Genomic DNA, 72,089 nt, shown 5'->3' with positions numbered 1-72,089 from the left:
TATCATGTTCTTTGAAATTGATCTTTCGTGGCCTCCCAAAATACTTGTGGTCTCTTACATGTGCGTTGTTGTACTCTGGTCGATGTGTAGCCTCATCATCCATATCAATTACCACCCTTGATAGTCTCTTGTGACATGCACTTTCTTTGTCAACCAGTGAGAGGGGTAGGCGCCCTGTACATGGGTGTTCCTTTAGCTACCTAATTAACTATTTGGACCACTTGGGCAGGGCTTGTAGAGAACCATTCTTTTAGTTTCTCCAAGCTTGGGCCTCTCCCTATGTGCATTCCTTGAGTGTAAGAGACTGCCTTTGTGCTTTGCAAAATTGCATTTGCCATATTGGTAGTACATGCATCGTAAAGAGAAATCTTGCGTCTATATCCTTCCCCTACCAGCCAACTTCCATACTTGCTTTCTGCTAGGTTTGTTCTTGGGGTATTTGGACCATCATTACTTCTCTCTATTGTTGCCACCATGACTGAACCCCAATGTGTTATGCGCACTTCCCACTAGCTCAACCAAGAGTCTATTGTTTTGCTGACAAATTCTTGTCCGTCACATGACTACTAGGCCACCATTTACGTATCAATCAAGCCTCCACTGAATGTAGGTTCACTGGTAGGAGCCATGCACCACTTCTCACACATTGCTTTGTGCTCTCCTTGAGACGTAACATGCACATACTTTGTTGTGTGGGCAACCATGCTTTGCTCCCAATGAAATAGGCAAGACCTCTCCCTATCTGTCTCAAGACGTTATTTTTTCCACCATTGAACACATGTAGAACTACATTTCAGTTTTCCTAAGCCTTGTCTAGTATGAAACGATAGAAATATTCCCTCTCACAACCATGGTTAGCCATCACTTCATTAATGCATTCGCATAACAAACATTGGACCTCCATATCCTCCTCTTTCATTTCACATGTTGTAATGGTGAGAAGATCATGCATGCTGCGTGAAAACAATAGTCATTTAAGAGGTTGTACAATTCGCTTGCTCTAACCACCTAAATACTCTACCTTGGTAATTTGCTACCTTGGATCATATACATAACAATGGTCACCCAATCTAATGCTCGTCGGGTGTGGTCGAACTGTATCCATGCATGTCACAGGTCACCACCAGAGCCGGTTCGTTGCATCATTTGATTCACCAAATCCAACCTTGAAGCGGGTCCAATGGTGGACATCTTGAAAACATAGCACTTCTCACCTGAGGACCCTTGACTTGGGAACTTGCTTCCGTGGAAGAAGTCATAAGTGCACTCTCGCTTCAACTTCAAAAGTGCATCCAAGCCAAAACTCTCCTTTGAAGGCCCTTGTTGGGTTGCAGTGTGACTGACCTCCAAAACCTAATAAATAAATTGTTTAAATATTACAATTTACTTAATAAATAAATTGTTTAAATATTACAATTTACTTAATAAATAAATTATTTAAATATTACAATTTACTTATCTAGATTTTAATAACTCTTTTACACAAACTAATTTCCCAACCAAATTAGCCTACCAGAGCTGTCTTCCACTAGTGGTCCCATCTCCTTTTTGCACTGTTGATGAACTCTTGTTCCCCAATGAAATGTGAGGAACCACCTTCTTGCACTACTGTTGCCATGACAATTTCTTTTGCCACACACATTTGTACCTTTCTTTCCCCAGCATTGCTATCCACCCCTAGCACCCTGGACACCATTTGCCTAGTCGTATCAGTTAGCGCCTTTGATGTGCATGCACATACATTATGTTGATGGGTGCTGACGTGTATCATTAATCTGCTCATCGTCTCGTCAAAGGGCATTACATAATAGATGTAGCAATGCACATTGCTGGAACTGAGCAGTAATGGCAAAGGAGATTCCTAGACGCATTGCTGCACTCCTGTCCACCCCAATGGTTGGTGCCTTTAGCATGCTTCCAGAAAAATGTGATGTATTGACACCTTGTGGTTCTTTAAATGCGGGCAAAGTTTATTAACACACTTCAAACTACCTATGTAGCAATGGCTTCATTGACATACTCCATGGGAAGGCAATGCTAGAGGTTTACGGTTTTGACCACAAGGGGATCATACTTATGCTCCATGGAGTCCATTCTTGAGCGTGTTCCCATGGTTGGTGGGAACTCAAACGCAATATCACCACCACTGACCAGGAATCTCATGGCCTTGATAACGTCTTTGACATTTAACAAAATCTTTGTTAATGTGCTTCCCTTCTTCATGCTAAAAAGGTATTCTAAAATGCTCTTACCTTGTCGTCTTGCAACACATTGGATGAGTCTGATGCATCGGTATTCTTGTTATCTTGAAAGGGACTGCATAAATCTATCACATTCTTCAAAGTTGGAAGACTTCTGGGCGGCGGGCTGTCTAAGATGGCTGTTGGTTCTAGGTTTGACTTCAATGAAGAATCAACTATTGCCAAGTAGTTGGCTGATAGAGAGTCCCCCTCAGAGGTTTCCTTGAGAGGGATGTGCAACTCTTGAGTCCCAATACTTACTATGGCTTGCAATCCACAAAATGAGTGGGGAGCTACTTGCTCATGTAAAAACTTTTCACTCACCCACAATCCATCCATTGTTGAAACTCATTTCTTTCTTAGAAGTTGGGAATGTGATTGTACAACTCATTGTTGTAAAGAGGAGAAAAAGTGAAGTACACAAGAACAAAAAAGAATGGTACAAAAGGTAGGGAGTACACAAGTACTCAATGGTGATTAACATCCTTAAAAAAGCTAGCCATTTTTAATTCCATTGTTATAATTTAATTTATTTTTTATTATCTATCGTTGCCAGGTCCTTCTCCTTTCCTTTGATTATTTGTTTCAATTCCAATAATAAACTCTCTGAAATATCTCTAGCTTGGTACAAGTTTGGATTGATTGAGTCATTCTTGTACATCTCATCAAACACCATGTATCCTTACAAGATGATACACTCCATGGTAAGCTCCTCTAACGATGGCGTGGTCATAACGTGTAAAAAAACACAAAAGTGGGCGTCTGCATATGCTAATGGAGAATAAAGAGAAATTCTACCTTGATTACTTATGAGATAGGAGAGGGGGCGTTTTGAGAGGGCTATAGGAAGTCGGCGTGTGCACGCTGATGGAGAAAAAACAGAAATTTGACCTAAAATACTTGTAGTGATAGGAGAGGGGGCGCTTGGAGAGGATGATAGGAGGAGGGTGCATCTGCACGCTTGGGAGAGAGGGCGCTTAGGAGGAGATGGAGGGGGCCCTTGGGAAGGGGCACTTTGGAGGAGCTGAAGGGGGCACTTAGAGGAGGAGGCGCTTAGGAGGTGGTGGAGGGGGCGCTTGAGAGAGGGCGCTTGAGAGAGGGCGCTTGGGAGGAGGGCGCTTGAGAGGGGGTGCTTGAGAGAGGGCGCTTGGGAGGAGGGGGCGCTTGAGAGGGGGCGCTTGAGAGAGGGCGCTTGGGAGGAGGGGGCGCTTGAGAGGGGGCACTTGAGAGAGGGCACTTGGGAGGAGGGGGTGCTTGAGAGAGGTTTAGGGTGGAGGGGGCGCTTGAGGAGGGGGCGGGAGGAGGTGGAGGCGCTTAGGAGGTGGTGGAGGGGGCGCTTGAGAGGGGGCACTTGAGAGAGGGCGCTTGGGAGGAGGGGGCGCTTGAGAGGAGAGGTTTAGGGTGCAGGGGGCGCTTGAGGAGGGGGCGGGAGGAGGTGGAGTGGGCCGGTGGCATGCACGCCATGCTGCATAGCCCACGTGGTGCGGTTGCATGCCACGCATGGCTGTCATGTGATCACACATGGCCGGCATGTGTAGTACGCAGTGCACGTGGCACCACGTGCACTGCGCACTACACGTGGTGCATATGTGGAATGTGCGGTGGCGCAGTCCAAGTGCGTGCCACGTGAAGCACACATGGCACCAAATAGATGGTGCCACGTGTGTTTCACAGTCACATTGGCACACCATGGCGCACCACATGGTCTTTCTAGTCCATGTGGCAATCCATTAGATCACCCCGTGAGGACTACCATTTCCACGTGGGCACGCCATGTGGACTGTTTAGTCCACATGGCATGGCCATGTGTAATGCCGAAGGTCAGGCATTACACGTAGCAATGCCACATGGACTACACAGTCCAAGTGGACTGTTGTAGTCTATGTGGCCAACCTCGTGGTGGCCATGCCATGTGGACCAAAGAGTCCACATAGCGTGTTCAGTCCATGTGGCACCGCCATGTGTAATGCCCGAGCATGGGAATTACACGTGGTCGTGCCACGTGGACTAAACAATCCACGTGGACTCTTTAGTCCATGTGGCCTTGCCTTATGTAATGCCCATGTTCGGGCATTACACATGGCAAGTCCACATGGACTAAAGAGTCCACGTGGCACATCCACATGTAATTCTCATGCTTGGGCATTACATCTTGGCCACATCGCGTGTAATGCTCGCGCATGGGCATTACACGTGATGGTCGTGTGGCCTTTGCGTGCGGGAATTACACATGGCGTGGCCACGTGGACTTTGCCGCTGCGTGGCAAAGGCCATGAGACCTTTGCCACATGCATGGTGCGTGGCAAAGGTTGCATGCCACGAAGCTAGCCATGCATGCCACCAGTCGCATGCGGGCCACGTGGTTGGCTGTGCAACTAGCTATTAAGCCGATGCACAACCAATGGTAAGGGCTCACAAAAGAGCTCTCAACGGCCTCCCTCTCTCTCTCTCTCTCTCTCTCTCTCGCTCTCTCTCGCTCAAAAGCCTCAACCTCTATCTCTCTCTCGCTCAAAAGTCACCCTCAACAACCCTCTCTCTCTTTCTCTCTCGCTCATCAACAGCTGCCCTCTCTCTCTCTCTCTCTCTCTCTCTCTCTCTCTCTCTCTCAAACCCTCCCATAAAGAGCCGCGCTCTCTCTCTCTCTCTCCCACAAAGAGTCGTCCTCTCTCTCTCTCTCTCTCAAGCTCTCTCAGCAAGCGTGCCATCCAACTTCTCCAGGTAAACTTGTTTTGATTCATATGGATAGCATAACAATTTCTAAAATTTTAAAGAGAGTGTATCACATGTAACTGGAATAAAAAATTAATGATAATTAAATATTAATTTAAAATAATTGCTTCACATCTTAATGACAAAAGACTAATTTAAGAACTATTCATGGTAATATGGATGCATATTCAAGACAAAATACCTCCACACACTCGTTATTATTGAAAGGGTTCACCAGATTGTAAGATGAGATCATTCTCTCACAAGATGTGGGCCACACCAAGCGAGATGACAAACACCTCACAACTACAATTGACTATGGAAGTTGGTTCTTCAATGCCCGTCGACAATCATGTGGCCACCATTAGTGCCATGATTGTAGAAGAAGAGGAGTCTGTGAAAGAGAGTTTCGGCCAAGTGGTTGATCGACACATCTCTACGAATTGGGTGGAGGACCACTTGGTCAACAACCAAAACCACCTTCCTAGATTGCCGCTTTGTCACCTCCTTGCAAACCCAGCAATCAGCACGAACAAGGATTCTATCAAGGGGTTGATCAGAGGCATCAAGGAGAGCAAATACCAATCAGCAATGGTAGCATTCATTGTCTCAAAGGGATTCCTGATGAAAAACAGGTAGAGGGAGAGGAGACACACACATAGGAATAAACCCTAACCATAGAGGGAAGCCATCTCCCTTCTCACACAATGCATAAAGCCATAATCCATAATCTACAACACACTATATGTGTTGTGTCCACACACTACTAACCCCAGCTAATGTACTCACACTATGACCAGCTGGACGCGGTCATTTATGTCTCACACATGTTACTACCTAACATGCCAGCACATAGTGCAACTGGCACAAGCTGACATCGAGCTTGAATCTCAACAGCCCCTCTCAAGCTCATGATGTACTACCATAGATAAAGATGTAGATGAGCTTGGGCTATCAAAGCTCTCAACACTCCCCCTCAAGCTCATCCCATGTACTCCTAACATAGTACGGAAGTACTCAAACTTGTCCCTACTAAGTGGCTTTGTAAAGATGTTAGCCACCTGCTCTTCAATCTTCACATACTGCAAATCAACTGTACCATCCAACACTTTCTCTTTGACAAAATGATAGTGGAACTCTATATGTTTGGTCCGCGCATGAAAAACTAGATTCTTGAACTGTATGCTGCTCATGTTGTCACAATGAATGACAACCTTGCCATTAATAGGCTCACCACCAAATCAGCCAAGAGACTCTTTAACCATACTCCTTCACATGTAGCAATGGCTGCACCCCTGTATTCAGTCTCTGTACTAGATAAAGCAACAGTAGGTTGCTTCTTGCTGCTTCAACTCACCACTGCACTTCCAAATGTAAAGGCATAACCCCACTAGTAGACCTCCTGTCATACGAGCTACCTGCCCAATCTGCGTCTGTGTAGCCATGTACATCCAAGCCTTTACCATGCTCATAAAGAACACCATAATGTGCAGTGGTCTTTACATAGCACATAATGCGTCTCACTGTATCCAAATTGTAAGATTCCTCCCCAGCCCCTCAAGATGTCCAGTTTCTTTCCCTGTAATCAATCCCCTTTTCAGAATAATAAAAGGTCTTGTTTCTACTACCTGTTTTGGCCTAGAGAGAGAAAATATTCTAGAAAGAGATAATTCAATTTTTAGATATCTTTGGATGAAAAATATCCTTTCTTATTAAAATAAATTCCCCCGAAATAGAAGTTTAAAAAGAAATTCCTAAGGTACATTAGAAATAAATTATAATCTACTCAAAAAAAATTCCTAAGGTACATTAGAAATAAATTATAATCTGCTCAAAAGACCTTAGCCCTAAGGATCCAGATTTTTTGAGAATTTTGGATTAAGGTTTTGATGGACCAATAAGATTAATCCAAATGTATGGAGGAGATAAATTGAAGAATAAAAGAAAAACCCCCCAAAAATGAGTAAATGCTCACATGATGAAGAGTGTACTAAGGACCAAAGAAAATATTTTAAAAACTGAATTTTGACACCTCAGAGTGGGGATTCCCCCTCATGAAGGAGGTACCTTTTTTCTCATCATTACCCCCCAATTTTAAATCAATTAAATGAGATATTTCATCTCTCCTCTCTCCTATTTCAAATCTAGTTCCAAAAAGTAAGCTGAACTGACCCAAAAATGGTCAAAAATTGACCAAACTGATCTGGAAAATTCTAGAAACAGTTTGCTTGGTTTGAGGCTCACTTTTTCCTATAAATAGAAGCCTCCCCCTTTGTAAAAGCTTAATAGTGTTTATGCACTATTAAGCTTAATAGTGTTTATGCACTGTTACTCTACTCCTACCCAGAGCCAATTACATTGAATTTTCTTAATAATTCAATTGTTTTTGGCTTAATCCTCTCCAAAGTAATTGGTGGCCACTCTTGCTTCAAACAAGAGTATAACCCTCAATCCCTCAAGCCAAAGGAAAGCTTACAACTCCATGTAAGCTAAATTTTTCTTACTTTTTAATTTTTAATCTATGGTTTTCTCGATTTTCTTGTTTTATAGTTGATTGAAGTAACTTCTAATGCTATGCCTTGATGAAAAGGCCATCCCCTTCTCTTCTTTACAATTCAGCCTTTCTTTATCCTAGAATGATTAACAAAAAGATTAATTAAACTTTTATTATTGTTTACTCTCTTGGAAATTAGAAATTATGTAGATTAGAGTCCTATACATCTAATTGGGGTTAATTTAAGTTAAAAATTAGAATGATAAAAATGAGAAATGGTCAGCCATACAAAGGAGGTCATGGTAAAATTTTCTAGAATTTTGTGGAAAAGAAAGTTTATTTTTATGTTACTCCAAAAAAGAGTAATTCCCACCGTTTGTGCATTCTAAAAGAAATATTCTAATTTACTCCATGTACATATTCACCTATGAATATGCATGGATATCACTGATATTAATTATTAAAATTAATTTCTATGCATAGAAAGATGCATAATAGAAATTATTTTATTATAAAAGTGTTATTTTCATTGAATTTAATTTCTATGCATAGAAAGATGCATAATGAAAATTTTTTTATTATAAAAGTGTTATTTTCATTGAATTTAATTTCTATGCATAGAAAGATGCATAATGGAAATTTTTAATTATAAAAGTGTTATTTTCATTAAATTTAATTTCTATGCATAGAAAGATGCATAATGAAAATTTGTTTTATTATAAAAGTGTTATTTTCATTAAATTTAATTTCTATGCATAGAAAGATGCATAATGAAAATTTGTTTTATTATAAAAGTGCTATTTTCATTGAATTTAATTTCTATGCATAGAAAGATACATAATGGAAATTTTTTTTATTATAGAAGTGTTATTTTCATTGAATTTAATTTCTATGCATAGAAAGATGCATAAAGGAAATTTTTTAATTTAAAAGTGTTATTCCTATTAAAATTGATTTTATGCATAAATAGATGCATAAAAGGATTTTCTTTTATATAAAAGTGTTATTCCCATTGAAGTTGATTTTTATACATAAATAGATGCATAAAGAATTTTTATATCAAAATTAGATTTCTTTTTAATTCTATGTTTAATTTCTATGAGAGTATTTGATAAATGAGTAAGGAAATACTCTAAGAGAGAAATTTCTATCATTTTATACTCTCACGGATTGTAAAAAGAAAATTCAGGAAATCTATCGAGATCAAAATATTCACATAAATGATTAACTTATTCCTCATCAAAATTCGTAATTAATTTAGAAATCAGTTAAGTGAATATTCAATGAATGAAATTCAATAAATTCGTAAACTAAATTATCAATCCTTTTCGTCGAGAATACACTCAAAACTCCCACCAAATCTGAAACTAAGTTTGAGACCCTCGAATTGATCTGTAACTTTGATCTGTGGATCAAAGTTACAGAATTCGAGGAATTTTGTTATGGAATTCAGAATTACGATCAAGAAGTTTTGGGGATACTAATTCAAGAAATACTCCTTGTATTCAAATGAAAATCAAACTGAAAACTTGCATAGAAACTCTGTTTTCTTAAAAGATTATCTTACGCAAGAATGCTGGAGGGAGCATTTGGTATATGTTTTTCTAAGGGAAGTTCGATTGCAAACAGATGGCCGGGAGTGTTCGAAGGACAGCTCACACAGCAAAGCTAACCAGCCTCGATACGGTTAAAATGGAGCACTTTCGGTATGATGGTGGACGAGGGCCGACGAAGCGGTCCCTGAGAGCGAAGTGCCAGGACACCTAAGGAGGATCCTGGAGGGATGTGACCAGGTGATGCACGAGCTCGCGGTGCCTAGGACATCCATGTGTATGTCATGGAAGATATGTATAAAGAGCGAAATGATTATTGTAATCTGTTACTGGATCTCGTTTGCTGCCTGTGACGAGCTGGTCTCATCGCCGAGAGTCCGATATTGTTTTTTTTTAGAAACAAGGGACGACTGGATGGAAATTTTGAGTTATGAAATCTATAAAAAATAACTGTTTGTCAATGGATTGTTTTATAAGTTAAAGTTTTAAAGAGGAGTGTGTGCGTATCTGTATTCGAAAGCAAAAGTTTTAAAGTTTTAAAGAGGAGTGTGTGCGTATCTGTATTCGAAAGCAAAAGTTAAGAAAGGCATTCAATTATGGGTGGGTGAGTAATTGTCTGGCCCTACCGATTCCAGTGGTTGGGTGGTGGCTAACCCATGGGCCAAATAGGTTTAGGCTGGAATCAGTAGAGTTTTAATAATGAAATTGAATAATAGGAATACGCTTAGAACTCGAGTAGTTAAATAAAAACTTGAAGACTTCTCAAATGATTAGATCAACGGCTGTGCCTGATTTCAGTTAGGAAAAAAAGCATTGATTTCTTCAAGTTAAGTCTGTAATAGTTTTCTTTCTATCTGGTTTAATCAGGTGAAGGATAGTTTAGCCTCTTGACCCCGTTAGAAAATTCGTTAAGAAAATCAAAAAGGTGGAATCGTCCCCGTTTTCTAGGTAAGGAAAATTTTCCCGGTTTCGGTTTCGGAATGACCACTAGATTAGTCTCGTGTCTAGACATTCTAGGGCAAGGCCCTGAGTGGGAACCTGGTGCGCAGAGGGGACAGTGGGGTCCTATAGCTGGTATCAAAGCTTTGTTGTTATAAACTTATGAAACAACAGCAGAAACTGCCTAAAATCTTAAAGTAAATATGAGAAATAATGTTTTCACTTGCTAAGATTATGTTTGAAATGAATTCATAAATTGAAAACTCATAAATTGAACTGGATTTTTAGATGGATAACGCAAATCTATCTAGCAAACCTGGACTCTCCCAGAGTCAGGATATGATCGCCTTCAAAAATCTCATCAACTCCACTACAACCCGAGAAAGCAGAGTGAGACTTGCTCGTCACTTTGAGGATCTATACTTTCCTGATCCAGTAGAGCGACGTCAGCATATGTGGTTCTCTGGAGGGCGAAGTATTAATGTCAATACCAATTAGCGTCAAGACTCAGATAGAATATCTCGCTAGCCATGATCTTGATAAGGCTAGGAGTTATTCATTATGTCCAACTCTATAATCATTCACCCCAAAATTTTAGAATTTCTTGCCGTATTTTTAGACTTCTTAGCCACTTTATTCCTAGGAGTAGAATTACAGCACCATTATCAGTGATGAATCGTGTATAGCATAGGATGTCTCCATCGCAGTATCGCCTTTTTATGCGTATGTGATTGAGGCAGTGACTTTTGGAGCTGAGACGCTCTATGTATATATTAAAAACTTTTGATAATAAATGATGTTTTGCAAAAGATTCCAAATTGTTTTCATGGTTGTGAATATTGGTTAGTAAAATTATCAGAGTGAATCTTGTTTTTAAGAATTATGATGGAATATTTATTTGTTTAAGAAATAAATCTCAAAAATTAAATAGTCATAAATCTAATGAGACGAAGTTAAGTTGACAAAAATCTCGTTTTGTCATAATCATGATGCGCGCAGCCCGTGGTAGGCAGTCGGGTCCTCTTACCGATGATGAAGAGTTAGATCGGACGTTCGTAAAGCCCTGCACCGATCCCAACCTGGTCCATTCAAGAGTGAAGGAGAACAGTTAGGAGAAACAATGGAAAAATGGATCAAAACAATGGAACAATATTTTGATATAACTGGTTATAATGAGAGGAGCAAGATGGCTCTCGACAAATTAAAAATTGTGGAAATGTCCAAGGTCGCATGGAGGAACCATTGCGAGACAAACTGTCTCGACCGAAATACCCAGACCTGGTTAGATCTTAAAGCTTACCTTAGGAAGAGGTTCTGTCCTCCGAGCTTCCTGGAAACCAAAATGAATGAGTTCTTGGAATTGAAGTAGGATAGCCAAACAATTGAAGAATACCATCAGGCATTTGCCCTTCTCCTCAAATATTCTCCACTTTTGGATGAAGAGTAGCTGATGGCCAGATTCATTCGAGGGATGAACGAGCCATTGGATACTTTAGTGAAAAATGCCAAACAAGTCTCAATGGCAGAAGCTGTCAGAATGGCAAAGGACTTTGCCAAAGCATTTGTTGTTAAGGTCCCGCCAAAGCCTGCACCCTCAAACTTTAAAAGGTTCCAAACCCCGGGAAGTGCTTCAAACTTTCCACCCCCAAAGAGGCAGCAAGGCCCTAATCTGAATCAAGATGCTGGGAGATTCAAAAGTGAAGGAAGACCCTTTCCTTAGAACACTTTCTCAGGAGTCCCACCTTTTTCAAGGATTGAGAGGGATGAGCTTAGAAGTGAGAACAGGTATTTCGGGTATCAAGGTTTCGGTCACCAACTTAAAGACTGCCTGACTCTTGCCATGTCAAGAGGACAGGGAAGTCAAGGACCCAGAGTGCAGAGACCAGTCCCTTTGTATCAGTCAAATTAGGGTCCGTCTTGTCAAAATGAGGGCAATCCCAGGAGGAATCCAACTAAGCCATCTGACTCTGTTCAGAGTAATCTCAGAACTCCCTCCCAGAACTAGGGTAACCAAAGAGAAAGAGTTCCGCCCCAATCTGCAGCAAGCCAGAGCATTTATGATAGCAGAAGTAGTGGAAGAGGAAAGAGGTTAGATTTATGCCACAATTAAAAACCAAGGGAAATCGTCAATTCTCTGTCATCCATACTCCAGCTGAGTATAAGGGTAAGTCATTCAAGCTTTTGATTGATTCATGTAGTACTCATTCATTTATTTTCCCAGGATGCTTGCGTAAGCTAGTCTTAGAACAAAAGTCAGGAAAATCTATGCAAGTTAAATTGGCCAGTGGGAAGATTCTTTTCACTTACCCATGAGACAGATCATATTCATTTTAATCTAGATGGAAATGTAACTGACTGCCAGTTCAGAGTCTTACCTTTGGGAGTTTTTGATGGAATCCTTGGAATGGATTGGCTCCACAAAAATCAAGCTGACATTCACTGTCACAATGGGACCATTTCCTTCCGTGACCTTCATGGGAACAAAGTTCAAGGAATTGGAGTTTATGGATTCCCAAATCTGCAATTAGTAAAAGCTTCTAAATTACTAAAAGGACATAGAAGCAGCTCATTTATGTTGTCAAAATGAATCCGGTAGACACAAAGTTAAAGGCTAAAGAACTAGAATGGTTAAGTGAGTATGATGATTTATTCCTAGTAGAGCTAACTGAGATGCCTCCGATTCGGGAAGTAGATCATGTGATAGAATTGACCCCCGGAGCTCAGCCAGTAGCCCAGCACACGTACAAAATGCCAGTCCCTAAAGCCATTGAACTCAAGAAACAGCTTAGGCAGCTGTTAGAACAAGGGTTTGTAAGACCCAGTGTTTCACCATGGAGAGCACCAGTTCTCTTTCAGAAAAAGAAGGATGGAACGTTAAGACTCTGTGTGGACTATAGAGGTCTTAAGCTGACAGTTAAGAATAAGTATCCTATCCCCAGAATTGATGAGCTTCTGGTGGATAGGCTAAATGGAGCCCAGATCTTCACAAAGATAGATCTCAAATCAGGGTATTACCAGATCAGGATTAATGATCAAGATATCCCAAAGACAGCCATCAATACTCGCTATGGGAACTATGAATTTACAGTCATGCCGTTTGGATTGACAAATGCCCTAACTATATTCAATCGCCTAATGCAAGACATTCTCAGAGAATACTTGGATGATTTTGTTCTTGTTTTCTTTGATGATATTCTGATTTACTCAAAGAATGCAGTTGACCATGAAGCTCACGTCCGTAAAGTTATTAAGATTCTAAGGAAGCATCAACTCTTTGCAAAAAAGAGCAAATGCACTTTCTCTGCGCGACCATGTTGAATACTTGGGCTTCCTGGTATCCAAAGACAGAATTTCTCTAGATTTTGCAAAAGTCCAAGCAATCATAGATTGGCCTAAACCAAAGACAGTGAAAGAGGTCAAGGGATTCTTGGGATTAACTGTTTGGTATAGAATTTTTATACCTAAGTATGCTCTCATAGCTTCCCCCCTGACTAATCTTCTCAAGAAGAATACCCCGTTTCATTGGTCTGCCAGGTGTCAGAGCGCTTTTGAGATAAGCTAAAGACCGCCTTGGTAACCAATCCCGTTCTGAAGTTGCCAGATTTCTCTCTACCCTTTGAGGTAGTAACTGATGCCAATGAACAAAAGAAATTCCTAAGGTGCATTAGAAATAAATTATAATCTAGTCAAAAGACCTTAGCCTAAGGATCAAGATTTTCTAAAAATTTTGGATTAAGTTTTTGATAGACCAATAAGATTAATCCAAATGTATGGAGGAGATAAATTGAAGAATAAAAGAAAACCCCCCCAAAAATGAGTAAATGCTCACATAAGATAAAGAGTGGACTAAGGACCAAAGAAAATATTTAAAAAACTGAATTTCCACACCTCAGAGTGGGAGTTCCCTCTCATAAAGGAGGCGCCTTTTTTCTCATTATTATCCCCCAATTTTAAATCAATTAAATGAGATATTTCATCTCTCTTCTCTCCTATTTCAAGTCTAGTTCCAAAAAGTAAGCTGAACTGACCCAAAAATGGTCGAAAATTGACCAAACTGATATGGAAAATTCTAGAATCAATTTGCTTGGTTTGAGGCTCACTTTTTCCTATAAATAGAAGCCTCCCCCTTTGGAAAAGCTTAATATTGTTTATGCACTGCTACTCTACTTGTGAGATCCCTGTCTCCCACCGCGCAACAAATTCAGGGGTGCTAGCGGATGTAGCACTTCTTGCGTGGGGCAGGGTCCCACACTCGGGGCCTCACCCACGGATATCCAGACAAGAGACTAATCTATCGGTTCTTCCAAAACCGAACCCGGAAAAACTTTCCTTTGCCCGGAAAGCACGGGCAATTCCTCCAAGATAACTTTTCTCTAACATAGTCAAAAGCCTTAACTAACTGAACCGATCTGACTGAACCCGTAAGTCCCATAGTCAGATCAAGGGAAAGATTGCACTTGGATCATAGAGACCAACGCTTTTTTCCTCATTGAGAGGCACAGTCGTTGATTCTTTTCCATGGAACAATTTTTATCCGGGATTTACTTCATCTATTGTACCAATAAAAATTTTAGTCTCATTTTAGGGATCCATCAGTCCACCAGCTACCCCATTCAGTTCCTTGGGTTAGCCAACCGCCCAACCACTGTAGTGATGGGATCCAATTAAAAATTAGGTTAAGTTTTGTCCCGGGTACAAGGAAAAAGAGTTCCCAGGTTCCCTAGCCAGATATTCATGCAAACTTAAAACTAGTCACACCACTTACACACCCAATATGAAATTGCCTTTTTTTTTCTCAGCATCACCTATCTTTAACAACAATCATTTAATGAAATCCCTGTGTCACTGATCATAATCCTCAAAATCTCTGGTTGAATCCTTATTTCCAATCATTCCTTCATCGGTGTACCTATGGCATCATTGGTAACCAGAACGCTTACCACCTGTCCACTGAGGGGCCTTTTCTAGCTCATAGTAACCGGTAATATATTCACATATCAAAAATGGAATCTCCGTTGAAGATCAGCAAGATCAACCAACGGATCAATATAAAAGAGCCATGGACTCATCCGTTGAGGACCAGCAAGGTCAATCAACCAGATCCATGCCCGAATTCAGAAAACAACTCTTACTCTTTATTCAATATCTTCCCCGATGTACTTGTGGGTATCTTCGGTGACCCCCAGAGCCCGAGCATCGTATGGTCAGCACCCTCTAGGATCCTTCGCAGGTTACCTAGCACTTCACTCATAGGCCGCTTCATCCACCATACCGGAAGCTCACCATTTAAATCGAACCGAGGCTGGTCAAGACCTCGGCCGCTGACCTTGCTATGCGATACGTCCTCCGTTGACTCTCCGTCAGCTGCTGCTGTTGCAACTTTATCACTAAGGTCTCCACCACGACCTCATTCACAAGATGGTCAAAATGCTTCCCCAGCATTCTTGACATAAAATAGTCATTTAAAAACACGTCATAAATACAATTTCTATACGAACTCTCTTCTTTCCACATTAATCAACATTACTTAATCCATATTCATTTCACATAAATTTTCATTCTTATCCAATCACATCATTTTTCATCTCATCACTTCTTTCCTTAAATATCCTCATCAGACCCATATCCTCATCAGATTTCATCCACTCATCAGATCTCATCCACTTGCATTTACCCATATCCACATCAGATCTCATCCACTCATCAGATCTCATCCACTCGCATTTACCCATATCCACATCTCATCACATCCACTCACATTTACCCATATCCACATCTCATCACATCACATTCATTCACATCTCATCCATTCAGACCATATCACATTCACTCACATCATATCTCATTCATTCAGACCACATCACATTCACTCACATCACATCTTATTCAGACCACATCACATTCACTCACATCACATCTCATTGAGACCACATCACATTCATTCATCACACATCTCATTCAACCACTTCACATTCATTCACAACACATCTCATTCAGACCACATCATATTCATTCACATCTATCCCGATTCACATCCCATCACATCCCATATCATTCATTCACATCTGGATTCACATGACATCACATCCATTCACATCCCATACCATTCATTCTCATCCCGATTCACAGGCTATCACATTCATTCACATCCCTTATCATTCATTCACATCCCTTATCATTCATTCACATGCCATCACATTCATTCACATCCCAAGTCACAGGCTATCACATTCATTCACATCCCATATCATTCATTCACATCCCTTATCATTCATATCTATCCAATTTACATCACATCTCATCGCCTCTATTCTCGTTCATATTCATCACATTCACTCCACATATATTCTTCCACATACATCCATACTTATCACTTACACATCCACATCTATCCTTTCACATACATACATCCACATCCATTCTTTCACATACATCCACTTCCATTCTTCTATTACATCCAGATCCATTCTTCGCATACATGCACATCCATTCTTTCACATACATCACATCCATCCATCCATTCATTCACATTTATCTGATTCACATCACATCTATCCATCCATTCATTCTTTTATAAAAATCAACTTCAGTGGGAATAACACTTTTATAAAAATCCTTTTATACATCTGTTTATGCATAAATTCAATTTGAAGGAAAATAACACTTTCGAAGTAAAAATAAATCCTTTATGCATCTTTCTATGCATAGAATCAATTTTAATGAAAATAACACTTTTCGAAATAAAAATAAATTCCTTTATGGATCTTTCTATGCATAAAATCAAAATTAATGAGAATAACTCTCTTGAAGTAAAAATAAATTCCTTTATGCATCTTTCTATGCATAAAATCAAAATTAATGAGAATAACTCTTTTGAATTAAAGATAAACTCCTTTATGCATGTTTCTATGCATAAAATCAAAGTTAATGAGAATAACTCTTTTGAAATAAAAAATAAATTCCTTTATGCATCTTTCTATGCATAAAATCAAAATTAATGAGAATAACACTTTTGGAATAAAAATAAATTCTTTATGCATCTTTCTATGCATAAAATCAATTTTGATGAAAGTAATACTTTTATAATAATAAAAATTCTTTTATGCATCACTTTATGCATAAAAATCAATATTGGTGAAAGTAACACTTTTATAATAATAAAAATTCTTTTATGCATCACTTTATGCATAAAAATCAATATTGGTGAAAGTAACACTTTTATAATAAAAATATGTCCAATATGCATCTTTCTATGCATAGAAATTAATTCTAATAAAAATAACGCTTTTATAATAAAAATATTTCCAATATGCATCTTTCTATGCATAGAATGAAAATACCACTTTTAGAATACACAAACGGAGGTGATTACTCTTAAAGATAAAACTTATTTCCACAAAATTTAAGAAAATTTTTGCCATAACCTCCTTTGTATGGCAGACCATTTCTCAATTTTTACATTCTAAATCTACTTAGAATTTACCCCAAGATGAATTTAGCACTCTAATTTAATCAATTTCCATTTTTTAAGAGAAAACAATACAGAAAGTTTAACTCTATTTATTTGATTACACATCTTGGAAAGAAGGGTTGAATTCAATGAAGAAAAGGGGGAAGCCTTTCCATCAAGGCATAACATCCACTTTCAATTTAAAAGAAGCAAGAAGTCATAAAACCATAGAATAGAATTAGAAAAAAGTAGAATTTCTAACTTACATGGAGTTTTGTGAGCTTTCTTTTGGCTTGAGGGATTGAGGATTCTACTCTTGCTTGGATCAAGAGTGGCCACCAATTCTTTATAGAGGAAATAGTAAAAAACAAGTGAATTATTAATGAATTCAATGTTTTTAGCTCTGGGATGGAGTAGAGTAACAGTGCATAAAAAACTATTAAGCTTTTATAAAGGGGGAGGCTTCTATTTATAGGAAAAAGTGAGCCTCTAACCAAGCAAACTGATTCTAGAATTTTCCAAATCAGTTTGGTCACTTTTTGACCATTTTTAGGTCAGTTTAGCTTACTTTTTGGTTCTAGTTGAAACAGGAGAGAGGAGAGATGAAAATATCTCATTATTTGTGAGTTTAAAACTCATCCGCACATGTGAAATAGGCACCTCCTTCATGAAGGGAATTCCCCCACACTGAGGTGTCAAAAATGCATCATTTCCTCTAAATATCTCTTCTTTTTAACTAATAACCTTGTCCTTAGTCAACTCTTCATCTTATGTGAGTATTTACTCATTTTTGGGGACATTTTCTTTATTTCTTCAATTTATCTCCTCCTTGCATTTGGATTAATCTAATTGGCCCCTCAAAACCTTAATCTAAAATTTTTAGAAAATCTGGACACCCTTAGACTAAAGCCTTTTGAACAGATTATAATTAATTTCTAATGCACCTTTTGAATCCTTTTTGAACTTCTGTTTTGGGGGAATTTATTTTAATAAGAAGAGATATTTTTCCATCCAAAAATATCTAAAAATTGAATAATCTCTCTCTAGAATATTTTCTCTCTCTAAGCTAAAATAGGTAGAAAGAAGATCTGTTAATATTTTGACAAGGGAAATGATTAGAGGGGGAGAGATTGGACATCTTGAGGGGCTGGGGGAGGAATCTTACATCCTACCCCACTTAAAAAAATGCGAGATGTCCTCATCTCGCAAGTGGAGTATGATCTCTTTCATCTTCTTCTTCTTCTTCAATCACTTCCAGCATTACTGCCTTGGAAGTGGACGGCCGATTTGGGAACAACTCTCTTTGACTTCCCCTATTCTAAGACAGAGGTCTTGCATTACTTTGGATTGAAACTACAGGTTGGTTAGAAGGTCTACCTCTGGAATTTTCCTGATCTTGGCGAATAGAAACCTGATTACTCTCGAAGGAAGGGGCTGGATTCTAGAATCTTGATCCCCAATTTCCCTGCCCTGAAAACCTTGATCCAAAAGGAGTTGGACAATCCATACTGTGATGTCCAATTCCTTGATAACTATAGCATTTCACTCCCTTGTTCAAGGGTGGAACTTCTGAAGTTGAATTTCAGGGGATTGAGTTTCGGGAAAAGGACATCTCTTCCATTCTAGAACTCCCATATCCTGGGCTTGACCCTGATATCTCTTAGGCGGTGGAAGGTTGGAATCACCTTCTGGAACTAAAAAACTTTTGAGAAAGGTGATGGTGCTGGCTTTGGTGGGACCTTAACATCAAAGGCCTTGGAGAAATCCTTCGCCATCCGTACTGCTTCGGCCATGGAAACTGGCTTGGCATTCTTCACCAAAATATTCAAAGGTTCGTTCAGTCCTCCCCGAATGAACCTGGCCAGCTGTTCTTCATTCAGCGGTGGCGAGTATTTGAGGAGAGCGAATGCTTGGTGATATACTTCAATAGTTCTGCTCCCCTAGGTTAGCTCTAAGAATTCGTTCAACTTTGTTTCCAAAAAGCCAGGAGGATAGAACCAAATCCTTAAGTAAATTTTGAGATCATTCCATGTTTGGGTATTCCGACCCAGACGGTTTGTCTTGTAGTGGTTTCTCCATGCCACTCTTGTTGTTTCTACTATCTTCAGCCTTGCAAAAGCCATTTTGCTCTTCTCATTGTACCCGGTGATATCAAAGTGCTTGTCCATTGCTTCGATCCACTTCTCCATAGCCTCGCCCAAGTTTGAATGTGAAGAGTCCCTGTGATGATGTTCATAACTGGAATGACGATAATGACTTCAGCAAATCACTATGAGATTAGTGGATTGTGCTGACAGATTGCTACCGTTAACTCTTGACCCAGTGGATCAAGTTAAGGGATGACAAATTAAAAATCTATAAAATTGAAATCCCCCATGAAGGACTATTCAAGGACTATTCAGATGGAAATTTCGGTCTAATAGACCATTATTGTGGTAAAGATATGAATGATATGTTCTGAACGAATTGTTATTTGATAATGCGAGTATCTTTATCCCATGATTCTCTGTGAGGAGCCGACCTATCTAAAGAACCCCAGAATCAGATAAACAAAAAATCGGATTTGAATCATAAATAAAGGTATTGATAGGAACGTGGATCAAGGTCGTCGTGGTAGAAATGATAACCCCCAACTCGATGAGGAAGAGCTCGACTTGGATGTTCATAAAACTCTTCATAGTTCGCAGCTTGGACCTTTCAAGATCCTCATTGAGGTTTTTGCTCAGCTTATTACATTTCAACCAAAATTCAGGAATCATCATTTTTCAATCAGAATCCAAATCAACTCATCAGTACTCAACCAGAATTTTAAAATCATATCAACCACATTCGAACTCATCATCTGGATAGCCTTTTAGCTTATAATTTCAAGATCTTAGATTTACTCGTATATACTGTTAGTAAAGAGCTACAGTTATACCCTCGGTATATACAGGTAGTCACGGTCCTTGGAACTATAAGGTAAATACCATCATGTCTAGGCCTCAAGCAAGTAAGGGATTCCATATAATTGCAGTACTTCCATCTCAAGACCCAATTATCCATTTAGGAATTTCATTTCTAAATATCAACTTGTATGAGTTTCATCACACAATGCCAACCTTTCACTGCTACTTCATAAATTTATGACATTTTTGGCTTCTCGGTTGACACTTTAGCCAAATTGCTCTGATACCAACTGTGAGATCCATGTCTCCCACTGCACAACGAGGGTGCTAGCAATGGAAGTATCACTTCCTGCGCGGGGCAGGGTCCCACACTCGGGGCCTCGCCCATGGATATCCAGACAAGAGACTAATCCATCGGTTCTTCTAAAACCGAACCCGAAAAAACTTCCCTTGCCCGAAAAGCACGGGCGATTCCTCCAGGATAACTTTTCTCTAACATAGTCAAAAGCCTTAACTAACTGAACTCATCTGACCAAACCCGTAAGACCCATAGTCAGATCAAGGGAAAGATTGCACTTAGATCATAGAGACCAACGCTTTTTTCCTCATTGAGAGGCACAGCCGTTGATTATTTTCCATAGAACAATTTTTATTCGGAATTTACTTCATCTATCGTAGCAACAGAAATTTGAGTCTCATTTTAGGGATCCATCAGTCCAATCCCTTGGGTTAGCCAATCGCCCAACCACTGTAGTGATGGGATCCAATTAAAAATTAGGTTAGGTTTTGTCTCGGGTATCAAGGAAAAGAGTTCCCAGGCCCCCTAGCCAGATATTCAAACTTAAAACTAGTCACACCACTTACACACCCAATATGAAATTGCCTTTTTTTTTTCTCAGCATCATCTATCTTTAAAAACAATCATTTAATGAAATCCTTGTGTCACTGATCATAATCCTCAAAATCTTTGGTTGAATCCTTATTTCCAATCATTCCTTCATCAGTGTACCTATGGCTGTCCACTCATGGGCCTTTTCGATAGTTCCTAGCTCATAGTAACCGGTAATATATTCACATATCAAAAATGGAATCTCCGTTAAAGATCAGCAAGATCAACCAACGGATCCATATAAAAGAGCCATGGACTCATCTGTTGAGGACCAGCAAGGTCAACGGGGCAACGTCAAGGCAGGGAGAAGTTGTACTTGCACCTTAATTTAACCAAGATAACAATCCATTTACTCAACTAAACCATAGGACTAGAATCCACGTTACCTTCTTAAGAAAATAACCTTTCACAAAGATTTTAACTTGAGATTGCAATAAGACATTATTTATTAAGGCATATGTTGTTGTTTAAAAGAATTAAAACTTTAACTAGTAAATCAATAAAATAGATCACTATTAACAATTAATAGAGAAGCCGGGGCCATACCTCAACCCCTAAGAATGATATATAATTGAAAAATAATATATATATATATACCTTATAGAAATTTATCATTTATTGTTGTCTTTGCTCGCTAATAAGAGTTTCAGAACTTGATATATGAGAATAGAGAGTCTTCTAATACATTCTCTTACGATTAAAATCATCCGATCATCCCCAAGCTTATCTCCTCTTACTCATACTCTGACTTTTCTCTCTTTCGAAGGTCTATGGCAAAGTAGCCTTCTCTTGCAGGACTACGGCATACTATTCTTTCTCTTCTCTTCCTCATAAAGGTCATAGCAAGCTAGCTTTCTTTTCCAAGAGATTAGATAAGAATGAAGGGATATGTGCATCTCAAGGTCTAGAAGCACCTTGTGGCTACTAGCTTCATTCTTACAGTTTCCCTGTGTAGAGACCTTGACAGAACGAGCGAATTGTTTCAGCCATAACTCTCTGATAAAAAATCAGAATATGGTCATGTAGCCACTCAAAATAACCGGAACACGTCTAGTCAACGAGCCATCGTGGTGGAATAGGCAAAAATGTCTGTGTATAGCTGTAAAAACACCATCTTTAGAAACGCATTGATTTTCCATATTTTTAGTATATGCATGGACTCTAAATATGTAAAATTACTCTAAATACGACCTCCTATCACCTAAATTTGAATTTCTATTCTTGGTGATACTTATCTCTTAATAGAACTATTCTTGTCTTCTTATTTCTTTTAGGATTTTTTTAGAGCTAATATTTTTTTTCTATCACTTTCCTAATGTTTTTAGCCTTATTGTCTCACTCTTCTCTAAGTGCACTCTCTTTCCTTCTTGAAATCTATATTAAAAGAGACACATACATGGCTTAGGAGGGACCTTACACATCCCTGCCTTCTAGTGGTTATCTTGGGACTGATTTGAGAACTACTAAGGATAGTCACTGATGTTAAGCTATGTATTACATAGATAGATCAAACTCTCCACCAACTAATGCTAGGCTTTGTATTGCTATATATTTCAACACATGTATCTCTACCTTCCAGTGGTTCTCTTGGGACAGATTTGAGAACTATTAAGGACACCAATTGATGTTAGGCTGTGTATTGCATAGAAAGATCAAACTCCCCCACCAACTTAATGTACTCCTTCATATCCACAAGTAGAGAAGCATCTTCCACAGATAGCTTCATATCAATCTCCATGGGTGTAACCACTAACTTTCACTCAAATATGCCAAATGCCTTTAGAATTTCTCTTGCACACTTTTGTTAAGAAATGAAGATTTCATTTGACTTTTTCCAAGTCTTAATCCCTAAATAGAAATGCATAAGCCCGGGGTCTGTTATATTAAACTTTGAACTCAACATCTCCTCATGTGTCTTCCAGATCTTCTCTTCATGGTTTTCCATCATGATGAGGTCGTCCACATATAGGAAAATGATCATGTGCTTGCCCTGGTGTCAGAGAAAATATATATTTTTTCATTTGATGGGATTTTAGAAAGACCAATTCTTATAAAGAAAGCATCTATCCACTGGTACCCCCAAGGGGCATATTTCAGCCCATACAATGCCTTTCAAAGTCAGCACATTTTGATTTTCTAAACCGGGTATCTCAAACTTGGGTGGTTGTGAAACATAAATCTCCTTCTTGAGATGGACATTCAGAAATGTTGACTTCATATCCATTTGCAATACTGGCCACTTTTGATAAGCAACCAATGTGAGTACAATGCAAATAGTGGTCAATCTAACTATGGGGGAAAATGTCTCCTAAAAGCCTTACCCTTTGACCTGTGTAAAGCCATTTGCCAATGAGCCTTGTCTTTTCCAATGTACTATCATATTTATACTTAGCTTTCCAAACCCACTTTTTTGTTTTGCAGGACAATCCGAAGTGTGGTTTCTTAAAATTGAGTCAAAGTCTCACTCTATGGCTCCCCTCCAATTCAAATCTACTAATTCTTCCTCCAAGCTAGCTGAGTCCTGTACTTTCATTATCTCAACCATCAAGGCTATATTACAATGTGAGCAAAGGCCATGTTCTTCTCCTCTATTCTCTTAGAGATCTATGAATAGATGTTGGCTCTTTTGTGGGTGGTGTTTTCCCATCCCAAGAGTAGCTTCACCTATTTAGGATATGGCCCCTTACAAGGTGTTGTAAGCTTATCTTCTTCTTCATCTTATGGAGTTGGTACTTTCACTAGTGGATTGTGTGGGCTACTTCTTTGTTGAAGGATAGTGTAGATGGAGACTTGTCCTTAACCTCTTGAGGTTGTTTCTCAAACACCACATCACCGCTACTACTAGCAATTATCTTCTTTGTCATATAGTCGGTAACCCTTTGACTCCATACTGTATCCTAAGAAGATACACTTTGTTCTCTCTTAGAATCCCACTTGGTTTTGGATGAGTGTAAAAAATGCATAAAACAGTCACATCCAAACATCTTGAAATATATAATTGAGGGTTTCTTACTGAATAAGCTTCTTGGGCCCTTCACTGCCTAACTCCTATCAAGGATATGTACTTTAGTGTTAACTACCTTGGCCCAAAAAGAATATTTCATGCCATCTCCACATCTGTGTGATTCTTGTGCTCTCCACCACCTCTATTCTGTTTACAAAGTATGAGCAACCATCAAATTCTTTGAGTGTACTCTCTGCCATCTCCACAACTGTGTGATTCTAGTGCTATTCAACACTATTATGTTATAGAGTATGCGTAACCATCAAATCTCCTCCTTGATCTATTAAAAGCTCTTCAACCTCTTTCTTGTCTCATTCTCTACCAAGTTCAGCCTCTTTCTTGCCTCATTCTCTACCCTTTCTTGAACTTTCCAAAAGCTTCAGCCTTATCTCAAAGAAAATACACCCACATCTTCATACTAAAGTCATTGATCAGTATAATAACAAGAAGTAGGAAGAACCACCCAATGCAGTGAATGGCATTTTACCAAAGATATGAATATACAAGCTCTCGAGGAGCCTTTGCATGATTCTTGCTTACTTGTAAATGTATGCCAATGCTGCTTGCCCATCATAGAAGCTTCATACACATCTAAAATCTCTAAAAATACTAGAAGATGTGCCATAATCCCAGATCTTCGCATCTCTTTTAAGACGAGATCTTCGCATCTCTTTTAAGACTATTAAGCTTAGATGCCCAAATCTCTCCTATACTTTACTTATCCTGACATCAGCTTAGGGTGTAAAAGCTAATAGCTTATACAAGTTGTTATGCCAGATTCCTCTCCCAATGACACTGCCATGTTAGCACTTATGATGACTGCACCAGCCTTATCAAAGAGAATCTTCAAGTCATGGCCAGCTATGATGGTAGACAGACGCCAAATTCCTCTTGATGTTTAGCACATAATGGTAATGTCAAGATACTCCATTGTTGATCATCTATGAACCATCATATGTTGAGGAATGTTTTGACTTTACACATATTACTTATATTGTCATCATAAATAGCTCTGATTTTGCTTTAGCACTCCTTCAGCACTGTTCCTAGTCTCCTTCTTCTAAGGCTTCAAAGTGCCATTCTTCTCATTTTCTTCCTTCCATAGTCCACGTGATTTAAACACATGATTAGGCTTGTCGCCAATAGAAACATTTTGCCTTAGATTTATTCTTCTTTTCATAAGCATTGGGGTTACCGGAGCCCTTCCCCTTACCTTTATTTACATTTGTGGAGAATGCAGTATCACTACCATCTCTGGCTTTGAAATGCATCTCCTCTTTCACCAACATCATGCCGAACTCAAAAGTAAGAGGCGGGTTGCGCACCTACTTATTTAGTGAGGTCACCAAGTTGTCAGTTAGGGGCTAATCCTTTGATACATTTGCATGAAAATTCTTCTCATTGGTCTCCCTAGCACTGTCATTTAATCTTATAGATTCTTTATCCTAGATATGATCTGCTCTATTGCTTTGCCACCATCATAATGCCTTTCTCAGTGTGTAAGCTGATTCTGAAGGTTTTGAATCCTTTTCTAGATTCCTCGTCTTGTACTGGTTCTTTAAAACTTGCCATTCTTTAGAAGTTGTGGTAGTATATTGAATCGGGGTTATTATCGAATCAGTGATACTGGTGATGATGGCACATAGCGTATTACATTACTTTGTCTCCATGCCAAAGCGAGAGGAGGATCTCGTAGTATCGTCTATAGTGGATCTATTGGATTTGGAGTAGGAGCCGACTTTGCATCAATCCCTATTAATAATTTCCCACAACTTATATGAATCAAGAATATACCTAATCTTGAACTTCTAGAGAGTGTACTTTGTCCCATCTAACTTCCCATCACCAAAAGATGGAGGGTGGGCACTAGGTGGCTAGGTTATTTATAGGTTGGGCCATCTCTCCAAAACTACCTTCAAATAGCAAACTGTTAAAACAAGCTTTGCGTAGATCCTATGCTTTGATACAATGTAAGAATATTACCAAAAAATACAAAAAGAATTGGAGAGTAAACTATATTATTGCTTGTTGCAAAACTTGATTACAAATTGATGGTGTCCTTCCTCCCGTGTTCTTTGAGTAAGGAGGTTTAATGATGATCTAGATAGACTCTGGATGGAGCATGTCTTGCTTATAAGAGTGCTTGAACACAATCAAATCGATGATGAACTAAAGTTGCCAAACTAGGCTATATATAGTTCCCAGGGTCGACATAGATGTAGGTCGGCCATATCATTTGATTGGGGCTATATAAGACTACAACTAAGTCTCGTAGGATAGCGTAACTCCCATGATCATGTGAGGCTATCTAGACCCTCAAACAAGCCCTGCAACTTGAGAACAATGTGTCTTTTCTATGTAGCACTTATTAATTCTATCATTTAGCCTGCACAAGCATGCATCCTACTTGGTAGAGTGCCAATGTTATTGCCTGCTTGACCTCTCCTAGAAACACATTCACAAGAGGTTATCTTAGCAAGCTACAACCATCAAATGGGAATCTTTCCAATGGTCGTTGAGCACACTGCTTAGGGCTCCACACCTCCTTAGTTGTTTTAGTCACTGTCTCCTTCAACGAGCATTATCACACCGTTGCATTGGACTACGGGTCCTTGTCCCTCTCCTATCACGTCACACCACTTACATACACTCACTAGTATGCATTAGAGAAGAAGATTAGAGAGAGGATTAATAGTAAGACTCAATTTCACAATGGGAGAGTATGTTGCATTATGAGACAAAATGACTCATATACAAGGCTATAAGTGTTTACATTACACACACTTAAACTATGATCAGCCGGGTTCCCAAGACTATAAGTGACCTATTGCTTATATAATGCTTAATCTCATAATACATGCATGAAGTACATTCACACAAGTAATCCATTCTAACTTATTGCCACATGCTCTTGGAGCAAGAATCACCATAATACTATGTCAGAACATTATCAAGCACCTATCTAAGTGTAGAATTAGAAAACGTTGCTTCATAGATTGATAATTCATGCTTTTGGTGTCTTTGTCTTTTTGCTATTTGATGTAGAATTATAGTGGCAACTCTTGTTAATCCCAAAATGGGTTTCCTCCCCTTCTTGATGGTAATTACGTCCTTTGTGATCGAGTAGAAGACTTTTTTGTGGAGAATTGAGAAGTTATTGATGCTTATAATGTTGCATGAATGGTCAATGGTCATTGTACCTTTGAAAGGAATGGGGAAGGCTAGTTAGTGAATGATGAAGTTAGTAAATGGTGTGGGAATTTCTACAAGTGATTGTATTTTTTCCCCTAGCAATCCCAAGCAAATTTATATATTTTTTATTTCAAGTTGGCGATGGTTTGAAGGCTTGTTAGTAATGGAAGAGAAGATATGGGGGTATACAACCATCAAAATGAGAGAGAAAATCTCAGTTCCTCATTTGATACATTAAAGCGATGCAAATATAGTTTCTTGGTTATTACTTTCCTTGTTTTTAGGACTTTATTAAATGATTTTAAAGTGATCTTGAATTGGACCTATGCCTACATTCTTCATCCCATGCACTTTTTTATTTTTTATGTATAAATATATTTTGTTCTCTTACAAGTAAATATACAATGAAGTGCATTGAAGTGAGTCAAGAAGACTCTCGATGTAGCCGTTGTTGTTGAAGTCAAAATCATTGAAGAGGCATGAAATAATTATTTTGACTTGCGAGGTTAATTAAAAAGTTCTTCAACTTCTTGAGATAATTGTTGGATTTTATGGTGAAGATACTATTATTGAAGGGATTTGTTTTGCTTGGTGAGGTTAGAATGGGTGCCATAAAGGATAACTTGTACCTTTTCAAGGGGGATCTAGGAAATGGGTCATACCATTAAACTAGGCTTTCACCCACCATGGCCCCCCCATCCATAGATGCACTTGGAAGGGTATCGAATGACAAGGCTATGGTGCATATAAATTTGAATTTTTCCACCACTCACGTATTTGTGTTTACTCATTAATGACCTTACCCATTGATGTGATTGGATATATTGATGACACCACGTGCTTTTGCACCAAGTATTGTAGCCATGTAACTTATTAAATTCTCTTTAGTGTGACTCGAAGGTATGCATGAAGCATGGCTGGTAAGGGTGAATCCTTTTTTTGGGGTATTTTTTTGTTATAGTGCATTCAAGTGAGCTGAATGCATGTGTAACAATTTGGAATAGTTTTAAGAGTGCTATTTGCTAAGGCTCTCTTGGAGTGGTGGGTTGAGTCTTAATGCTTTGGTTTGACTTTCAAGTGCACTTAATGAGGTGCTAGACCTCATTTCTTCATCTGATATTTCTTGGTATTCTTTCCCATGTGGCAAGAGAAAAATTTCTTTTGAGCACTTGCAATGTTTGCACACATTGGGTCCTTGGTTGTCTCAATGCTTGTGCATTGTGTTACTTTTACCTCCCTTGGGTTTATGCTTTATTCGGGCCTCTTCCCCTTCTCTTAAGTTTGGGTCTTAACCTCTTTAGTTTGTGTACCTTTGGCTTTCTTGGGTTTAGGAGGTTATGGATTTTTTGGTTCTTATTTTGAGATATTTTCCTCTAACCCTTGTTTAAAGTGTACTTTAGGCTTTTTGGATTTTGCTCACACCTTGGCTTGCAATTATGTGAGCACATTATTGATTGGAACTGTGGACAAGTTTCCATTCTACACACTTAAGATATCGAGAGTTAGGTATTACAAGGCAGCTTATGATAAAGCATTTCTCCTCGGGCAGTCTATGAACAAAAGTGATTGATGGCACATTATTTACACATGGGTTATGTAGCATCAATAGCTATAGGTGCATTTAACATTGGGCAGTTTGCAACCTTATGCGGTCTTTGTGTGGTCCACGATAATAGAAGCACTGCATTGTTTGTCTAATTGCTTCCTTAGCAGTTTCTATCTGTCGTGGGGCTCCTTAGTTTTGAGGTGATGGTTGTTATTGTTGCATGTGAATACATACATTGTGAGATGTAATGACTACAATATAAAAGGTTTGGCTTAGAATATATGTAATGTGGATTGGGGGATGGTGGTGTGCCCGTAATGTGCAACACATCAGGTTTGTAGGGAAAGAGATTGTAAAGGGGTTATTGGCATTGGAAAAACATTTGCTTAATACTCCACCCTTATATTATTTCTACAGGTGATAGATGTGCTCTATTTTGTATGGTGAGCATCCCAGTTTAGACACTTGACTTGATGGTGGCCAAGTATGGCTAAATGGTTAGGAGATAGCTTATGACTTGGCACTTTGCCAAGTAGGATGCATGCTTGTACAAGCTCTATGACTGCATTAGTGAGTATTGGATAGCCAACCGAGGACACATTATTCTCGGGGCTTGTTTAAGGGACGAGATGATCTCAGATGCCACGTAGTCTAATATGGTCCTAGGTTGGTTATTTTGGACCAAGTTGTGGGTTTGTAAGATTCCTCCCTCTAGCTTTTGAGGTGTGCAAGTGTAAGAACCTCCCCTTCTGATCTTATAATTATTCCCCTCTGAAATAAAAGAAATATCCTGTTTTACCCTGTTTTGGCCTAGAGAGAGAAAATGTCTAGAGGGAGGTAATTCAAAATTGAGATAGTTTTGGATATAAAAATCCTCCTAGTGTCTAAAATGGTTTCCCCTAAAATAGAAATTCAAAAAGAACTTTCCAATGTGCAATTAGAATTAGTTGAAAATAGGTAAAAAGGACCTAAGCCTGAGGGTCCAGATTTTTTAAAAATTTTGAATTAAGTTTCCTATGGACCAATAATATTAATCCAAATGTAGGGAGGAGATAAATTGAAGAATAAAAGAAAATCCTCCAAAAGTGAGTAAATGCTCACATAAGATGAAGAGTTGACTAAGGACAAGGTTTATTAGTTAACAAAGAAGAGATATTTAGAGGAAATGATGCATTTTTGACACCTCAGTGTGGGGAATTCCCCTCACGAAGGAGGCACCTATTTCACATGTGTGGATGAGTTTTAAACTCACAAATAATGAGATATTTTCATCTCTCCTCTCTCCTGTTTCAACTAGATCCAAAAAGTAAGCTAAACTGACCTAAAAATGGTCAAAAAGTGACCAAACTAATCTGAAAAATTCTAGAATCAGTTTGCTTGGTTAGAGGCTCACTTTTTCCTATAAATAGAAACCTCCCCCCTTGTAAAAGGTTAATGGTGTTTATGCACTGTTACTCTACTTCCGTCGTCCTGAGCCATTTAACATTGAATTTCTTAATAATTCAATTGTTTTTTTGGCCTAATCCTCTCCAAGTGAATTTGGTGGCCACTCTTGCTACAAACAAGAGTAGAACCCTCAATCCATCAAGCCAAAGGAAATCTTACAAGCTCCATGTAAGCTTAATTATTTTAAATCTATGGTTTTCTTAAATTTTATGCTTTGTAAATGTTTGAATTAAAATCTGATGCTATGCCTTGATGGAAAGGCCACCCCCTTCTCTTCTTTACAATTCAGCCCTTCTTAATCCTAGAAAGTTTAATTCAATGATTGATTAAACTCTTTTCATTGTTTACTCTCTTGATTTTTTTGAAAATGGAGTAGATTAGAGATATTAGAATTCAAATTGGATTAATTCAAGTCATAAATTGAATGTTAAAATTGAGAAATGGTCAGCCATACAAAGGAGGTTATGAAAAACTTTTCTTAAATTTTGTGGAACTAAAGTTTATCATTAGGTTATTCTAAAAGAGTAATTCCTTCCGTTGTGCATTCTAAAAGATTTATTTTTATTTCAAAAGTGTCATTCTCATTAAAATTGAATTTATGCATGGAAAGATGCATAAAAGATTTATTTTTATTTTAAAAGAGTTATTCCCATTAAAATTAAATTTATGCATAAAAGATTTATTTTTATTTCAAAAGTGTTATTCTCATTAAAATTGAATTTATGCATAGAAAGATGCATAAAAGATTTATTTTTATTTCAAAAGAGTTATTCCCATTAAAATTAAATTTATGCATAGAAAGATGCATAAAAGATTTATTTTTATTTCAAAAGTGTTATTCCCATTAAAATTGAATTTATGCATAGAAAGATGCATGAAAGATTTATTTTTATTTCAAAAGTGTTATTCCCATTAAAATTGAATTTATGCATAGAAAGATGCATGAAAGATTTATTTTTATTTCAAAAGAGTTATTCCCATTAAAATTGAATTTATGCATAGAAAGATGTATAAAAGATTTATTTTTATTTCAAAAGAGTTATTCCCATTAAAATTGAATTTATGCATAGAAAGATGCATACAAGATTTTTTTTTATTTCAAAAGTGTTATTCCCATTAAAATTGAATTTATGCATAGAAAGATGCATACAATATTTATTTTTATTTCAAAAGTGTTATTCCCATTAAAATTGAATTTATGCATATAAAGATGCATACAATATTTATTTTTGTTTCAAAAGTGTTATTCCCATTCAAATTGAATTTATGCATATAAAGATGCATAAAGGATTTATTTTTATTTCAAAAGTGTTATTTTTCTTAAATTTAAATTATGCATAAATAGATGCGTAAAGAATATTTATATCAAAAATTAGGATCCTCTTAAATTCTATGTTTAAATTCTGTGAATAGAAGTGATGAGAATATGAGGTGAATAGATGTGATGAGATGTGATGGGAATTAGATAGATGAGAAGAATGGATGGATGGATGTGATGTGAATAGAGGTGATGAGAATATGAGGTGAATAGATGTGATGAGATAAGATGTGAATCAGATAGATGATTGGATAGATGTGATGTAATTAGAGGTGATGAGAATATGAGGTAAATAGATGTGATGAGATAAGATGTGAATGAGATAGATGATGATTGGATGGATGGATGTGATGTGAAATAGATAGATGTGAATGAATGGATGGATGGATGTAATGTGAAATAGATAGATGTGAATGGATGGGTGTGATGTGAATAGAGGTGATGAGATGAGAGGTAAATAGATGTGATGAGATGTGATGTGAATTAGATAGATGTGAATGAATGGATGGATGTGATGTGAATAGAGGTGATGAGAATGTGAGGTGAATAGATGTGATGTGAATCAGATAGATGGGAATGAATGGATGGATGGATGTGATGTGAATAGAGATGATGAGAATGTGAGGTGAATAGATGTGATGTGAATCAGAATGTAAATGAATGATATGAGATGTGAGTGAATGTATGTGATGATAATGGATGTGAATGTGTATGTGAGGAATGGATGTGAATGTGTATGTGAAGAATGGATGTGAATGTGTATGTGAAGAATGGATGTGAATGAGTATGTGAAAGAATGGATAAGGATGTGTATGTGAAGAATGGATGTGAATGTGTATGTGAAGAATGGATGTGAATGAGTATGTGAAAGAATGGATAAGGATGTGTATGTGAAGAATGGATGTGAATGTGTATGTGAAGAATGGATGTGAATGAGTATGTGAAAGAATGGATGTGGATGTATGTGAAAGAATGGATATAGATGTGTATGTGAAAGAATGTGATGTGATGTAAAGAGATGAGATGTGACATGAATATATGTGGATGTGAAGTGATAGATATGAATGTATGGATAGATGCGAGTAGTCGTACATGTGAACGATTGGATGGATGTGGATAAATGAGTTAAGATGTGTATGAATGAGATATGATGTGGATAGAAGTGATGTGACATAATGGTGATGAGAATGAATGTGATGTGATGGGATGTGAATCGGGATAGATGTGAATGAATAAGATGTGAGGTAAAATGAATGAGATGTGATGTGAGGTGAATGTGATGTGGTCTGAATGGATGAGATGTGAATGAATGTGATGTGATGAGATGTGGATATGGGTAGATGCGAGTGGGTGAGATCTGATGAGGATAAATTGAGGAAAGATGTGATGAGATGAAAATGATGTGATTGGATGAGAATAGGAATACTTATGAAATGGTTGTAGAATTAATTAATGTGGTTTGATGTGGAGCAATGTGGAAAGACGAGAGTTCGTTAGAAACTGTATTTTTGAACTATTTTTAAATGACTGTTTTATGTCAAGAATGTCGGAGAAGCATTTTGACCGTCTTGTGAATGAGGTCGTGGAGACCTAATCTGATAAAGTTGCAACAGCTTCTGCTAATGAGTCAATGGAGGACGTCTCGCTCTTGACCAGCCTTGGTTCGATTAAAATGGCAAGCTTCCGGTAGTACGGTGGATGAGGGACCAAGGAAGCGGCCTATGAGGTGAAGTGCTAGGTCACCTGCGAAGGATCATAGAGGGTGCTGACCATACGGTGCGCTGAGACGATACCCACACGTGCGTCGTGGAAGATATTGGAACAAGGAGTAAGAGTTGTTTTCTGAATTCAGGCATGGATCTGGTTGATTGACCTTGCTGGTCCTCAACGGATGAGTCCATGACTCTTTTATATGGATCTGTTGGTTGATCTTGCGGATCTTCAACGAAGATTCCATTTTTTATATGTGAATATATTGCCGGTTACTATGAGCTAGGAACTATCAAAAAAGCCCCTGAGTGGATAGGTGGTGAGCGTTCTGGTTGCCAATGATGCCATAGGTACACCGATGAATGAATGATTGGAAATAAGGATTCAACCAGAGATTTTGAGGATTATGATCAGTGACACAATGGTTTCATTAAAAGATTGTTTTTAGAAGATGCTGATTCTATGAAAAAGACAATTTCATATTGGGTGTGTAAGTGGTGTGACTAGTTTTAAGTTTGCATGAATATCCGGCTAGGGGGCCTGGGAACTCTTTTCCCTGGTACTCGGGACAAAACTTAACCAAATTCTTAATTAGATCCCATCACTACAGTGGTTGGGCAGTTGGCCTAACCCACGGGACTAGATGGGGTTAGGCTGGACTGGTGGATCCCTAAAATGAGATGCAATTCTGTTATGGTACGATAGATGAAGTAAATCCCAGATAAAAATTGTTCTATGGAAAAGAATCAATGACTGTGCCTCTCAATGAGGAAAAAAACGTTGGTCTCTATGATCCAAGTGCAATCTTTTCCTTGATCTGACTTTGATACTATGGGTTCGGTCAGATCAGTTCAGTTAGTTAAGGCTTTTGACTATGTTAGAGAAAAATTTATCTTGGAGGAATCGCCCATGCTTTCTGGGCAAGAGAAGTTTTTTTGGGTTGGAAGAACCGACAGATTAGTCTCTTGTCCAGATATCCATGGGCGAGGCCCCAAGTGTGGGACCCTACCCTGCGCAAGAAGTGCTACTTCCGCTGCTAGCACCCCTGAATTCATTGCGCGCGGTGGGGATAGGGATCTCACAGGGTTGGCCCGATGTCGCCACTGACATGACTGACCTATGTCTATGCCGACCTTGGGTACTATATATAGACTAGTTTGGTAGCCTTAGTTCATCATTGAGTTCATTGTGCTCAAGAACTCTTATAAGCAAGATATCCTCTGTCCACAACAGAGGCTATCTAAATTGCCATCAAAGCTCCTTACCTAAAGTACATGTGCAGGCGCCATCAGTTTAAGTAGTAAATAGTGTTTACTCTCCACTTCTTTCTGCAATTCAATGCTTTGCATTGTGTTGATATAGCTATCACTATTGTGTATGCTTACATGGTATGAGAGTATAAGCTCTAAAAAAATCTTGTTTTGGCAATTTGCTATGTAAAGGTAGATTTGGACAGATGTCCCTACCTATAAACATAGCTGCTTGTGCCCCCTTCCACCTTTTGGTAATTGGAAGTTGGATGGGACCAATTACACTCTTTGGAAGTTCAAGATTATGTCTATTCTTGATTTATATAAGTTATGGGAAAACCACAATAGGGATTGATGTAAATTCAGTTCCTACTCTAGATTTAGCAGATCCACTACTGCAGACCATACCACCAAGAGATCCTGCTCTCACTTTGGCATCTCGCTTTGGCATGGAGGCGAAGGAATGCAGATATGCTTTGTGCCATCGTCACTCACCAACATTCACTAGTTCAGTGAATGTGATGACCCTGATTTAGCATACTACTATAGCTTCTAAAGCATGATGGCAAGTTCTAAAGAACCAGTATAAGGCGAGGAACCAACCAGGATTCAAAACCTTGAGAATCAGCTTTGCAACAGGAAGAAATTCTAATGGAGAAATACCAAAGTAGTTTATATCATCAGATAAAGAATTTGCAAGATCAGATGTGGTGGTGGTGGGGATCTCTAAGACCAGCGAAGAATTGGCAGAAAGATATATCAGAGTTTTACCCCAAAGTATGACAACTTAATGACCTCACTGAACACACAAGTGCACAACCCCCCTCTTGCTTTTGAGGACTTTGGCGTAATACTGGTGGAGGAGACGATGCATTTTAAAGCTAGAGATGGTAGTGGTACATCATTCTTTGCAAATGCAAAGAAAAGCAAGAGAAAGGGTGTTAACCGCATTTCCAATGGTGGTTAACTGGGCAATTGGCTTAGGTGGGCTCACCAACAAATTTTTCAAAGGCCGTCTAAGCAAAGCAAGTGGTTGTCATTCATTAAGTTATTTCAAAAGGGTCACTTATAATTTTTGAACCACTTGAGCTGGTTTTTTAGCACTTCATGTAACATTTTATGGATTTTTCTCGCTCAAATAAGCGCATCACGATGTAAACAACGGATATTTGAGCTAAGTGTAATGCCGGCATCACATACACATGTACACTAGTAGGTGTAAAGACACATAGTTCTCATTTTTACACAATGGCCGCCCAAGTTTGGGTGCCTGGCCACTTATAAGTTTTATATAAATACCAATGTAAGGAATGAGAACACACACTTTCCTTGTGAAATCTTAGAGCTCTTGTGTTCTCTTGCTCTTACCCTCTTTCTAGAGTATGTGAAAGTGTGTGAGTGAGTTGCTTGCAGGTTATTGGGTTGCATTACCATAGCTATGGAGTTGTGAACAGGTTTTTCCAAGGAGTTCTACATCATTCGAGGTAATCCTTTATTAAGAGTGTAGCCTCATCTTTCCAAGTTGCATCCTCTTCAGGGTAATCTTTCCACTGTACTAGATGTTCTACATGTGAATGAATGAGATGTGATGTTATGTGAATCGGGATGATGTGAGTGAATGAGATGAGATGTAAATTGGGATACATATGATATGTGATGTGAATGAATATGATGTGATGAGATGTGGATATAGGTAGATGCGAGTGGATGAGATATGATGCGGATAAATGAGGAAAGATGTGATGAGATGGAAAATGATGTGATGAGAATGGGAATACATATGAAATAATCGAGGATTGATGTGGAAAGACGAGAGTTCGTTATAGAAACTATATTTATGACCTGTTTTTAAATGACTATTTTATGTCAAGAATGCGGGGAAAGCATTTTGACTGTCTTGTGAATGAGGTCGTTGGAGACCTATCTGATAAATTTTTCTTGCAATAGCTGAACGGAGAGTCAACGGAGGATGTCTCGCGTAGCAAGGTCGGCCGAGGTCTTGACCATCGATTTAAATGGTGAGCTTCCGGTACGGTGGATGAGCGACTAAGGAAGCGGCCTATGACTGAAGCGCTAGGTGACCTGCGAAGGATCCTAGAGGGTGCTACCATACGGTGCTCGGGCTCTGGGTCGCCGAAGATACCCACACGTACGTCGTGGAAGATATTGGAACAAGGAGTAAGAGTTGTTTTCTGAATTCGGGCATGGATCTGGTTGATTGACCTTGCTGGTCCTCAACGGATAAGTCCATGGCTCTTTTATATGGATCTATTGGTTGATCTTGCTGATCTTCAAAACGGAGATTCCATTTTGATTTTTATAAGTGAATATATTACCGTGTACTATGAATTAGGAACTATTGACAAGGCCCCTGAGTGGACAGGTCGTGAGCGTTCTAGTTACTAATGATGCCATAGGTACACCGATGAAGGAAAAATTAGAAATTAGGATTCAACCGGATATTTTTGGAGGATTATGATCAGTGATACTATAGTTTCATTAAAAGATTGTTTTAAAGACAGCTGAATCTGTGAGAAAGGCAATTTCATATTGGGTGTGTAAGTGTGTGACTAGTTTTAAGTTTGCATGAATATCCAACTAGGGGGCCTGGGAACTCATTAAAAGATTGTTTCTCACAGGCTGAATTTGTGAGAAAGGTAATTTCATATTGGGTGTGTAAGTGGTGTGACTAGTTTTTAAGTTTGCATGAATATCCAGCTAGGGGGCCTGGGAACTCTTTTCCTTGGTGCCCACGACAAAACCTAACCAAATTCTTAAATGGATCCCATCACTACACTGGCTGGGCGGTTGGCTAACCCACGGGACTAGATGGGGTTAGGCTAGACTGATAGATCCCTAATATGAGAATCAATTCTGTTATGGTACGATAGATGAAGTAAATCCCGAATAAAAATTGTTATATGGAAAAGAATCAACGGCTATGCCTCAATGAGGAAAAAAGTGTTGGTCTCTATAATCCAAGTGCAAGTCTTTTCCGTGATTTGACTATGGGACTTACGGATTTGGTCAGATCAGTTTAGTTAATTAAGACTCTTGACTATGTTAGAGTAAATTTATCTTGGAAGAATCGCCCGTGCATTCCGGGCAAGGGAAGTTTTTATAAGATAAAAACAGCTTTAACCATGTGTAAAATCACATTGTTTGTCATCCAATGCATCAGAATTACTCCTGGAGGACTGGGGAAGCTAATCCAAAACAGTGCGAATTTAGGCTCTGCAGTAGCGGTGCAGGCTCAAAATTCGCACTGTTCTGGCACTGCTCCCCCAACCACTTAGGATCATTTCTGATACATTTATAATGAAGTTGAGTAAATTAATTATAAAAATAGTAATTTACAAAATAAAAATACCTTTAATCATGTATAAAAATACATTATTTGTCATCCAATGCATCAGAATTACTCCTGGAGAGCTGGGGAAGCTATGCCAGAATAGTGTGAATTTGGGCTCTACAGCAGTGGTGTAGGCTCGAAATTCGCACTGTTCTGGCACTGCTCTCCCAGCCACTCAGAATCATTTTTGATGCATTTATAATCAAGTTGAGTACATTGATTATGAGAAACAGTAATTTACAAGATAAAAATACCTTTAATCATGTATAAAAATACATTATTTATCATCCAATGCATCAGAATTGCTCCTGAAGGGCTGGGAAAGCTGTGCCAAAATAGTGCGAGTTTGGGCTCTATAGCAGCGATGCAGGCTCAAAATTCACACTATTCTGGCACTTCTCCCCCAGGCTCCGAGGGTCATTTCTGATGCATTCACAAAAACATTGATGGTATAAACTAGAAAAAACAATGATATACTTGATGAAAATAAGTTTGCAAAAATTGTATTGTATTCATAATAAGAAGTGATACATCATCTTTACAAAAGCTTTCTTACAATATTGAGCTTCCTTCTCTTGTTATTAGGCAGAGTGTGCTCAAGGAGTGATTGGGCTATTTCTTGAGGATCCTCTATGCCTATGCTTTTGGCTATACCTGTACGAGCAAGAAGCTTACCCCTAAATCCAGAACTAAAAACATCAAAGGCAAGGGATTTTTTAATCAAAACTATACGTTTGGTGCTCTGTGCCATAGAGGCTACACAGAGCACCTTAGAGAGGGCTTTCAAAAAGAAGAGAGTGAAGGTAGATTGAGGGGTGTAGTCCCTGTGGATAATGGTGATGCCATCCACAGAAAGTCGACCAAGATAGTGCGCCAACGCCGCATCATGTCCATGGACCTTGGCCTGGTCTCTACTACTGCTGCCACCTCTCCCAGCAAATGCGTCAATTTCAACCACCCTCTGCAATCAAAGGAAAAATCAAAATATTTTCCTATACATAATTACAAATGTTTCTAGGTTGTAAAAGGTCGATTATTACCTCTTGCTCAATGTCTTCTTTTGCCAAAGTGCTGGTGGGGCGGAGAGGTCAACCGAGGACTTAGCCTCATCCTTTTTTGGTGCTTTGGTCTCCTCCATTACTCCAGTAGCAAGGGTATCCTTTTCAGCCTCTAGCTTTTGTCTTGTAAGGTTGTGAATTCCTCCTCTAGAAGAACTAGAGCTTGCTCCGCGGTCTCAACCATAGTTTCCTTGACCAAAGCAACTGTCTCTGCGATAGATTCTCCAAGGGGTAATATAGCACTATCTAGGTGAGGATCGAGGTTAGACGTATCAAGGTCCACCTCACATCGTGTGCATATAATGCCCAAGCATTCATCCATTCTCAAGCCAACTGCCTTTTCAAGGTCATAAGTGAAGAAATAAGTATTCTTCACCTTCCACCACAATGGTGCTCAAGAGATTGATCTCAAGCTCTAACAGCACCTTGCTCTCCTCGTGTGGGGAAGAGAGCCCCGCATCTTCTACTACAGTGGGCTGTAGATTGGGCACCCTCTAGAAATTACTCTGATGCAAGCTGCTCTTCTATGCCAGCACTCATTCCTACTGCTTTCACTTCCTTGTCATCCCTCAAATACCCTGCCAACTGCAATGCAGGCATCTCTACCTCCTCATCCGAATCCTCATCGCTGATGAGGAACGCAAAAGTGGCGAGCCATGAGAGGAACCTAGTTCCTAAATTGCCCTTCCCCAACCTCTTCACCTCCTGCTTATTAAAGGCGCTGGATGTAGGGGCGGGCATATTGTTGAATGCTCAACAGGCACCCATCGATCATTGGGGCAATGGGGAAAGGAGATAGAGTGGGGAGCCAAGTATTGCTCCATGTATGCAATCTGCATCTCATAATGTTGGGATGCAAGGGCGAATGACTTTTCAAAGTCGACTTCACGAGAGAACATGACAAAGAGCTCACTCTTGCCCCCCACAGGGTGGGGGGCAAGAGAAACTCACAATATTTGTCAAAGTGGGTAGCCATGTGAATGCAAAGAGAGAGTGTGAGCTCGTGCTTGGTTTCTATCGCATGAAAATGAGAAAGAAGGCACCTTTGGCTATTTATAGTTAAAATTTAAAGTTTTGCCTTTTCACACTAGACCGCTAGACAAAAAATTACAGTTTGCAAAAATATTAAGATTTCAATTAAATAAAGATTGGTTAAAAAAGAGCCTGCTACAAAATTACAAGCATGTCATCTAATCTAAAATTGTTATAATGTCTTCATTTTTTGCCCCTCTTATGACATTTACTTCATGTTGATCTCCATCTCCTTGTTGACTTGAAAGCTTGTCATTGCCTTCACCTCAATCCTGAAACTCTTTCCCCTCATGTGCATTAAAACAGAGGTTATTTTCCCATATACTCAGTTCATCTTCAAGCTCTTCCACATGCCTACTATGTGTTGGTAGGGCTATGCACCTTGCTGCTGAAAATTCAAGGTCCCCCATTTGCCACATTGATTCTGAGACCATGGTTGTCCCCTCGTTACGCTTCCCAATCTGTAAAAATATAGAAAGTGCACAATAACCAGAAAGTGTAAGGGTTAATTCTAGACATGTAGTGGAATCAGATATACCTTTCTTCTCATCAACTTGAAACTTGACTCTTCCACATTGTCAAAGCCCATGATGCTAAAGTGTTGACGCAGGTCTACTAGGCTCCAATGCTTGCTTGCTCCCACTCGCTCAATTTTGCATCATCACAGCTACCTTAATAGGCATAATTTCTTCTTCTAAGGCTTGAAGTGGGATCCATGTCTCGTGCTTTTGCATCCATCTTTGGTAGTACAGACGTATGTACAAAATAGAGCGTGCCTTCAAGAACCTGAAAGACACTATAGAATCTACTACATTGCACTTGTACACATCACCTTGATGTGACCCCTCATTAACCTCCCAACCCTCTCCTAGTAATCCTTGAATGAGGTCAGACCGTACCTCCTTACAAATATACATTGTTTTTGTTTGGTGCATTGGCATGGAATTGAACATGTGCACAAAAACATGTAAAGGACAAAACCAATTTGTTTGGGCCATTCGGGATTGTTAAGAGGGGGTTGGGGATCTCTTCTAGCTTGCCAAATAAACCTGGTTTTTTATCTACAAAATATGAGTGAGAAAAGAAAAAGATATTGCTCTATACAAGATCACTTGGGCTTTGAGATACAAACATTGCCTCTCCAATGGATGCATGCATAGCATAGAAACCTCCAGTGAGGCTTTGGAGTGGTTTGTTAAGAGGGGGTTGGGGATCTCTTCTAGCTTGCCAAATAAACCTGGTTTTTTATCTACAAAATATGAGTGAGAAAAGAAAAAGATATTGTTCTGTACAAGATCACTTGGGCTTTGAGATACAAACATTGCCTCTCCAATGGATGCATGCATAGCATAGAAACCTCCAGTGAGGCTTTGGAGTGGTTATTCCTCAACATAATTAGAGGGAAAAATATCTGCAGAGAGACATAAGAAAATGGAGAATCATAAGAAAATTTGAAACAAAAAATCCAATATTAGCATGTTGTTAAAGCTATGTTTATGTTACACTGAGACAATTTGAAGGAAACCTTGGTTGTTGGCCTTGAATGTACAGGTCTCCAAGGGTATACATATGTTGCACTATGGCAACTAGTCCTTCCTTCTTAGTATGCTTGAAGCCTTGTAGCCACCCCTTCCAATGATGTAGCATATTCCCCAGTTGACGCACTCGATGTGGTCCCTTAGAGCTTGGCTGCATGTAGACCCAAGCCCCAACCCTGAATCTTGTTAGAGCCCAAACTCCATTCTCATATCTTGTGTCATGCAGCACAAGCTCTTTCACCTTCTCTCCTAGGTCTTCTCACATTACCAGAAGAGGCCATGGTGGTAAGAAAAAAGAAGAAGGGAAAAGAAAAGCTTGTTTTACAACAGAGGAGTGGAGAGGAGAGAAAGTTCAGGGTTTTCAGTGCAGCAATGGAAAGCTTAAAAGAGGGTTAGAGTTTGAGAATAGGGTTCCTGAACCTAGAGTAGACTAAAGAGGGATAGAGTTTCTGCAGCAATGGAGAGGGAGGGAGCTTCAAAGAGAGAGAGAGAGAGAGGGGGGGGGAGATTGAGAGGGAGGGAGCTTGAGAAGGAGAGAGAGCTTGAGAGGGATGGAGTTTCTGCAGCAATGGAGAGCTTAGAAAAGGAAGAAAGAGGGAGAGGGAGCTTGAGACTGAGAGAGCTTAATAAGGAGGGAGAGCTTGAGAGGTATGGATTTTCTGCAGCAATGGAGGGCTTAGAAGAGGAAGAAAGAGATTCAAAATGAGCTTTCCAAACCTAGAGTATGTTGGGGGGAAGTTTGAGAGGGAAAACACACTTTTGGGAAATAAAAATAAAATTTTTTAATTTTTAGGGTTTTTAATCTACGCGATTCTAGATGGGGGGACCTCTAAGTTTGGGCCCAAGAGGTAGGGGGACAAGAGTAGTAATTAGGCCCCATTAGCAAACCAAAGCCTAGGCCCCCTAGGGTCAAAGAAGTAAAAAATGTGCACCCAGCCCTCTTCCTATTGGTCCATTCCTAATCAAAAGTTAATCCAAGATGCCCTCTTTGGGTCCCAAAAATTCCTAATGAGTGATAGATATGAATGTATGGATAGATGTGAGTAGTCGTACTACATGTGAACAATTGGATGGATGTGGATGAATGAGATGAGATGTGTATGAATGAGATATGATGTGGATAGAAGTGATGTGATATAATGTGAATAGAATGTATGTGATGGGATGGTTATGAGAATGAATGTGGTGGATATGAAAATGAATGTGGTGGATATGAATGAATGTGATGTGATGGATGTAAATGGATGTGATGGACATGAATAGATGTGATGTGATGTGAATCTGGATGTGAATGAATGAGATGTGATGTCATGTGAATCGGGATGTGAGTGAATGAGATGAGATGTAAATTTGTATAGATATGATATGTGATGTGAATGAATATGATGTGATGAGATGTGGATATAGGTAGATGCGAGTGGATGAGATCTGATGTGGATAAATGAGGAAAGATGTGATGATGAGATGTGGATATAGGTAGATGCGAGTGGATGAGATCTGATGTAGATAAATGAGGAAAGATGTGATGATGAGATGGAAAATGATGTGATGAGAATGGGAATACATATGAACTAAATGAGGATTGATGTGGAAAGACGAGAGTTCATTATAGAAACTGTATTTATGACCTGCTTTTAAATGATTGTTTTATGTCAAGAATGCTGGGGAAGCATTTTGACCGTCTTGTGAATGAGGTCGTGGTGGAGATCTATCTGATAAAGTTGCAATGCTGAACGGAGAGTCAACGGAGGACATCTCGCGTAGCAAGGTCAGCCGAGGTCTTGACCAGCCTCGGTTTGATTTAAATGGTGAGATTTCGGTACGGTGGATAAGGGACTAAGGAAGCGGCCTATGAGTGAAGCGCTACGTGACCTCCTGCAAAGGATCCTAGAGGGTGTTGATTGACCATACGGTGCTCGGGCTCTGGGTCGTCGAAGATACCCACATGTACATCGTGGAAGATATTGGAACAAGGAGTAAGAGTTGTTTTCTAAATTTGGGGATGGATTTGGTTGATTGACCTTGCTGGTCCTCAACGAATGAGTCCATGGCTGTTTTATATGGATCTGTTGGTTGATCTTGCTGATCTTCAACGGAGATTCCATTTTGATTTTTATAAGTGAATATATTGCCGGGTACTATGAGAGCTAGGAACTATTGCCGGGTACTATGAGAGCTAGGAACTATTGAAAACGCCCCTGAGTGGACAGGTGGTGAGTGTTCTGGTTGCCAATGATACCATAGGTACACCGATGAAGGAAAAATTAGAAATTAGGATTCAACTGGATATTTTGGAGGATTATGATCAGTGATACTATAGTTTCATTAAAAGATTGTTTTAAAGATAGCTGAATCTATGAGAAAGGCAATTTCATATTGGATGTGTAAGTGATGTGACTAGTTTTAAGTTTGCATGAATATCTGGCTAGAGGGCCTGGGAACTCTTTTTCCTAGTACCCGGGACAAAACTTAACCAAATTCTTAAATGGATCCCATCACTACAGTGGTTGGATGGTTGGGGTCTTCAAATGGAAGTACCGCAATTGTATGGAATCCCTGACTTGCTTGAGGCCTAGACATGATGATATTTACCCTAAAATTCTAAGGACCGTGACTACCCGTATATACTGAGGGTATAACTGTAGCTCTTTACTGGTAGTATATAATACGAGGAAATCTACAACCTTGAAATTATAAGCGAAAATGCTATCCAAATGATGAATTCGAATGTGGTTGATATGATTTTGAAATTCTATTTGAGAACTGATGAGTTGATTTGGATTCTGATTTAAAAATGATGATTCCTGAATTTTGGTTGAAAAGCAATAAACTGAGCAAAACCTCAATGAGGATGAATGGGATGAGTCCCTGTGAATGATGTTCGTAACTAGAATGACGATAATGACTTCAGCAAATCACTATGAGATTAGTGGATTGTGCTGACAGATTGCTGTACGACAAATTGCTACTGAAAAACATCACAAATTTTTGGTTTTTTCTTCTTCATAAATCATCCCATTACTCTCTAGTAATCTCCTTCAATACCCAATGTGAAAGGCAACACCCAAATTAAGAAGTTCTCAGGAGAGGGCTTCCACACTTGGCAAGTCCTTGTTGTCAACTACAAGATGATGTCCAAAGGTTTTTGGCCATTCATCTCCGGCACTAAGGTTATTGATTGAACTAAGGTTGAAGATATTGAAGATGATGAGAGGGCACAAGCCATCATCATGCTTCATCTTGATAAGGCTCTCATTCATCACCATATGGACCAGCTTTCGACTGCAAAGGAGAAATGGGATGAGCTTGACAAGCTCTATGGAGCTCGTTGGTAAGAATTCCAATATCTCACTTAAAATTGAAATTTTCAGCTTGGAACTCAAAGAGGGAGACGGCATTGGAGCCTTCATCTCTCACTTGAAGGGCCTTATGGCTCAACTTGCATCAGTGAATGTAAGAATGGATGAAGATGATGTAGTGGCTGTTTTGCTAAAAGCAGTCAAGAAGGTGTACCCCACCTTAGTCACCACCCTGAAGAACATACCTAATCCCACCCTTGGAGTCATTCAATCTTGTCTTGATGACTAAAAGAGGCCAAAGGGAGGAGCTGAATCTTCAAATGCAACAACTTCATCGAATATCGAACAAGCTTTGTCACATCAAGTGATCAAAGTAAGATGTGTCCATTGCAAAAAGGTGGGTCATTTGGCAAATAATTGTTGGATCAAATATCCCAACAAAATAAAATGTAACAAGTGTAAACAAATGGGACATATCACTTCCAAATGTCGTAACAAAGAGTCAGAAGCTAACTTTGTATCAGCCTCTAACTCCACTGAGAAATTGTTTTAAATCTCAATGTAACTACACCTATATTCCTAACCTTGTACGCCTAATGTTATAAAGGCATCCTATGTCTAATACCACCTATTCCAATTTTTTCATAGTTGGTATTGAGGGGGGTATTAAGAGACTAAGGTTATGTAAAAGGGGAGGAGAAGGGTGTGTGTGGTGTGAATGGACTTATGGTCCACTAGCTCACCTATTTAAAGGTGGAGTTAGAAGGCATTTTATGAGCATGAAGCTTAGTTGTATTTTGAGCAACTTAATAAGCAAGATCTTTTCTTGTATTTTGTGAGTCTCTCTCCTCCACATATTTGATCTAGCATGAGCACCACAAAATTCTAACAAAGGGTTGCTAAGCAAAAGCTCCCTCCACTAAGCTTCCTAAAAAAACACACTCAGAGTTTGATGGCTCTAGACACAGCCCTCAGAGAGTACTATAAAGCTATGCAAACACCCACAAACAACCCCTACCGCACCCCTACACTTTTTGACTAAATTAGGGTTCTGTAATTCTGCATGACATAGTCAAAGTGCCCCAAAATTCACATAATACAACCCACTTGCATTTGCTAATGTTCTTGTTGAGGTTTTTGGTGCCATTGAGCAGAAGGTAAGGGCACTAATAGAGGACTAGGATCAAGAGCATGTAGTCACATCATGTAGTCACATCACACTTGAACATTATCCCACATGAGTATATTTGTAAGAGGTGTACCTCCCTCATATAAAAGGGGTCATTTTCAAACAATGAACACAAGCTGCTCTCAAGTCTTTCTAAAATGAGTACAAGTTTCCATCTTTGTAACCTTACTTAACTTGAGTCAAGCTTGATTAGTTCAATTAGCTCATCATTATGTTTGTAACTAGGGTTCATCCTCCATAGGATTAGATTAACTTGATCAATGTGATTAGGGTTAGCTTCCATAACCATTGATTAGGGTTCCATAAATTTCATTATGGTATCAGAGCCTTCCCTCTCTCCTTGAGCTTCTCATTAGTATCCCTCTACCTTCATTTCCTCTAATTATGTCATTAAGGCACTAATCCTAATCTTATCCTCTCATCCCCTTTGTGGCTCAAACTTGTTAGGCTCAATTCTCATTGCACAAGCCACCACTTGCTCTCAAACTTGAGGAGGACCTCTCCCACACTTAGCTGACCTATTTTACCAAGATATTGTCAAATTTGCACTATGCTTCCTGTTTTTAGTTTATTGATTTTTGCCGATTAGTTATTTGCTTCATTCATCGTCCCTCGTTTGAATTAGGTCAAGACCTCTTAGGCTAGCTTAGCATTGGTACAAGGTCCCTACAAACCAAATCTTGGCTTTGTTTCATTCACTAGATTGAGCACAGTTAGCAAAAGACTAGTCACATTGAAAATCCCTTGTTTGTGCCGATTTGAGCTACCATTGGAGGAGTTTTTGAGCTTGGGGACTTTCACTCAACAAAGGTAACATAGCTATGCCAAAAACTCCATCAAATTCACCTTATACATTCTCAATTTGATCCTAGAAATTTAGTTGCTACCTTAATCAATAATAAAAGCTTAATTAATGTTATTAACAATTAATTAATAGTTCAAAGCAAAAATTGATGATGTAACTTATGACCAAGGGTGACATTTGACACTTGCAAACACTCACATGCATTCAAATCAAATCATTACATGTGTTTTCACATAAAAGTTCATTGCATTGTTGCCAATTTATAAGCAATTAGACACTTTCGAGAGTAATGGCAACAAGCAGTATCACAAATGTTGAGAAGTTCTCTAGGAAAGGATTTCACACTTGGGCCACACAAATGAAGTATCTTCTCATGTAGAAGAATCTATGGAAATTAATTAAGGAGAATGCACCCCGCTAATTTAACTGAGGATTATAAATTAATTAAGGATAATGCACCCACTAATCTAACTGAGGATTGGAATAAAAAAGATGAACAAGCACTATCATTAATTGGATTGCACTTAGGTACCCATCTTATTCATCACATTGATTCCAAAACCACAACAAAACAAGCATGGGAGGAGGTAAATTTAACATTTGGTTCTAAGGCCAAGAAATCCATTTGAAAATAGAATTTTATGGCTTGGGGATAAACTTTCATGAGTCACTAGCATAATTCATAAACAAAATAAAAATCATCATGACCCAGTTATGGCATTGATGTAAAGATAGGTGAAAAGGATACACTTGCCATACTTCTAAAAAACATGCTTGAGGAATATGGTGCACTAGTGGCCACTCTAAAGAATTTACTTGAACCAACATTCAAGGGTTGTATCTCATCCCTACTTGAAAAAGAGAAGCGATTAAAGAATGGAACGCGAGGAACCACAAGGGATCAAGCATTCTACACTAACAAGGATAAAAAAGAATATTACCACTATGGAAGGAAAGGATACTTCAAAAGCGAGTGCAGACTCAAACAAAGCCAAAATATGGACACTGCAAAACAAACCTGGGCATAAAGAAGAGGAATGTAGACTGAAGAACCAGGAAGCCAACTCCGTGGAGTCTTATCAGTAAAGAGAAGACCTGTGACATGCATCTCTTCGAAAACCAAAGCTACATCGACAAGCCTCACCACCTTAGCCCATGGTTATAAAAAGGTCACCAAATGAGTAGACCTAGTCTTTTGTTTTTTTATCACACATGACCACCACCTAAGAGTAGTAACTTATGCACCTAGGGGGGGTGATGATATATTATAATACCTTACTTAACCACCTTACGTAGCATGTTGCACTAGGGGGGGAGGTGATGGATCTTTTGTAACTCAGATCCAACCACCTTGTAGTAGCCTATACATCGTGGCACCAAGAGGGGATGTTGAGATTGTGGTGCCATTGAGAACAAGGTAAGGGCAAGGCATGAGGAGAGGACTAGGATCAAGGGCATGAAGCCACATCACACTTGGACATTATCCCACATGAGCACATTTGTAAGAGGTGTACCTCCCTCATATAAAAGGGGTCATTTTCAAGCAATGAACATAAGCTGCTCTCAAGTCTTTCTATGAGTACAAGTTTCTATCTTGAAACCTAACTAAAGTTGAGTCTTGATTAAGTCAATTAGCTCATCATTTTGTTTGTAATTAGGCTTCATCCTCCATAGGATAAGTTAATTTAATCAATGTGATTAGGGTTAACTTCCATAACCATTGATTAGGGTTCCATAAATTTTGTTAGTTCTGATGCATCAAAAGTACTATCTGGAAATCTTAGGCATGTATTTGAGAATCCCAAACTCAATCCATAAGCCTCATTCATGTATTTTACAAAAATTTCAACATAACCTCCTTTATTTGCAACCGAATCTTAAATCACAAGTGTGTATCCAAAAACAACTGTCAACCCTTGTACCAATTGTTCCTCAATTGCATTTGTCAAATACCGAGAATGATATGTCAAAGAAGAACATGTATCGGTGAAGAGCTTTGTGCTTAAAAATCTCCTAGCCAAGCCTTCCCACCCTCTTACCAAATGACCAAGAATGATATGTCAAAGAAGACCGTGTGTCGATGAAGAGCTTTATGCTTGTTAATCTCCTAGGCAAGCTTCCCACCCTCTTACCAAAGCAAGAGTTAGGGCCAATGTATCCCACGAGTTTGTATCCAAAGCAAGAGTTAGGGCCAATGCTTCACTCCAATGTACCTAATCCCCCTCCTTACTTATTTTTTCAAAGCACTCACAGAAAGGAGAGTTCAAGACATGCTCCTCCTTGGCCTCTTCACCACCAACGCTAAGGGTACCCTCTCATCATACTAGATTCTACAAGCGTTTTGGAATTGAAATTTGAATGTAACTAGCTTGCAATCCACATATGTGAGAGAGTTCACTTATAAAGGTAGCATGTACTCATTCTTATCTTAATACAATGAACCTTATTGCTTCCAATAGCTTCCAAAGCATTCCGATAACAAAGCCTCTTATCGGTGGGCCAAATTAACAACAACCAAAACCATATGAAGCAAAGTTTTCACCCATATGTTGCATCAATCAATCCCAAATTGTCTTGGGCAATGTCAATCCATGTGAACACATATGTGTTATCAGTTAATCCCTTACATGTATTAATTCTTGATAAGGCTCACCAATGGCTCATGAAACACATGTAAGAGCTTAGAAATACATTATGGAAGCCATAGCTAGGTTCTTGGCATCATCAAAGTTCAATAATTTATGAGAATGTCAAGATTCTATAATGGCAACTCCACTCAAGAATCACTATTAGGAAGATTAAGAGTTAATCTTAATGCAAATCACTCAAGATGTTGTTGACTTGAAAGCTTCATTATGCATGTGAAGAAGAAGGCTATGAATTTTTTGAATGCTTAAATTTTCTTTAAAATGCCCCTTGGAAACCCTAATTTTGGCAAGGAAGTGAAGAAACCCTAATCCTTGTGCATTTTTTAATGTAATCACATGTATTTGAAGAGAAAGTTATGGAGAATCACAAATTTCAGCTTTCATGAAGAAAAAACATGCTTGATTTGAATCCCTAATTTCTTGAGAAACCCTAAATCATCAAATCCAAGCTCAAATCAAGCAAGAAAGGGAGCAACTGGAAGCTTACATAAATTAGAACCATTGTATAATCTTCACCATTCATCACCAAAGAGCTCAAGAGAGGGGTGCCACAAAAATGCAGCCTAATGGCACAAATTGGCAAACAAAAGGGGCAAAGATGGGGCTCTACATGAATCATGATAGCATGGTTTGGTAGGCATAGGACGTGTGTATGAAGCACTATGGCCATGTAAAGCTCTAAGAAAGAAGAGGGAAAGGAGGAAAAACGTGGAAGAGCATAAATTTCCCAAAAACTTGCCCCAAATTTGACTCGACTAGCCCAAACTTACTGAAAATTGGCCCAAATTTAGTCCAAAATCCAAAATCTCTCAAAAACCATCAAAATTTGGCAAAATCAAGGAAAATTTGACACAATCCAAGATTTTATTATGAAATAAATTTTTTACAGCCATGGATGTGAGAAAATTCAAGAAAAAAAAAGGATCAAGATCAAGATCAAAATCAAGGCCTATAACCATGATCTTCATGTCCACTAATCTAAGTATGATTATCTTAAATTATTTCATGCATGAATCAAGATTTTCAAAAAAATGTGAGAAATTTCAAGAAAATCAAGCAACCATACCTTTTTTTGAAACTTTTGTAAGAAGGTGCAAAAATGCATTAAAATCTTTGAAATTTAAATAAAAAATGAATCAAAGACAAGCTCTGATACCAATACAAGAAAGGGATTACACTTAATTGGGATGGATTATACACATCCCAACATTCATTACATGGAATGCACACAAGGGAAACCATACCTTTTCTTGAAATTTTTGTAAGAAGGTGCAAAAATGGATGAAAATCTCTGAAATTCAAATCAAAATTGAATCAAAGCCAAGCTTTGGTACCAATACAAGAAAGGGATTGCACTCAATTGGGATGGAATACAACACACATCCTAGCATTCATTACATGGAATGCACACAAGGGTGGACTATCACCATGGATCCTTGAGCTATAAGCTTCGAGTGAAGGTTTTATATCAACAAATCTCAAAAAGGTACAAAAGCTATCCCATAAGTGACTTATATAGTCACTTACTCCTAGGACTATTAACACATGGGTTGCCCATAAACCCAAGTCCTATGTCCCAAATTATTTGCGTAGGCTCTCATCCCACATATACATGTGCAATACATCCAAGCACATAATTTCCTACATTACAATATGTATGTGTGTATATATGTATGCATGTATATGTATGTATATATATGTGTATGTGTATGTGTGTGTGGGTGTGTGTATACATATGTATCTATATATGTGTGTATGTATGTATGTTTGTTTGTTTGTTTGTATGTATGTATGTATATGTGTGTTTTGTGTGTGTGTGTGTGTGTGTGTGTGTGTGCGCGCGCGCGTGCGCGCGTGTGTGTGTGTGTGTCTTAATCCCTTAATGATATGGATCATGTGTTGTACCACACGGTATCCCCTTCATATCCATGTACTTCCAAGCAAAGCAATCCTTAAATTCTTTTAACAACTCAACCAATTTCCTTTCTTCTTCAAAAGTTAGGTCCTTAGAAATGAACAATGGTTTGGGATCCTCCCAAGGATTAGGTAAGCCCACCTCTTTTAATCCGCATAGGTCAGTTATATGAAATTCCTTGTTGCCCCTCCTTAGAGCCTTGGGCTCTCTAAGGTAAGTAAATGTTCGCTCACCCGCTGTATACATTTTATAATGTTTTGAAAATGGCTGTAAGTTCATTACAGCATCTTCCTTGGCATCAATTTGGGCCAATATCCTCTTGGCTTCTTGCTCTACCCTCTGCCAAGGCTTTTTTTTTCTTTTATGCCTTTCTGATAGGTGTAGTTTAGGCGTAGTTTAATTTTTTCAGGGTTTGGGGATCCTCTTGTGTGCCTAAAGGTAATAATTGTTTCTAGCTCTTTGCCCTATTTTCTAAAAACAAATCATGCAGTTTTATAGCCTCGATGTATCTTAGCCACTGTGCATCTGTCCACTGACTCTGTAACATGTTATGTCTAGTGCCTTACCCATCTTCTTACATGCTTTCCTCTTGGCGATGCTTCATTGTCACAGTTTGTTATCAACTTGGTTTCTTACATTTCAGTAAAAGTACCAACTCTCATCATCATGATGAAAGTCAAATACCTATGCGTCATTGCATCCAAATCCATGAACATATATTCAAAATAGTTTCCATTTTAAAAAATAGGTGGAGCTACACTTTCAAGATGAAACTTATTACACAATGCCCTAAAAGTCTTAATCTACATATATTCAAATAGTTTCCATTCAAGAAATAGTTGGAGCTACAGTTTAAAGACAAAATAAACAGGGGTAACATATGCTTTTTAGGAGTTTCCACTCTAGCTATTGAGCCAATCACATCAAATAAAAACAATGCTCATGAACAATATTACAAGATATAAATTCTTGCTTTTGTTTAAGTTTATCAAATGAAAAGTGTTAACAAATAATAAATTGGCTATGAATGAAAAGTGTTAACAAATAGTACGTTGCCTATGAATGTGGTGTGCTTGGATTATTATAGTTATAACTATTAGTTATTCTAATATTTGGCTCCTTTTGTACTTATTCTATTGATTAGATGAAACAAAGGATTGCATGGGAGATTGATTTCCAAGGAGAAACCTTGGCCCAATCATTCACTAATTAGTCAAATGCACACTCTCACATAAAATGAAAAGCATGGGGACTAGCTCTACCACTTGCCCTACGCCAACTTAATGTGTCTTATACTATGAAAACAACACATATATTTTGGCAACCAATGACATGGCCATAAATAGAGAGAGAGAGAGAGAGAGAGAGAGAGAGAGAGAGAGAGAGAGAGAGAGAGAGAGAGAGAGAGAGAGAGAGAGAGAGAGAGAGAGAGAGATTTACACCACTCAACTTAAGCTTTTCACATCATCCTTTTGTTAATGGATTAAACCATTAAATTCATTGTACCATGCATGATTGGATTGCAAACTTTTATTATTCACATGTGCAGTGAGAAGCTCATAAAATTACTTTCTAATGTTGTTGATCTTGGAAGTTAAACAAATGGTTCTCGAGGGTCAAATTTCAAGGATGTGCCAACACAGCTCATGTAGAGTAGTGCAAAAAGCACCACATAATGGTGGTGAGGGGAATCACAAAGGGAAATTAAGAAGAAATCATGCTTATCAAAATATATGTATTAAAAAAATTACATATTAGACATGCATTCAGAAATTATGTATTCACATAAGAAAAGCAAAGTCAAACTCACAATTTTGACTAGAACCATCACTTTTACAAAAGTGAAAACGAGTAAAGTTTAAAAAGTATGCCATTTAACGTAATGTGTAAGTATGGCACTATTCACTCTACTAGTTTAGGGCTAATTAGTCAATCAAGTGTTATAGAAGGCACATGAAAAAAAGAGCTTAACATGAGAGATAACATGATTGTATTGAGAAAGTGACATGAGAGCTTGAGATGCAAGGAGAGATTATAGTGTGCATGTAATGCAAGTATGCATGAGAGGAAGAATATAATTCACTTTCCTTAGACACATTAATGTTGTAGAATTTTTTAATGCCTTGTGATGTTTAAAGTTTACGATCTTGGAAGTTGGATGAACTATTCTTAAAAAAACTTGGGCTTTATGTATTTGAAACTATTAAATCCAACTAGAGTTGCTTTTAGGGTTATAAATTTTTAGTATCAATCTTGAATTAATTGTATGCTTTTATAATTAAAGGCTTTATATTTATTCTAACTTGTTTTGAGGTGTTGGAGCTATGCTAAATGCCTATGGAAATGAAAGTTTATGTTTTTTTAAGAGCTTATGTTAACTAAATGTCCAAAGGTAGGGTATCTTTTACTAGTTTTTATCATTTTAATTATATTTTATTAAAAATGGTGTCATGTTTTTAAAGCCAAGTTCTTATCCAAGGACATCATAATAGCTCTTACATGTGGAATTTGAGGCTCTTTGATGTAGTGAAATGACTAAGATATTGTTTATATATGTAAGGGTGATATAGTACTAAAAATCAATGGTTATATTCTCATGTTTTGTTCTTAACGGTTATGTTAACTCCTACTTTAACTAGAACAATAATGACACCACCACTCTTGTAAGGACAAAAATGGGTGAAGAATTAACAACATGCCCTTTAATATACTACTGTAAAATCATATTATTTCACTAATGTAAAATGGGTGAAGAATTAGCTACATGACATTATTTCACTCTTCCAAATTGAGGGTTGTAAATCAAGTAGGAGGCGTATAAAAGAAATCCTTAAACATCAAAGAGTATGGCATGATTTCACTTTTCCATGTTAACATTGAAGAGTATGACATTATTTCACTCTTCCATGTTAGTAGGTAGCATATAAAAGAAACTTAACATTAGAGACATCATCTTTCTATTGAGAAAGTGACACGAGGTGGAATGTCGGGATCTACTCTAGTGTACAAGTGGAGCCTCAAGAGTTAACGAGGATTCAATTAGAGTAAGAAGAACAACTATGCATGATAGGGAGAATGCATTTTATGGTATCTTTCAAAAGATTCCTTGGACACATTGAAGTTACAAAATTTTAATTCAAAGGGCCCCTTGGACACATTGAAGTTGTAAAATTTTGATTCTGATTTCTGACAGGCAACCTAGTCTTGGTTGGCGGGGCTTTTCTACAATGCAATGATATTGTATGATGAACTTTTAAAACTGCAAAAGTGAAAATTACAATGCCCAAAAACGTGTGCAAAGCGAGTAAAAATTCATTCTTGCTTAAATGTAATGCATTTGTAACTTTTGAGCCAAAAAAGGTTATTGTCAATCTAAGTTTCTTTAAGCAAGTTTAAGACTCGAAATTGAGAGTAGTAATGGAGTGAATCTTATTTGAGAAAACCTTTCAAGCAAGTTCAAGGTTCAAAATTGAGAGTAGTAATGGAGTGAAAGTTATTATTTCTCAGTTTCTTCAAAACAAGTTCAAGGTTTAGAATTGAGAGTAGTATATTCATATGTCTCTATGGAACATTTTCTAAATCTTTACCTAATTTTCTTTCTAGCAAGCAAGGAACCTATATGACTAGAGGAAATTTATTCCACAATGCCCTAAGATTTTTCAACAAGTCTTGATCTACATATATTCAAAATAGTTTCCATTATTCAAGCAATAGGTGGAGCCACACTTTTAAGACAAAATTTATCACACATTGCCGTGAAAGTCTTGATCTACATATAATCAAAATAGTTTGCATTCAAGAAAAAGGTGGAGCTACATTTTCAAGAAGAAACAAAAATGGCAAATATATGCTTTCAACAAATAAAAACAACGTTTGTGAATAATATATACTTTCTTAGAAGTTTCCACTCTAGCTATTAAGCCAATATCAACAAATAAAAACAATGTTTATGAACAATATTGCAAGGTATAAAATCTTGACTTTTTTTAAGTTTATGAATGAAAAGTGTTAACAAATTGTAAGTTACTTATGAATGAAAAGTGTTAACAAATAGTGTGCTACCTATGATTGTGGTACTTGGATTCTATAGTTATTCGTTATTCCTAAATTTGGCTCCTTTTGTACTTATTCTATTAATTAGACCAAGCATGAGATTGCATGGGAGATTGATCGCAAGGAAAACCCTTGGTCCAATCATTCACTTATTAGTCAAATCCACACTCTCACATGAAATGTGGAGCATGGTGGGGACACTACAACAACTTGATCTCTTATACTGTGAAAACAACACTTATATTTTTAAACTCTTAGATATGATACTTTTAGAAGCAACTATGTACCTTTTTGCATGTGCTTTTTTAGAAGCACCTTATTTTTAGCATGTACACCACCCAACTTGGGATTTTCACATCATCCTTTTAATAATGGATTAAACCATTAAATTAAATTGTATCACGCATAATTAGATTTCTATTATTGTTCACAAGTGCAATAAGAAGCTCATAAAATCACTCACTAATATTTTTGGTTTTAGAGGTTATACAAATAGTGAAAAATGTTTTCAAGCATCAAATTTCAAGGCTGTGCCAACAAAGTTCTTGGAGAGCAGTCCAAAAAGCACCATATATTTATGGTGGGGGGGGATTCAATTAAGAAGGATTCATAATTATGAAAATATATATTTGTGTTAATCATGCATTCAAAAATTATATATTATACATTGATTCAAAAATTATATATTCATGTTCTAAAAAAAAGAAGCAAAAGTCAAACTCACACTTTGATTAGAATTGTCACTTTTGTAAAAGTGAAAATGAGTAAAGTTTAAAAGTATATATTAATGTATAAGTATGGCATTATTCAAGTTATAGGAGGTACATAAAAAAGTATGGCATTATTAGTCAATCAAGTTATAGGAGGCACATAAAAAAGTATCTTAACATGTGGATAACATGATTGCATTGAGAAAGTGGTGATGTGAGAGGAATGCAAGGAGAGATTATTGTGTACAAAGAGCCAAGTAAGGTGCTAACATGGTAGTATGAGTGAAATTCAAGTATGCATGAGATGAAGAATAGAATTCACTTCCCTTAGACACATTAATGTTGTATAAATTTTGATGCCTTGTGATGTTTAAAGTTTATGATCTTGGAAGTTGGATGAACTATTCTAAAAAAGACTTGGGCTCTATGTATTTAAAACTTTTAAATCCAAAAAAGAGTTGCTAATATTAGATTTTAAGGTTTGAAAAATTTTAGTATCAATATTAAACTGATTGTATGCTTATATAATTATAGGCTTTACATTTACAAGAAGAAAGGTTTTCTTGGAACAATTGCTGGAAAGGTGATGGTGACCTTGTTTTGAGGTGTTGGAGCTAAGCTAAATGCCTATAGAAATAAAAGGTTGCACTAGTTTTGATCCTTTTAATTTCCAAAGAGATATAATTAATTTTTTATATAAAATGGTGTCATGTTTTTTAAAGCCAAGTTCCCTTCTCTAAGGATATCACAATACCTCTTATGTGTGGAGTTTGTAGCTCTTTGATGGAGTGAAATGACCAAGATATTGTTTGATAGTGATATAGTATTGAACATCAATGGTTATATTATCTTGTTTTTTTCTTAAAGGTTATTTTAACTCCTACTTTGACTTGAATAATGATAAGACCACAACTTTTGTAAGGACAAAAATGGGTGAAGAATTAACAACATGCCCTCTAATATACTAATGTAAAAGTTTATTATTCACTAATGTGAAACGGGTCCGATTTAAGGGCCGCCGTCAATCAAGTAGGAGGCATATAAAAGAAAGGCTTAACATGAGGGAGTATGGAAAATTTTCACTCTTCCATGTCAATCAAGTAGACGGCATATAAAAGCAAGACTTAACATCAAAGACACCAAATTTTTGTTGAGAAAGTGACACAAGAGGTGGAAATGCAAGAATCTACTCTAGTGTACAAGTGTACAAGGAGCCTTAGGAGCTAACGAGGATTCAATTAGAGTAAGAAGAACAACTATGCATGATAAGAAGAGCACATGTTATGGTAGCTTTCAAAGGGTATCTTGGACACATTGAAGTTGCAAAATTTTGAATCAAAGGGCCCCTTGGGGAAAATCTTGATTTTGGTTTTTGACAAGTAACCTAATCTTGGTTATGGGCTTTTTCTACAATTTAATGATTAAAATTAAAATTCCCAAAAATGGGTGAGAAGTGCGTCAAAGTTCATTCTTGCTTACATGTATTGTATTTGCAACTTTTACACCAAAAAAAGTTATTGTTAATCTCAACTTTGAGAGTAGCAATGGAGTGACATTTATTTGAGAAAACCTTTCAAGTTAAAGGTTCAGAATTGTAACTAACTAGTAAGGGAGTGAAATTTATTGTTAATCTCAATCTCTTCAAAACCAAGTTTAGGGTCTAGAATCGAGAGTAGTATATGTATATGTCTTTATGAAACATTTTCTAAATTTTTACCTAATTTGGTTTCTAGTGAGCAAGGAACTGATATAACTTGAGTAAATTTATTCCACAATGCCTTAATATTGTGATCTATATATATTTAAAATAGTTTCCATCATAGAAAAAGGTGGAGCTACACTTTCAAGATGAAATTTATTACACAATGCTCTAAAGGTCTTGATCTACATATATTCAAAATAGTTTGCATGTAGGAAATAGGTGGAGCTACACTTTCAAGACAAAACAAAAAGGGGAAACATACACTTTAGCTAAGCCAATTACAACAAATAAAAACAACGTTTATGAACAATATTGCAAGGTATAAAATCTTCCTTTTGTTTAAGTTCACGAATGAAAAGGGGTAGAAAATAGTAAGTTACCTATGAATCAAAAGTGTTAACAAATAGTAAGTTACCTATGATTGTTGTACTTAGATTCTAATAGTTGTAAGTTAGTTATTTTAATAGTTGGCTCCTTTCCTGCTTATTCTATTGATTAGACCAAGCACATTTTCATGGGAGATTGATCCCAAGGAGAAACCTTGGTCCAATGATTCACTTATTAGTCAAATTCACACTCTTACATAAAATGGAGAGCATGGGCCACTTGCAATACACCAACTTGGTGTCCAATAGTGTGAAACCAACACTTATAATAGATTTGCTACTTTTAGAAGCAAGTATGTACCTATTTGCATGTGCTTTTTGTAGAAGCGCCTTATTTTTAGCATTTACACCACCTAACTTAAGCTTTTCACATCATCCTTTTATTAATTCATTGTACCATGCATAATTGGCTTCTAATTACTTGTTATGGCTGTAATAAGAAGCTCATAAAATAATTCACTAATATTGTTGGTCTTAGAAGTTAAACTAATGGTGAAAAATGTTTTCAAGAATCAAATTTCAAGGCTGTGCCAACACTGTTCATGGAGAGTACTACAAAAAGCACGATATATTTGAGGGTGGGGGGATTAAAATAAGCAATCATGGTGATGAAAATATGCGTTACCATGTAATCAAAAATTATATATTCACATTTTTTTTAAGAGAAGCAAAGTCAAACTCACACTCTGACTAGAACCAGCACTTGTGCAAAAGTGAAAATGGTACGTTTGAAAGTATTTATTGATGTATAAGTTTAGCCTTATTCACTCTAGTAGGAGGCACACAAAAAAAAGGCTTAACATGATTGTATTGAGAAAGTGACATAAGAGGAATGTAAGGTTAGACTATAGTGTACAAAGAGCCAAGTAAGGTGCTAACATGCTTGTATGAGTGAAATGCAAGCATGCATGAGAGAAAGAGTAGAATTCACTTCCCTTAGACACATTAATGCTGTAAGAACTTTCATGCCTTGTGATGTTTAAAGCTTATGATCTTGGAAGTTGGGCGAACCATTCTAATTTTTTTTGGGCTTGATGTATTTAAAACTTCTACATCCAAAAAAGAGTTTCTAATATTAGATTTTAGGGTTTGAACTTTTTTACGAATTGCTTATATGATTTTTAGGTTTTCTTAGAGCAATGCTTGGAAAGGTGATGGTGACCTTGTTTTGAGGTGTTGGAGCTATACTATATCACCCTTACCCTATCTTATACCTTGCAATATTTTTCACACAAACATTGCTGTATTTGTTGTGATTGGCTCAATAGGTAGAGTGGAGACTCCTAAGAAAGCATATATATCCCCTTTTTGTTTTGTCTTGAAAGTGTAGCTCCACCTATTTTGAATGGAAACTATTTTGAATATATGTAGATCAAGCCTTGTTGAACAATCTTAGGGCATTGTGGAACAAATTTTCGGTTCCTTGCTTGTCCTAGAAAGTAAATTAGGTAAAAACTTAAAAAAATGTTCTTGAACCTTGAACTTCCTTTTGAAGAAACTGAGATTAACAATAACTTTCACTCCATTACTACACTCAATTCTAAACCTTGAACTTGCTTGAAATATTTTGTGAACCTTGAACTTGCTTGAAAATAAATTTCACTCCATTAGTACTCTCAATTCTGAACCTTCTTGCTTGAAGAAACTGAGATTAACCATAACTTTTTTTGGCTCAAAAGTGGCAGATGCATTATATCTAAGTAAGAATGAACTTTGACTCACTTTGCACACCCTTTTTTTAATTCAGTTTTAAAAGTTTATCATAAAATTATCATCAAATTGTAGAAAAGCCCCACAAGGTTTTCTATCAAAAACCAAAATCAAAATCTTGCAACTTCAATGTGTCCAAGGGGCCGTTTTGAATTAAAGTTTTGCAATTTCAATATGTCCAAGTTCCTATCATGCATAGTTGTTCTTCTTTCTTGAACTGAATTCTCATTAGCTCCTGAGGCTCCTTGTACACTTGTAGACTAGAGTAGATCCTTGCATTTCCACCTCTTGTGTGTCACTTTCTCAACAGAAACCTAGTGTCTTTGATGTTAAGTCTTTCTTTTATATGGTGACTACTTGATTGACATGGAAGAGTGAAATAATGATGTACTCTGTGATGTCAAGCCTTTCTTTTATATGCCTCCTACTTGATGACAGCCCTCAAATCGGAAGAGTGGAATAAATTAATTCTTCAACCTTTTACATTAGTGAAAAAATATACTTTTGCATTAGTATATTAAATTGCATGTTGGTAAATTTTCACCCATTTTTATCCTTACACGAGTCGTGGTGTCATCAATGTTCTAGCTAAAGTAGGAGTTAACATAACCCTTGATGCTCACTACTATATCACACTTACAAACAAACAATATCTTGGTCATTTCACTCCATCAATTAGCTACAAATTCCACATGTGAGAGGTATTATGATGTCCTTGAGAACTTGGCCTTAAAAAACATGACACTATGGATCTTTGGAAATTAAAAGGATCAAAACTAGTAAAAGCTACCCTATCTTTGAACATTTAGTTTATAGTGTTATGTTTCTTCTTATAGGTTATGTTAACTCACTTTGTAGCTCTTTGATGGAGTGAAATGACCAAGATATTGTTGGTATGTGAGGGCGATATAGTACTCAACATCAGTGGTTATATTCTATCATTTTGTTCTTAAAGATTATGTTAACTTCTACTTTATCTAGAGCAATGATGACACCGCCACTCTCGTATGGGTGGAGAATTAAGCACGTGCCCTTTAATATACTAATGTATAAGTATATTATTTCATTAATGTAAAATGGGTGAAGGATTAACAACATGCCATTATTTCACTCTTCCAATTTGAGGGTGAAGAATTGACAACATGCCATTATTTCACTCTTCCAATTTGCGGAGGCATATAAAAGAAAGGCTTAACATCAATGCCCTTTAATATATGACGTTATTTCATTGTTCTATGTCAATCAAAGAGGAAAAACTTAACACATCAGAGACAACATGTTTGTGTTGAGAAAGTGACACGCGAGAGGTGGAAATGCAAGGATCTACTCTCGTGACAAGTGTACAAGGAGCCAGCAAGTGAGGACTCAGGCGCTAAAGAGGATTTCAATTCGTGCATGATAGGATGAGCACATTTTATGGTAGCTTTCAAAGGCTCCCTTGAAGTTGCAAAATATTAATTAAAAGGGCCCCTTGGACACATTGAAGTTGCAAAATTTTAGTTAAAAGGGCCCCTTGGGCACATCGAAGTTGCAAAATTTTGATTTTAATTTTATGATAAGCTTTTAAAACTGAAAGTATGCAAATTACAATGCGCCAAAAATGGGTGTGTGCCACTCCAAAGTGAGTCAAAGTTCATCCTTGCTTTAATGTAATGCATTTGCAACTTCTCAGGTGAAAAAAGTTTATTTTGAGAAAAGCTTGAAATATATTAAAACTAAAAGTTAATCTCATATTCATCAAGGGTTTAGAATTGAGAGTAGTAATAGAGTGAAATTTATTTTGAGAAAATATTTAAAGCTTATAAATACGTAAAATATTTCCACCCAAACTAATTAATTAATTCAAAACAAAACGTGTTCCATATATATTTTATAAAAAAACAAATTATTCAAATCTTGAATTTAGCAATAATTTTGATTTTTTAAAGGGGGTATATTTTCGAGTGATTTTATTTAAAAAGATATGAAAACGAAAGGCATAGCAATTGGTGGGCCCGGGTTGCCAGGTAGGCTGGCCCCACACACGCTGACGTGGCTTCCAGCAGCACACGTCATCAGTTCAAGCGTGCGGGTAACGATTGCCTGACACGTGGGATGATTAGACCGGTTCAAGACATGGGAATGTGTGCTCCATTATTGCAAGATTCATCCTTTTTGGGTTAAAATATTTTCAAAAATTTGTTGGTAGTTTGTGCAAATTATTGGACGACATTTCTTTTACACTTGCGTTTTTTTATTTTCAATAATTAAAATAATCCGAATTAGTTGTAAGCATTTTCAAGGTGAAATAGGGAACATTTCTGAGTAGAAAAGGGAATTTCTGAAATTAAAAATTGCGTTGCTTTTTCCTGCCCGCAGGAGTGGGTTTCCTTCCATCTTCATAATTGCGTCTTAGTTTTAGTCTTCCGCCATAGCCGGCTGCGCAACAGGCCGTCAAGCTTTCTTCCTCCTTCTTGTCCTCCTCCAGTTTTCATAGCTTCTCTGCAGCCATAGCCGAGACTTACCACCACCATAGCCCTCCCTCGCACCAGCAAAACCTGCACAGAGATCAGAACGAAACTAGCCCCAGCAAGAAATGGCCCTCCCTTTCCCCAGCTTCCACTCCTGGCTATGGCAAAACAACTCTGTCCCCATCCCAAACACTACCTCTAACCCTAACCCTAACCCTAACTTCTGTGTATCCTCCGCAGACACTTATGCAGCACTTGATGTGGATGCCTATCAGTTCAGTCCGAATCCTAATTTCAAGAAATCCGTCACGGCAACACAGACCCGGAAAGTGTACGGCGGCAACGGCACCAACCGGCGAAGGCTTCAGAGGGGTAGCCGCAAAATCCAGAGCCTGGACCTGGACCTGGACTTCGACATGGTGCTGGTGCCGTCCGATTGCTTCTCCGGGTCGGAATCGGAGGGCTCCGATTGGTCCGTGGGGTGGTTTGAGCCCCATGCGCCGGATTTCTGCAGCGACGGGGAGACGGAAAACAGTTTTGCCGTGCTTGTGCCCTGTTATGGGTCGCCGTCGCCGGACATTTTTGGCGGGAAAGGCAGGTTTGGGCATGAGGAGAATTCAAACCCACATTTCAATTCAAATTCTAAATCACAGCTCTGGGCTGCTGTCCTCTCCAACATTGCCAAAGATTCTCATGCAGGCAAGCACATCTCCGCCCTCCTCCTTTTCTTCATTTTAATTTCATAGAGAGAAAAACAAAGCAAAATTTAGTGCAGGTGTCCATCTCTCATGCCTGCCAACACCCAGAAGGACAGCTCTTTGACATATACACAGGCACATGCTTTTGTACACCTTTATGCACGCACATGTGCATGGGCATGGGCATGGGCATGTGCATGCATACTCATATAGATGGACATGTATATCATTGTAAAAATGATTAATAGCAATAAGAAAGGGGCTGACTTTACAGCCAAGATTAGGGTATGCAAGTATTAAACTAATTAAGCTATTAACGCAGATAATCAGCAAGATTAGGGTATTACGAACTTAGAAGTACCTAAAATGTCAATATGAACAAGATTAGGATATTAGGCAGTACACAAAAATGTCACCATTAGCAAGATTAGGGTATTACTTCCGTGTTACTGTGACTGTAGGTTTTTGTCATGTTACTATGTCTGTATGGTGGTATGTTTATAGGTCTGTATGCATTTGTGTATGTTTGTTTGTGTTTTTATATAGAGATAGCTTTAATGGTGAGATATTTCTTCTATGGGCTTTGCAGAGACAAACCACTACCTGCAACAGTGGGTTTCTTCACTGCAAAGCTAAGGTCTCTGTGGGGATTGAGAGTTGTGATGGGTTCTGTTAACATGGCCTTCTCAATACAAGAAACAAGCTCCCAATCAGCAACAAAGGGAAGATCACAGGCGCAAACTCAAAGCTGCCTCATCTGCAATTTGTAGAAACCAGGAATCTATGAATTCCTATTTAATGTACAGGTTTAGCCAAGAGATTTTTGTACATAGGTTTGCAGGCTGGGAAAAAACTGCCTCTGCCTCTATTTAAAAATAAATCAGATCTAACTAGCAATGTAGATAAGAGTGTTTTTACCTATGGTACCTTGATTTGGGACTATAATGACTGCTTAACTACTGATAAGACAGTAGTTAATTGTATTGGGCTTGACCATTTGTGGAGCACATTGCTCAGATTTGTGGGGGTGTGTAACTGTGTAATTGTATTGGATTCATTTGCTTACTGGATTCTTTAATGTGTACTCTTTGCCTACTTTTGATAACTCTTTGCCTACTCTTGATAATTCTTTGGGTTTAATACATTCAATTTACGGGAGCAAATACACTGATTAGGAATATATACGTCGCTTCCTTATACTGTATAAAGCAAGAGTTTCACAAAGCTGCAACGTGGCAAGAACTTGGAGGTTTTGGAAGAGGAGGTGGCGGCTTGAGGAGGTTGGGGTAGAATTTGAATTTGGAGGTTTGAAGAGACGTGCAAAGCACTGGTCAGCCCACTAGTATTACAAAAGCTTACAAAAGGGAAAAACTAAACAAAGCCTTCTCCATTTTCAATCCTCACTAATCGCTTTAAGTAAATTCAATCTAGAGCATAAATTGAAGCTTTAGTCATACTTTCTCTTTTCTTAGGTAGTAAGATATGCAAGATATTGTCAAAACTTCAAGTGTCTTATCAAGAGGTTTTTCCTGTATTTAAGAAGCAAAAGAAAAATCCATGAAAAGACATTTTGAGTTTGAAAGAGGTTCGTTCTCTACATCATTGGTGGAAACCTAAGAATAATACAGGAAAAGACTCTTTGAATATGTAAGAGGTAGTTGCTTCGAATCTCATTCAAATTTGCAACCCACTTAATGAACCCCCAAATAAAAAATTAATAACATAAAAAAATCTTTCCTCTCTCTCTCTCTCTCACACACACATTTTCTTTCTTCTTCTTCTTCTCTCTCTCTCTCTCTCTCTCTCTCTCTCTCTCTCTCATTTATTTTAAAAAAATGAGTTGCTTTTTCTTTCTTTCTTCTTCTTCTCTCTCTCTCTCTCTCTCTCTCTCTCTCTCTCTCTCTCTCTCTCTTGTCTTTCTCATTATTTATTTATTTATTTAAAAAAATCTCTTTGGCTAGTGCGAGGGCCTTTATAAAATCCATGATCCACCTGAGTTCAAGTCCCACTGTTGCTCGTATATGCCCTCGTGTTACATTCTATCGACGTTAATACCCTCTTCTCTCTCTCTCTCTCTCTCTCTCTCTCTCTCTCTTTTCCCATCCTTCTCTTTTTTATTGTTTTATTGTTATATAGAAACTCTTATATTAAAAGAAAAGTGCTCATCTCGTTGCTCGCTATCGTGCAGTTGTTGCTTGTTGTTGCGATTCACCTTCATCTGTTGTCTTCGTGCCTTCGTTGTCGTCGTTGCCACCTCAGCTCCTCACTTAGCCTTCTCTCTCTCTCTCTCTCTCATAGTTTAAATAATAATAATAATGTTTTTTAAAAAATATTTTTTTCTTTTATTAAATAAATAAATAAATAAAAATTCTTTCATTAAAAAATAAAAATAGAAAAAGTCTTTTTTCCTCTTCTTCTTCTTCTTCTTCTTCTCTCTCTCTCTCTCTCTCTCTCTCTCTCACACACACACACACAGAGAGAGAGAGAGAGAGAGAGAGAGAGAGAGAGAGAGAGAGAGAGAGAACCAAGCTTGCCTCTGTATGATGTTGTCACAGTCGTCTGGCAGGTGAGTGAAAGCCACAAAAACAATGGAGAAAAAATAACAATAAAAATAAAAAAAGATATTGGGATGGGAAGAAATTAAATTTATTGTGTACATGTGTAAGGGTCGTAACATTCTTTCCCCCTTTTAGGAATCATCATCCTCGATGACAAATTGAGGATAATGCTTACGAAACTAAAACTTCGTTTCCCAAGTTGCATCTGCCAAGGGATGTCCTTTCCATTTTATGTGGAACTCCCGAAGAGTACAATTTCGTAATCGTCTTTCTCTTCATTCCAGGATCTGTTCTAGTCCATGATCTTCTTGATTAAGTTCCTACAAAGAAATCATACCATCAACTAAATTATTAGCGTCGTGAAGATAATGCTTCAATCGACTTACATGAAATTCTGGGTGGACACGATAGTCTTGTGGTAAGTCTAACTTATAAGCCACATCTCTGACTCATTTCAAAATTTTCCATGGCCCAAAATATCTAGGTGATAACTTAGTAGATTTACTCGCATGAAGCGTCTCAGTCCTCCGAGGAACAAGCAGAAACATTTTCTCCCCCTCTTTAAAAGAACAAGTTATCTGCTTGGGATTAGCATAGTTTGTGTTTATTGCTAAACACCTCTCACCCCAAGAAGAAAAGAGTCGCTTGATTTAATCTTTTCGGTCCTAAAGAAGAACTGAGACCTATGTTTATTGCTAAACACCTCTCACCCTAAGAAGAAAAAGAGTTGCTTGATTTAATCAAAGAATATGAGGACATAAGTCCTAAAGAAGAACTGAGACCTATGTTTATTGCTAAACACCTCTCACCCTAAGAAGAAAAAGAGTTGCTTGATTTAATCAAAGAATATGAGGACATATTTTCATGAAAGTATACTAACATGAAAGGTATTCCTCTTGAAGTGGTCAAACACACCATTCCACTCATGGAAGGTGCAAGACCAGTTAAGCAACGAACCTATCCAATGAATCCAAAATATGCACAAATGGTCAAGGATGAGCTACAAAACTCATTGATGTAGAATTCATTTATGAGATGATAGAGCATACCGAGTAGATCTCACCAATTGTAATTATGCCTAAGAAAAATGGCAAACTCAGAGTCTATGTTAACCTCAAAAAGGTGAATGTCACCCCACAGTCTGAGACCACTACCCTCTCTGATATACGGAGCATCTGTTGGAAAGAGTTGCAGGAAAAGAGGCTTACAGCTTCTTAGATGGATTCTCTGGATACAATCAAGTCTTCATTGATCCATCAGACTAACACAAGATAGCCTTTGCCACATAATGGGGGATATTCGCTTAATATACGGAGCACGTGTTGGAGAGAGTTGTGGGAAAAGAGGCTTACAACTTCTTAGATGGATTCTTTGGATACAACTAACTATTCATTGATCCAATAGACCAACACAAGACAACCTTTGCCATAGAATGGGCCATATTTGCTTACAAGGTCATGCCTTTAGGCCTAACAAATGCCCCAGCCACATTTCAATGCCGCATGTGCACTACTTATAAAGATTATCTGAGATTTTTTTTTGGAAATATTTATAGACAATCTCTGTGTTAATTCAATGTGGAAAGAGAATTTAGCATGTCTATGAAAGTTTTTTGAGAGATATAGATTGTATCGAATATCTCTCAATCCACTCAAATGTTAGTTTTGGATAAAACATGGAATTATCCTAGGGAACATTGTCTCAGAATGTGGCATCTCCATAGATGATGCAAGATCAAATTGATTCTTAAGTTGCCATCACCACAAATTTTTAAAGGAGTACAACGATTTATGGGCCATGTCAGGTATTATAGACAAATCATATTTTTATATGGCATTTATGCTCAACCGCTCTACAAATTGTTAATCTTCTTTGAATGGACTCATGAGTGCCAATGGGGCATATGAGAAACTCAAAAGTCCCTAACAAGTGCTCCAATCTTACAAACATCACAGTGGAACATTGTGTTTCATGTTTATATAGATGCATTAACATTTGTAATTTGATGTGTCTTAGCACAACCTGGGGAACATAACAAGGATTCCCAGTGAGTTTTGCTATTGGACAACTCAATGATGCTGAGCAAAACTATACCACCACGGAATGAGAAGGATTAACCATGGTATATGTAGTCAAGAAGTATCATCACGTATTATCTCTACCTTGTAAACAAGCCCTTGTAACTAGGTGCATCACTCAGTAGTTACTTATCTTCCTTATAATTTGATTTTTTAATCACCGTTAGGAAAGGATCTACTCATGTACATGTAGATCACTTGTCATGAATTCCTAAGAACCTCCAGTGGGAATTGATGATGATCTTCCAAATGCTCCATTATTCCAACTTGAATTAGTTCCGGAATGGAGTGAGAATATTGCCATTAGCTAGCTAATATCCTTTCCAATGACACAAAAGAAGATATGGCAAAAGCAATGTGGATAGGAAGCCAGGTCCTCCACACTCCACCAAGAGCCTCCCTCCATCACCTGCGACCGCTCTGGCCATCGTCACCGTCGATGCCCCTTCGACATCTTCGACCGCCAGTGCCCTTGGACATCTCTCACGTGCATGACCAACTCCGATGGCACTCATTGAGGCAACACCCCTCTCCCTTTCCCGAGGAAGGGCGAGATCCTCTTGAGCCCCATCTCCCTTTTCCCAATGGAAGATCTTCCCTCTACAATACATGATGAGGGTTGGGACTTCGAGGAGGAGGACACCCAAGTAGGAGATAAGGGCAGCACTCTCTCGGCCGGTGGGGGGACACACTCTCTTGTAGGACGTATATTGTAGCACATTCTGGCCAGGAGACTCTCTCTTGTGTCACATTCACTCTAGTACATTTGGTGGAGAGAACATTCTCTAGTGTATGACATTCTCTATGTTGGAGCACTGTAACATGCCCATATTCAATAATAATATATGCCCATTTAATAGATGAATTTATGGTCTTTTGTGGTGTAAAAATTGACAATTTCAATAAACGAGATGTTTCCACTTAGAATCTTAAAATTTTGAGTCCAAATTTAGAATCTGCGTGCAATTTTACCCTAGTATAGGATTTTACAGCATCCAAAACGGACACAGAATCGAGCCTATACGTAAAATTTTAGTTATTTTCAGTTAAAATATGGTAAACTTAAACCTTAATAAATGCACGATTGGGTGTCCAATTGATAGACGGTCTGTACCCTATGATCAGGATGATACCCTGGACATTTTTGCCCAAAAAAAATTTCGCACCGCTAGTGCTCTAGCACGCATATCGAGGTCGGCACCCCAAATTAGGGATCCCCGTCCCAACAAAAGATGTCATACTACACACACCGGGGTGCCTATACAACAGTCGTACAAGGACCAAAGACCGACCGCCCTAGCGTACGGTCCACACAAATTGCCACATGGACGCCCATGCTGCTACTGAACCGAAAGGTACATGCGTACCTCGACTTTTGCCCGCGTACAGGTACCATTCCTTTCCCCGGGCTCATGCAAGCCATAGGCCGATGTACTTTCACTGTACACCATCCTTTTCACCCCCGTCTTGCTCTCCCTTTTCCGCACCCGTACTCGTACCTGTACCTATATAGACCCCACAGCACCCCCCCTTGGCCAGTACCCCGACACTATGTGCTACCCTTACCCATATCCAACACTCTACTATACCAACAGTTTGTCCGTACCCGCCACTCTGTGTGGGACTGTACCCGATAGCCCTCTATACCACTCTTCCAGCAAGTCCTTTTTGCCCATCTCCAAGTAAGCCCTTTGCCGAATGTTTTTGCCTCATCTCACCCTTGAGTGGGTAGAGTGTCCTTAGTTGCTCTTCCCTCCTCCCCTCCGTGTGAATAGACTTAAGGGAGGACTTCCCCTTCTCTCCCTCTAGGTGCAGCCTTCTTCCCTAAAAATCCAGTTTAAGGACACCTTCCCTCCCCCCACCAATTAGAGGTGACTTTAGTAAGGGCTTTTTGGCTCTTAGAGGTGGTTCCCACCTAGGAGTTTTTTGCTCATAACTTGAGCAAATGAACTCTGATTTGTGATCTAACTGAAGCATTGGATTTGCAGTAACCTGGGCTACAAGAAGGCGGGTAGAATGGCTCCTTCATGAAAGTGCCAAAATATTTCCTCGAGACACGCCCACAACAACGAGCCTAGAGATGTTGCTCCAGATGCGGTCCCCACATTAATAAAAAAGTACAGGTACATCTTCTCCTCGCCTCAACGCTAACCCTGTTTCTATGCTTATGTAGTCGGGCGGCGACGTTAGCAAGGCTCGGAGTCGGCCCAAGGTATCCCTCATACCACTGGAAAAATGAGGTTTGCCGATTGAGGTGAGTATTATGGTACCTCCTAGTTCTGCAAGCTTAGGCTAGTGTGGTGAATAAGCCCTCCCTAGCGTGTAGACACCCCTCTGAGGGGCGGGAGGATCAAGTGATGGAACCTAAGAGGGCGACAAGCTGGCTTAAGTCCTTGCCAGCTGCCGACAATGAGTTGTATGGTCCCATAGGGATTACCCTGTCTATAGAGGCCGGAAGGCCGAATTCTAGATTATCGACATAATAAAGTAAAGAGCCTCGATTTGGCTATGAATAATTTTGAACATTGTATCTATTTTTTTTAAATCCTTTGTTTATAAGCATTGTTGTATCATTGATAAAGACTGTTTAAACGAACAATGTGGAAGGCCATTAATTAAGGACTTGTTTATCTCTGTCAAACAATGTGGTAGGATTATTTAGAAAACAAATTGATGCTTGAGTTAGGTGGAAAGTGGGAGGATGGAATGCCCTGACGGCAACATCCTATGGATGGGTGGACCCGATTAGTAGGGTAGCTTTCCAACAAATTAATTGAAACTTCTACGTTAGAAAAATAGGTCCCTGTGGAAAACCCTACTCTAGAGGACTAGGTCAACGGATGTGCCTTGCATAGATGAGGAAAAAAGTGTTGTTTCTAGAAGTCAAGAATAGAGATTGCCCGAGTTAAGGTCGATCACTCTATGAGTGGTTTGATTTTAGAAATCCTTTAGAAAGATCACGCTCCCCCTACGCGGGATAGAAGTAGGTCTTACCTACTAATCATATCCTTGTATCTTACGTAGTCAAGGTGTCGACAAGTAGGAAATTATCCCAAGTTAGACTTAGTAGACTATCTTAAGGTTACTCCTAATTAGGAAGGGGAGGACCTTACAACAAGCACAGTCTCTCTTGTATCATTCTTGTCTACAGTTTGGTATAATTCTTGTCTACAGTTTGGTATATAGTGTTGCGCTCTTGTGGTGTTTTGTCTATCTCTCTGTGTGAGCGAGATGAGTGGTCAGTGGTGGGTGTGGTGTGAGTGAGAGGCCTATAGGGACGGTGCTAGGTGGTGGTCGGAGAGCACGGTAGATAGTTTAGAGCATACGTCTTGCATGTCTAGCCAGTGAGGTCGACTCATCCTTGGCGGGTGAGTGGTCAGTGGTGGGTGTGGTGTGAGTGAGAGGCCTGTAGGGACGGTGCTAGGTGGTGGTCGGAGAGCACGGTAGACAGTTTAGAGCATACGTCTTGCATGTCTAGCCAGTGAGGTCGACTCATCCTTGGCGGGTATACTTCCCTAAGAGGATCCATGCTCCCTTTTTCCCCAACCCTAGTGTTTGTGTTGGTAGTCCTCGAGTTCCCTAGCGAGGACCGAAAGAGTCATCTACAGCTAAGGCAAAATTTGGCGATCACGGTGGGACTCTCCCAGAGGTAAAGGATAGTCTCAAAAAAAAATTCTTTTTCTTTTTGGTGATTTTTGTTTGTGGTGAGAGGACTCATGTTGTTTATGCCCCTGAAGACTAGAGCTTCTGGAGGTGATTCGCCCCTTCACATTAGGAGAAATATGGACTCTCCATTTTGCCTCTTAAGGAGTGAAGAATAAAAAAATATTGGCTTGATCAATGAGAGAGATGGGATTCTAGATCCATGTACCATGGATCTTTTTGTCATATCTTTGTCCAAATCTCTTAAGACAATAAAATAATAGAGCCCATATCTTAAAAAAATAGAGAAATGTCAGATTTCATGTCAGATGTACCTTGTGGTCACACATGGACGTTTGAAAATTGAATTTCATTTGTTTCCATTTTTTATGTTTAACTTTTTACTTTCCCTCCTTTTGCATTTCACTACCTTTTCATTTCCCCCCTTTTTTTTGGCAGAATTCAATTTCGCCATATCTTCTGTAACTGTGGTTCTTTCTTTAACGAAAATTTACAGGTATGTTGTTCTCCACCATAGCTCTTTCCTCCTAAAATTTCATCTCATTTGGACAAAACGTTTGTGAGTTATGCCCATTTTCTCACATGAACTTTCTCTTCTCTGCACCATAGATAGCTAT

The 72,089-nt window shown here is 38.3% G+C and overlaps 1 protein-coding gene across 1 annotated transcript; it reads left to right on the top strand.

Moving 5' to 3' along the window:
• The first annotated feature begins 62,463 nt into the window (after nucleotides 1-62,463).
• Nucleotides 62,464-64,243, top strand: LOC147619589 (uncharacterized). The gene is made up of 2 exons (XM_086773253.1): nucleotides 62,464-63,174; nucleotides 63,763-64,243. Exons 1-2 carry the CDS (start codon nucleotides 62,601-62,603, stop codon nucleotides 63,807-63,809), a joined length of 621 nt encoding a protein of 206 aa, XP_086629379.1. The 5' UTR covers nucleotides 62,464-62,600; the 3' UTR covers nucleotides 63,810-64,243.
• The last annotated feature ends 7,846 nt before the right edge of the window (nucleotides 64,244-72,089 follow it).

Source organism: Cibotium barometz, chromosome 33 (assembly GCF_041138505.1).
Source record: "Cibotium barometz isolate CiBa-2024 chromosome 33, ASM4113850v1, whole genome shotgun sequence".
Classification (NCBI taxonomy): domain Eukaryota; kingdom Viridiplantae; phylum Streptophyta; class Polypodiopsida; order Cyatheales; family Cibotiaceae; genus Cibotium; species Cibotium barometz.
Note: the sequence above shows the minus strand (reverse complement) of the source record. Positions and strands in the feature narration are given on the sequence as shown.

What these genes read in the sequence shown, in the direction of transcription:
- LOC147619589 (XM_086773253.1), top strand. Translation starts at nt 62,601, where the DNA reads ATGGCCCTCCCTTTCCCCAGCTTCCACTCCTGGCTATGGCAAAACAAC. An exon ending in TGCCAAAGATTCTCATGCAG is followed by an intron (nt 63,175 to 63,762) that starts GCAAGCACATCT and finishes TGGGCTTTGCAG; the next exon opens with AGACAAACCACTACCTGCAA.